General features: G+C 53.7%; 2 protein-coding genes across 8 annotated transcripts in view; both read left to right on the forward strand.

Moving 5' to 3' along the window:
- The window catches only part of UBE2D2 (ubiquitin conjugating enzyme E2 D2), a 53,601-nt gene extending 48,555 nt beyond the window's left edge, over positions 1-5,046 (forward strand). For all 4 annotated transcript variants that reach the window (XM_049649353.1, XM_049649354.1, XM_049649356.1 and 1 more), the window contains 2 exons: positions 1,649-1,742; positions 4,118-5,046. In XM_049649353.1, coding sequence (XP_049505310.1) covers positions 1,649-1,742; positions 4,118-4,163 — 140 coding nt within the window. In that variant the 3' untranslated portion in view covers positions 4,164-5,046. The remainder of the gene's footprint in view (positions 1-1,648; positions 1,743-4,117) is intronic.
- Positions 5,047-25,149: 20,103 nt separating this feature from the next.
- Positions 25,150-60,396, forward strand: CXXC5 (CXXC finger protein 5). Of its 4 annotated transcripts, none has more exons than XM_049649349.1 (3): positions 25,150-25,685; positions 56,774-57,854; positions 59,372-60,396. In XM_049649349.1, the coding sequence occupies exons 2-3, from the start codon at positions 56,937-56,939 to the stop codon at positions 59,414-59,416; spliced, it is 963 nt and encodes a 320-aa protein (XP_049505306.1). In that variant the 5' UTR covers positions 25,150-25,685; positions 56,774-56,936; the 3' UTR covers positions 59,417-60,396. The 4 variants fall into 4 exon arrangements, with proteins under 4 accessions (XP_049505306.1, XP_049505307.1, XP_049505308.1 ...); XM_049649350.1 differs by lacking the exon at positions 25,150-25,685 and adding an exon at positions 25,702-25,848; XM_049649351.1 differs by lacking the exon at positions 25,150-25,685 and adding an exon at positions 52,512-52,704 and having other exon boundaries at positions 56,774-57,875.
- The last annotated feature ends 9,115 nt before the right edge of the window (positions 60,397-69,511 follow it).

Below are 69,511 nucleotides of genomic sequence, written 5' to 3' on the forward strand. Positions count from 1 at the left end.
AATGAGTATATACTGATGAAAAATATTGATGTAGATAAAAATTTAGTCATTTCAGTGAAGTGTCTCTGCAGGTTATACAAATAGGAGTATCTCTTTATGGAGAAGGAATGTATAGTAAGTTATAAGCCAAAAGCAGTGTTGTATGACTTAAAAGGACCCTCAGTAGTACAGTAAGAATCTTTTTACCAGGTCCAGGTAACCACCACCCCACCTTCCTTTCCTTCCTGGAAAGAGTTAAAAAATTTATTTATTTAAAAAAATTTTCTTAAGGTTGCCTTATTGGAATAATTGGAAGAGAAATTTGGTAAGGGAATTTGTGCAAATACTAATCTGGTAGCTTATCTAATTTCAGGTGAAGATTTATTTGAATTCTTGCCAATTTGATGGGCTGGACAAGTTTCTTCTTTCAGTAATAGTCAATAATTTCATGAACATTCAAAAATCTGTAACTTCCTGTTGTCATTTCCAGGAAATACATGAAATCTTTCCTTATTGCTGTTAGAATGTTCTGTGCTTGAAGAGGGCATCAGGTGATACACCTGACAATGGGAAGAGAAGATGTTTTGGGAATGCCATCTGCCAGAATTGTGGGCAACAGGAATGAAGAGTCAGAAAACATCTTTCCTGATGTTTTTTATTTTCCATATACTCTTAAGGAAATAGCTTTTTTGTTAACAAAGTGAATGATAAAGGGCACGTGAACCTTTTCCTCACCTCTCAGAAGCCCTTGATCTCTCTAGGTAGGAAAATGAATTATTTTCCTGGTGAATTTGATGTTTTGGGAGTAAAATGAGCTTAGAATCATTGTCTCCTGCTACAGAATATTAGAAATAAGATAGCTGAGTTCTCTTGCATCAGAATAGAAGAATTAGAATTTATTTTAGTATGTCAGAGACCCCTGGATTTAATACAATTAGTGGCCTTGGCCTCCTCCTTTGCATTCAGTAAGGAATACATAAGTTTACAACAAATTTGAACAGAGGCAATTGTATTATTTGTCTCCTGTGTTCCACGTTGTCACTGAGAAAATGGCTTAGATGAGATTCTAAATTGTCACTGAAAAGAATTTGAGAACTTAAAATGTTGTATCCTGTATACTAAGTATGGCCAGCTCCATTTGGGGGCAAATACGGGCCGTTATGTTTTTAGACTAAATTGTTTTCAACTAAAAATGAAATCCATCGCATCTGAATGTAATACCTGTCGTAGAGAAAGCAGTGATTGTTCGATTTCATGGTTGTCACTTCTGAGAGCATTCAGTAGTGTGGTTGTCTTTGGAATTTTGAGAGCCATTTATTTCTGAAGATGGGTTTCTAAATATTGAGTTTTATGGCCTATGAAAAGTGTTGGTCTAGGACTTGGAAGACCTGAATTCTAATTCTACATTAATTACTCACTAACCAGGGACAGTGGACAAGTCACTTCATCAGCCTGGGCCAGTATCCTTAGGGGTTCAAGCATAGAGAAATCCTACATGAATTTTTGTTGATTCTTGTTACTATAAAGTTAGGTAGAACTCACAAAGCTCCTAGACACCACAATATGAATAGGTTCTTAGAATTTTCTTGTGTGTTGGCATCTCATGTTTCTTTCAACCCTTTGTTTTTATCCTCTACTAATTTATACCTTTTTTCCCCCACCATTATAGTACTCTTGTCCATCTGTTCTCTGTTGTGTGATCCCAATCCAGATGATCCTTTAGTGCCTGAGATTGCTCGGATCTACAAAACAGATAGAGAAAAGTAAGTATGGCCAGAAAAGTACCTGTGGTGGGGTGGAGATGTTTGTGTCTCAGATCTTAACTCAGGGCTGAGTCAGATATTTAAAATGAAGTTCTAATATACTGACCTGGGAACAGAAAGAAGAGTGTTTACATCAAGTGTCTATAACTAGAAGATGCTGATCTTATCTCTCATTGTTTCAAATGACTCCCACTGTCTAGAAAAACTTCTCTGTAGTTTATTTTCTAACAGCCTCATGTCTCCTGTTTGGCTTTTGACTTACGAAAGCCTGTCTTTGGTAGGTATTTGTAACTGAGTGGGAAAAGGGAATTGATTTTCTACCATTTGGCATAATCTAAAAAGAAAGTTACTACAACAAGACATGAAAGCCCCAAATTTCCTTTAAAAACAAATCTTAATGTAGAATTTACATGTTTTTAAAAAAGAATTTATGTATTTTACAATTGTACTATGAATTATTGAAGAGTGGTCAGAATATTGAAAAAGATAGTAACTGAAAGTTCTAATTTTTTAATTTTGTGCATTCATGTAAGACTGTAGGAGGCAGTAGGTGGGAAATTATGGATCATTTTCTAAAGTCAAAAGGATTAAGAATTGGGGCACCTGGGTGGCTCAGTCGGTAGGGCGTCCAACTTAAGCTCAGGTCATGATCTCAAGGTTCATGAGTTCAAATGCAGAGCACACTTCAGATCCTCTGTCCCCCTCTCTCTCCCCTCCCCGACTTGTGTTCTCTCAAAAATAAATAAAACATTTTTTTAAATTAAAAAGGATTAAGAATTATTTGAATTCTGTTGGATTAGAGAGTCTTACAGATAGTGTATTTTTAAATGGAGCTACACCAGCAATGAGGGAATTTAACTGCAACTGGTTCTTAGTTTAGTTTTGTCTGTGTTTAGGTCTGAATGGTATCTATAGTCATGTATTTCTGGCTGCATTCAGAATAAAATTAGATCCTGCTTTTTTCTATTTGTGAATACATCCACAATTTTTTTTTTAAGACTTAACAAACATTTTTTTAAGTAATCTGTACACCCATCATGGAGCTTGAACTCACAACCTTGAGATATGTCGAGTTGCATGCTCTACTGACTGAGTCAGACAGGTGCCCCACACAAGTTAACTTTTTATATAGTATTTTTTTTTAAATACTTACTTTTGAAAGAGAGAGAGCATGAGTGGAAGAGGGGCAGAGAGAGAGGGAGACACAGAATCTGAAGCAGGCTCCAGGCTCTGAGCTCTTAGCACAGAGCCTGACGTGGGGCTCGAACTCACGAACCCCAGGTTCATGACCTGAACTGAAGTCAGGTGCTTAACTGAGCCCCCCAGGCACCTGAGTATGTTTGTTTATTTTTGAGGGAGAGAGTGTGGGAGGTGCAGAGAGACGGGGGGGGGTGGTGGTGTGGATAGAGGATCTGAAGTGAGCTCTGCACCGACAGCAGCGAGCCCAATGCAGGGCTCAGACTTACCATCCATGAGATCATGACCTGAGCTGAAGTGGACTGTCAACCACCTGAGCCACCCAGGAGTCCCCACACAAATAAACTTTTAATGAGAGACCTATTTTGTCCAGTATCTAGGTGGGCATGAATGCCTACCAAGAGGCATTTTCCAAGTGATTGTAGTGGTATTGTTCACTGAACTTTTCCTGCATCTCTTTTTAAACAAAGAATCTTCTGCCCTGCTTATTTTACTACCAGAATGTTCTGGAGTAATAAACCCATTCAGTTTTAGCAACCACATTGTTAGGAAAGTATTACATGAATTTAATCACTATTGGTATATGATTTTAAGAACCATATATAATGTAGAATTATGTAGTTTTAAAAATTCCAAATAAATGAATCAGTGACTGAAGATCTTTCTTAGAAATAGGTCAGTCATTGGGGCTCCTGGGTGGCTCAGTCAGTATCTGACTCTTGGTTTTGGTTCAGGTTATGCTCTCATGGTTCATGGGTTTGAGCCTTGCGTCAGGCTCTGTGCTGTCTCTGTGCTTGGGAGTTTTTCTCCCCCACTGCTCTCTCCCCTCGCTCGCTCTCTCTCTCTGTCTGTCTCTCTCTCTCTCTTTCTCTCTCACAAAATAAATAATAAAACTGAAAAAAAAAAGAGGAAATGGGTCAGTCAAATATAGAATAAAGGTGTACCAGCAAATGCTAACATGTAATCAGAATCCTATTAGTAGCATTTAAAGGACATTGTTTTGGGTTTTACAGCCTTTTCCCACCATCACTGACTAAATGCTTAATAGAAATTTAGAAGTCTTTGCTAGACTACTACTAGTTAGTCCCTTCAAATTATTAGATAGGATAATGAATGAAATCTGTTGCTTTCTGACTGACTCCACCTGTGTTAAGCCACGCTTCTCTTTGTGTGTACAGGTACAACAGAATAGCTCGGGAATGGACTCAGAAGTATGCGATGTAATTAAAGAAATTATTGGATAACCTCTACAAATAAAGATAGGGGAACTCTGAAAGAGAAAGTCCTTTTGATTTCCATTTGACTGCTTTCTATGAGCCCACGCCTCATCTTCCCCTGTGCACATGTTTACCTGATACAGCAGTGCTGCGTGTTGTACATACTTGGAACAACAAACTAGAAATACTGTACTTCTGTACCAACATTGCCTCCTAGCAGAGAAGTGTGTGTGTGACAAGCCAGTTCTCCAAGCGTAACCTAGGTGTGAGACTAAAAGTTTTCCTTACTGACTTAAATTTGGATAACGGCAAGGTGAGGGGTGGTGGGTATGGTGTGTGCTTGGATGGGGAAGAAAAGCTCCACTGACCTGTAGGAGATTGTTTTTAAGTGGAATCCTTTTAAACTCAAAACAGTTATGAAAAGCAAGGCGAAGAACACGAAGCTGTTTCTGTATTCATTTTATTCCGAAGGACCTCCGTCTTAGGTGAAAGTTATGACCAACCAGATTAAACTCTACCCACATCCTGTATTTTAAGGTCTAAGTTTAACTGGTCAACATTTAAATGGATTGGAGCTATTAGTACATAAAGTGTGATGGGCTTTGTTCCCACATCTTTTGCATCTCCCCACCCTTCAACCTTTGTCCTTTCAGCCCCTTTCTCTCTTCCACATTCTTTGGTTTGTATGTGGTTTCTCAGTTAATACATAGCTAATAGCTCTTATTTTTCTTATGTTTTTAACTGCTTAGGTCTATCTGGATGTAAGGGTGAAAATTCATTTGATGGAAATACTTGTGTATATTTAAAGACCCAATTGCTCCCCTGGAGCTTGTACGTTCAAGAATGATTAATCTGTGTAATAAACTGATTACTACAGTCATTACATATAATTTTGTGTGAATAGGCCTTTTGATTTTAAGAACTTTGTCTAGCAGAGATTAGTGGTGGGTTTTCCCCCACCCCTAAAATGTTTTCGTTTATACTGGTTGCATTTCAAAATCATGAAACAATTCCAGTTTACATAGTCAAAAGGATATCTTGAAAGTAATTTTACCGAACAAGGGCATAAGCTTAAAAGCATTTCCATGAAACTTACATGTGCAGTATTCCAGGAACATGACTGTTAAACTAAATAAGAAATTTGCTTTATTAATGAAACTAAGCTGCATTTCACCAAAACCTTGTGACATTCCCTTGGTACATAGGACATAAAACAAAGGCATTGCTATTTGGTAAGTTAAGCTTCTGTGATTGTGATTGTAAAAGAGCAACATTGACCAAACCTGGGAAACATGAGCACAATCTTGTATTGGAGAGTCTACATAATTACTTTGCACTGACATTGCAGGATGTTCATCCAATTTTAAATTGTACTGTATGTGGCTTTTTGAAGTCTTCCCTTGACTCTAGTAAATTGTAGTTTGAAACTTGTAAACAACTGTGTTTGCCAGAAACATCATTCGTGTGAACTAGGCAAGTTACTTTTTTTTCATCTCCTTCTCCTAATCTAATTGTAAACCAGGCCATCCTGAAGGCCATGGCTGATGCTCTCCAGCCATCAGGTTCTTTCAAATGCATCTTCACACTCTTGCACAAAAATTGAGGAATAAATGTCCACTGCTTTTGGTTTTAAACTTGTTTAACTTGTCTTATCTCTCAGTGTCACTATCCCCATCTCAGAACTGAAGTGTGCTATAACCTGAAACCTCTTGAACTGCTGCTTAGCTGCTGGCTACTTACTAGCATTTCTAGCATTCTTGACCTTGCAAAGAAGGTTTGGCTGTTAACCAGGTGTGGGGAAAGGAGTTAGAATTGAGCTCTAACCTAAAATTGCCCTGTAGTCTCAGTATTATTGGCAGGTGGGAATTCATCAGTTTTGGATATGCTGTTAACTAGCCCGGTGACTGTGTGGGTCATTTGCACAGATCCTGAAAGCCCCATTCTTTGTCATCTTCAAGAGCAGCCAGCTCATTACCATTGATTATGTCATAACGTAGATACTTTCACAGGAGTGCTCTTAAGCATTTCTAAGTGCTAAATAAAAGCCATCATCTGGCATATAGATACCAAATGAAAGGGTTTGAATGGTCACAAACAATTAGGCCCTTGAATGCAGTTTGGTCTTGCTTATTTGAATATAGGGCATATTTGGTCCAGTCTGTATCCATGTGCCTTGGCCAGAAGAAAGTCTCATTGAGGGAGGCCACCTTCCCCAGTCATAAAAAATGTGTGTTAACTTCGGGTGGTTCTTGTCTGGGATCAGATTGCTTTTTACAGGAATGTCTCCAGCTTTATCACATGTGAAAGCTTATTTGTAGTAACCCTGAGTGTCTTGGTGAGGCAGTGGTTCCCCAGTGTATCAAAATTGATAAGTGTATGAGTTCCCTTTGCTTCTTAGTTCCTTTTTTTTTTTTTTTAAGATTGATTGATTGATTCATTTATGAGAGGGGGAGAGAGCAAATCCCAGGTAGGCTTCACACTATAAGCACAGAGCCTGACATGGGGCTTGAACCTAGGAACCGCAAGATCATAACCTGAGCTGAAACCAAAAGTTGGACTCTTAACCTACTGAGCCACCCAGGCTCCCTGCTTCTTAATTCTTAACATGGAGTGCCGTGGACAAGTTAGAGTTGGAGCAGTCCCTCTTGATAAAACCACATGATTTCAGATATTTGCATGCTCTGTTATTGGCCAGTGGTCAAAGGTAGCATTGTCCTGCTAGTTTCTACACTTTGGATAATACACCAACTTGGAAGGAGAGCTCTTGGGTTAGGGAATGGCAGGGAGGTCTGTAGAGAGAAGGATATGGTAGTGGTCAGAGGGAGGGACCGTGTTCTCTGTAGTGACCTAGTGATAGAAGTATTCCTTTCCCATTTCCAATGGCTACAGTATTCCCCTTTTTTCCCCCATTTCTCTTTGCCTTACCAGGTTATTTTGAGCCCTAGGTATATTATCAGGAGAAATGAATGATTTCTAAATTACTGCTGGAATGCCTATAAACTGTCCCTTGTCTGCAATTAAGGTGAAACTGGCTTTTGTCTCATTCTGCTATACCATACTCCCTAATAGCCGGTGGCTTTAATAGAAGAACTTTAGTTCCTGGGTCTCCTGAATTGTGAACATATCTTTCCTTCCTTCCTTTATTCCTTCCTTCCTACTCAGGAATAAGCATCTTTATTACCCCATAGAAAATTGTCACTAGTATTAGGGACCCATCTCCTTTTGATTCCCTTTGTGAAACACTTCATTTCAAGTGATGGGTTATTTTGGTGGATGTGAGGTTATACAAGGGAACGCAGATTTTTTTCCCCCAAACATACATACATACAGGTAGAGAGTGAGTGGGGGAGGGGCAGAGAATTTCGATGCGGGGCTCAAACCCATGAGGGTGCAAGATCATGACCTGAGCCAAAATCAAGAGTTGGGCACTTAACTGGCTGGGCCACCCAAGCACCCCAGAGAACACGGATTTTTAATATGAAAATAACTGAAGGTAGCACACTTTCCAAATATACATACATTCATATACATCCAAAAGGGAAAATAAATTTCCTTTGGGATGCTCCTGGAGCCTCTTTTCTACTCAATTTTTCCTTATGTTTTACATGCACTTAGATGAAAAGTGGTTGTGAGTTCTCTGTACTCCACAAAACTGCCTTAAAAGCCTTCAAAGCTCCAGCTGCTAAGTAGTTGGTCTTCAGGCTCCTTTGAATATTTCCAAGTCAATTCCTGGGTCTGGCCATGGGATCACTTTGTCATGTTTAATATTCATGAAACAACTACATTGCTCCATTGTTGCCTCCATATTTTACCTTAGTTGATAAGAGTGGGAAAACTCAAGGGTTGGGACTGTCTAAAGCCTTTAAGTCCTTGGGCCTTAGTGGCTGAATGTATAACATGATCACCAACCAGCTTTGGCCTTTCTCATTGACTGTTCCTGGACTGGTTGAATCAGAGTTAGACATTTTTGTGACAAGTGGTCACTTTCCATCTCTGGATTACTTGTGGAGCTGCACCTGATCAGAGGCTGAGTATAATATGCCTCTTAACAGATAGGGAACTGTATGAATATCTTAGCACCAAGGTGGCCTCTTAATAGTTTTTTATTGAGTGGGGGTTTTTGTTTTTAACCTCCTCTGTAAGTTGTTATTGGTAGAATGGCCTTTTCTGGGGCTGGGGCTCCTGAGTGCCCAGGCTAAGCTGTCTGACTGCTGTCCAGGGAAGAGCAGCTCCGGCCTTGGTGAATATGCTGTGCTTCTTTCAGACTTTTCCTGAGGATATTAGGAGAAACAGCTACCGTTTTCTCAGGCACCTCTCTCCTTTGCTTTGAGCTACTTGTCCTATTTGAATGTCTTCCTCAGTACTTAAAAAAATGGACTCTTAAAGGGTATTCCTCTGACTTAAACTGTAGTGCCGCTAGAAAATGAGTAGAGACGGTTTAGTTTCCTGTCCTCAGGATCAACTACTCCCCCAAATTGTCAGCTTTCTCAGCTTTTAAGTTTTCCATAGGAAGTGAGGGTAGCTTTAGACGCTCCAAAGCTCCTTCTTGGACCCCCTGACTTCGAAGTTTCTAGAAACAGCTCAAATACAGTCTGACATTTGGGCTTTAGAATCAGCACCGTCTCATGGGTGCGAGAGTTGGGTCATGCTTGAGATAGTTGGCAAAAGCTAGGCTACCTACTTGACTGCAAGGGTGTCTGTGGCTTCTCTCAGCTAATTAAGGAGCCGTACTGGTTAGGTCTTTCTGGGCAGTTTCCCCGCCTTCAGATGGCATTGCTGCCATCTTTGAAAAGTGTGGCTCCTCGCAGGGTGCTGCACTAAAAATTGAGGGCGGCTGGCCTTGTTTAAGAGGGTATCCAGGATTTCCCCTCACCTGCTGCACTGTGACAGAGGGATCCAAGGCTTTCTCAGGCCTGCCAGAGAAATTGAGCTTTTCTGTAAGTATGGCCCAGGCCATCTCCTGGTCTTCCTTTAGAGGAGACAAGGAGAGGGCATAAGAATGGGTATGAGGAGGTTCTGGTGCATTGTAACAGGTTATGGGGCAGATACTGTTTCCATGAGGGTGGGTTCAACCTCTAAGCTGTATAGAAAGGGCATTTCCTTTTGAAGTTTAAGATGTAAACTTTGGGGGAGGGGGCAGGATTCCTTTGTAATTTCTCCTCTGACACTGTCTCTGTTTGTCCTTGCTTATCCTGCCCCCTGCTGCCCTCTAACTTTAGGTGACAGTTGGATGGGTTTCAGTTACTGTGCCCACAGATGGAGGAGGTGACTAAAGTGCATTTTGCTTGAGTAGGGGTGTGAGCTGCTATCTGAGTGGATGCTAGTGCCTGAGTGGCCAGCAGAGGGCAGTGGTGACCCATGGCTGTTAAAACCGTGAGGTGGGTGGTCAGTAAATCTGCTTGGACAGAACCTGAGAGGGGCTTTTGTTGGGGTAGGGAGGCCTATTTGTGCTTAGCTTTGTCACATTTTATCCAGAACTGGATGGACCAATATCTAGCTCAGTCAGGCCCTGTCATAGCCTTAGTCACAGCAAGGGAACAGGCCCCAAAGGCTGCCAAAAGTGTCAAACTACCAGTTCCCCTCTCTCCTCTCCATTGGTAGAGTAGCCATATCCCTAGGTTGTGGACAGGTTAGTAGGGTCCAGGGCATGGCCCTTTGTCCACCTGCCTACAGGTTGCATGGGAGTAAAGGTCCTGTCCATCACTTCATATGAATAATGAGATCTCATATTTTGGCAGCTCTCTGCCTGGTGCCCACTCTTGCCTTTCCCCAGAGGCAAGCAGTCCCTGTCACTCCAGCCAACCAGCCCAGTCTCATCTGCCTGCCCACCTACTCTGGGCAACAAAGACATGTTTTCATAGCCTGAGGGATGGAGGCCTAAGGACAGGAGGAACAGAGCTGGGGACTGGTTGATAGGGCTCTGGCCTTCCCTTGTTTGTTTTAATCTATCTTGTGTTTGAGGGCTCCAGGCTCCCCAGTCTTCCAGCCCAACAGCTGTGAGCCTCCAGGGCCACTACCCAGAAGCCAGCTGCCTCTTCTTGGGGAATTCTTTGAAATTCCAGTCTTGGCCATCTGGATATGCAAATGTCTCCAGATTTGCTGAACCCTCCAAGTGGCTACACCCTAGGCAGAATTGTGAGAATTCACCACCACTATCCCCAGATGGGGAAACCTGCCTAGGGGCTGTTGGTGCCTGGAACCCAGGTTTTCAACTACTGAAAGACAGACTGTAACAGTGGGGGAGAGAGGAGTCTTGAGGGCTCCCCAGATCCTACTCTAGTTTCTAACTATATAAGGGGATTTTGCGTTCAAAGGATGAGTTGAGAGGCCCTGGAGGTCCTTTCTAGAGAGCTGAGGCTCTGGGCCCAAGAAAGTCCCCATAATGAAGCCTTGGGTCTAGCCTGGCCAGTGGAGCTATCTGCAGGGAAGGTTCCTGATTTCCTACCCTGCCAGAGCCAGGCAGTAGAGCTGGACTCAAGCAGCCCAGAGTAGGGCCAGCAGCCTGGCCCCCAGAATGCCTTGCTCTCCCCCAGGCCTCCCCCTGGGGCTGGTTATCTGGCTGCAGCAGGAGGAATGTGTGCTCTGAGTGGGGAAGGGGGGTGGTCAGGGTCAGGGCGGAAACCTGGGAATGTGGACTCCCTGCCTGCCCCTGTCCCTGTTAGAGGGAGGGAACCTTGGAGAATGTGGCTGACAGGCTCCAGGCGTGGGAGAGTGTAGGTCTGCTTGTGTGTGTGAATATGTGCTGGAGGGGTCTGCGCGTGCGCGCGCGCGCGTGTGTGTGTGTGTGTGTGTGTGTGTGTGAACTTGTGAGAATTGTGAGCATGGACATTCCTTAGTGTTTATGTACATGGGTATGAGCATAAGCTGTGTAGCTTATGGGTTCAAATCTGGGTTTGAATCACAGGCCATGACTTTTCAATTGTATATTCTTGGGCACCTACTTTTTCTCTCCTTTACTTGGTTTTCTAATCTAGAAAAGGGCACCTGGCCCTTAGGCAATGCTTGGTGGAAAATGGCCTTATCAAGTTGAAGGCTGTGGCTTTTGGGTGCTTATGAGTTCTCAAGGAGGTATGCATGGACAATAAGACATCATTCCTGGATTCCTGTAGAAGCCAGAGATTTTCCCCTCTTCACGGCAGGATCAGCTCCTGACATACCCAGGGACTTGGGGCAGGCTGTCTGGGCCTCTTTGGGGCCCACAGCTCACACACCCACTTGGTAAGACCTGCGAGAGTGTGCCAATAAACACAATGGGCAGACATTTGGATGGACATACCTGGCCAGCCTGTGTGTCCCTGAACAGGGTTTGTCTTCCCTCTGCTTCTCTTGGGGGACAAAAGGGGAGTCCATCTACCCCTTATGGTGAATAAAAGTCTAGAGAGGGGGTGGGAGGAGTTACCTCCAGCCACCTGGGATTGAGGGGTCCTGTGGAAGGAGGCCAGACTTCTGCAAGCTGTTTCCCAGCCCTACCTGAAGGATGAGGATAAGGGATGAGCCATGGGTGATTGACTGTCGAATTGCGCACAGCCCAGGGTCCCTGCTTGCCCCCCATCCTAGGTCAGAGGCTAATAGCTCTGTCTTACAACTCTCTCCCTAAAGAGTGTGTGTGTGCATTGTGTGCATATATGCATGTACATGTACCCATGTACACATGAGATTTGGGAGTCAGGAGTTCTTGGAGTCTGCTGACAGAACTTGGGATCCCAGCACAGAGAGGTTGGGGAATTATCCAAGGTCACACAGCTGGGCAAAACTAGGGAATGTTCATAGTCTTTCTGGGTAGAACCTTTAGGGGGAGCTCCCTGGCTGCAAGGGTTTGAAGCCCCTGGGATGGCCCAGGCTTTTACTGGAGGAAGTGAGGGCTACAGCCCAGCTGGCCCTATACTGGAACCACAGGAGTGGCCTATAAGGGTGTGTTGAAGGAATGACAGATCTTGGCCCTGCTCCCACACACATGCACTGCTGGGAATGGGGGGGTTGAAATTGCTGAGATCAGTGGCCAACCCTGTTTCCTGCTTTGGATTTGGAATAGAAAGGGCTTTTCCGAGGGCTTTGGAACTGATGTCTCAGTTTCTGTATGGGGAAATGGAGAAAGGGATTAATTAGAGAGGGTCCTTAAGGAGACTATGTTAGAGGTCTGGGGCCATATGTAACAGAGTAGATTGCTACTGGGCGAGAGGTGCTTTGTGTTCTACAACTTGGTGAGAGTGACAGGAAATTGGGCCAGTAGCTATGCACTAGTTGAGTTGCACCTGGTGAGAGATTGGGGGTGGTTTCCCCACCAGAGCCCCAGAGTGTGTGCTAGGCATGGCTCCGTAGTAGGGAAAGTGGTAAGGTGTGACCACTGTTGTGGCTAAGTGTAGCAGCATTAGTTGTGTTTGTGGCACTTGAGTAGTGTTTCCCAGGTGTGTGTGATGGCAGAACTAGTTTTGTTGCTGGGATGAATCAGGTTCCTGGAGGGGAATGAACCTACCGGAGAGAGTGAGGCTATTTTAGTAGTTACAGTCATTATATTGATAGGACTCACTAATAACTATTAATAATGATCCTGAGACCCTCTGTGGTTTGAGTGCTCACCATGTGCCTGGCCCTGTGCTAAGTGCTCACCTGGGAGAAGCTCATTTAGTTATGTCAGAACCCTGTGAGTTAATGCCGTGTTGCCTGCGCCCCAGTATTTGTTTATTGTGCCATATTATATCCTCCTCTGGGGATGCCATACAGCTGCATCTGTGTCTTATTTGCTAGGTGCCACTTGTGGTGCTGTGTGGCCTTGTTGTGTACTTAGGCTCTTGATCCTGTTATGTTGCCAATATGGGGCACAACTGCATTGTTGCATAGCGTGACACCCAATTTGACAATGTTCCTTGAGGTGGTGGTGAAGATCTGTAATTTGGCTGTGTGACTTTCTTGCTTTGTTGTGTGACTTTGTTGTGCAGCCAGAGTATGCAGCTCCCTACTGTTGCCTGGTTTGAGACCAGCAAGTGGAATGTATTACTCATTTTGTGTCCTGGGGATGTTGTAGGTGTCTGGCATAGGGTCACAGGTTGTGGTGGTACAAGGGCCTGTTGTGAGTGGCAGGGTGAACTGGTTGCATGATAATGTGTCTATGGTTGTGTCTGGACACTATTGTGTGTGTCCACGTGAACCATTTGTATAACCCTTGTGTCAAGACTTGTGGCACAAACTGTTGTGTGGTATAACTCCCATGTAGTTACTGTTCCTCCTTTGTGGTGGCAGTGCCCCTTAGTGATGTTTCTCTAACTACGTATTGTGTGTCCGTGTGACCCCCTCTGTGCTGCTGTCTCCCTTTGCAAGTCTGTGTGTTGTTTGACCTCGGTGCGGATGCCCCCACCTCCGCCGGCCCGCCGCCCCTCCCCCACGCCGTCCGCCAGCGCCGCTTGGCGATCGATCGCCATTGATTGTCCCTGACGAGCTGCTCCACTTTCCAGCCAATGTCAGGAGGGGGGATCTCCGCCGCCCTGGCGGTGTCATTTCCACACACTCCCTGGGCTGCCGCCAGCGCGGGCGTCGCCAAGAGCCGGCCTGGATCGCCTAGAGCGCGGACCGGACCGCCCACACCTTGCCAGGACACCCCCGACGGGGCGGCCTGACCCCCGCTTGTAACCCTGCACCCAGGCCCCCCTTTTCCGGGTGCGTGGATGTTGTTCCCACAAGAGTTTGGGCTGAGCCCGAGGAGGAGAAGGAGAAAGAGGGGGCCAGTTAGTGCTCCCGGGTGGGGGCATACACGGGCTCCTTCCTGAGGGGAGGCGCCGGCAGGCCAACTTTGCGGGGGCCCAAACAGATGCTAATGATTTTCCGGGAGGCGCTGGTTATCTCTGGCCCCAGCCAGCCACCGCTGCTGGAGCACGGACACCTCCCCACCCTTCCTCTCACCCCCAAGAGACCCGCCAAATAACCAAACAACCCCAAGTGGACGCTGGAGGTTGAAGGCTCCCCGAGGAGCCCCCAGAACTCTGGCTGTGGGTAATGTTTGTTCTGTCCACCCAAGATGTTACTGCATCCTCTTCTGAAGATTTTCCCAAAGCCCCTTTTCGAAGCAGAGGAAACTGAGGCTCAGAGAAACCTTGCACAAGGTCACACGGACCTAGCCACTGCTCGGCTGAGTGAGTTGCCCCTCTTAGAGCCACCCTGTTGGGGACTCAACAGTCCCACATGGCCCAGGGGCTGAGCCAGTTTCCAGGCTCCCCGGTGGAAGTGCTGACGTGGCTCTGGGCAGCTGTCTGGGGCCGGGAAGCGGGGCAGATGTCACAGAGCCCAAGGGAGGAGGCGGCTCCACGGGGAGGGTTGGGAGGGGGAGGGTAGGCAGGGCCTCTAGCTTGGCCAGACACGCCTCCTCCCCCTAGGTCTGGCTGTCTGTCTGGGGCTGGGGCACAGCCACAGGCCAGGCTGACCCGCCTCCAAGTCTAGCTCCAGGTCCTCTGTGTGGCTGCTGACAAGTGCTGCAACCTCTCTGGGCCTCTTCCTCTCTTGTCAGAGCATAACAGCACCTGCTTTAGAGGGGTGTGAGCCTCCTATGAAAGCAAAGGTGTACAAAGCCTCTAATCCAGTCCTGGACACACTGTTCCTGCTCAGTAAAATTCGACTATTGTTATGATTGTTGCCTTTGCAAGTGGGAATTCAGCGTGTCCAAAGGCAAAACTGAGTCCTGAGGGTACCACCTGGCTTCAGAGGTCATTCCAGCCAGCCTCCTGCCTTGCTGCCCCTGGCCCTCTGCATTTCTCATGCTTGTCTAGCTTTGTTCCTTGTTACTGAAGTGTCAGCCCCCCTCAGCTCTGCCTGCTGCCAGGCTGCCCCCACTCCCTCTTGTTGGTGTGGTTCCCTCCTATCTGGCCGCCACATTGGGTCCCTCGAGCAGCACAGCCCCCTGGGAACAGCAATCGATGGGGCGGAACAGCCTCCCTGACAGATGGACCCACGGAGGCTGGGCTGCTTCAGCAGAGCTCCCTAGGAAACCAGAGATAGGAGCTGAGCCACCATGGCTGCCTCCTAAACAGAAATGGGAGGGAGTGAGGAGATGAGGAGGAGGAGACCAGAGCTTCCAACCAGGTCCAGACTGGGCCAGCCCTCTGGGAGTGGGCCCTGAAGGGCAGGGCAGCCCCTATGCTTTGTCCTAGACCCAGAATCCTCGTGGGGAGAGAGCTCTGTAGAGCTTACCTGGTAGGTGGGATACATCTAGTCCCCCTTCATGGGCAGGTGAAGAGTTTTTCCAGCCGCCTATCATAGGCACTTTTTCTAACAACCCCAGAGGCTGCTTGGTAGATAGGTGGATGGGCAGGAGGCTTGCCACAATTCCTCAGGCCACAAATGGCATTTAAAGCCGGAACAGCAGAAGTACCTTCTCTCACTGTGAGGGTGGGAGATGAGTAGCAGTGGTTGTGACAACCAAAAATGTCTCCAGACATTGTCCAGTGTCCTCTGGGAGGCAGAATCAGCCCTAGTTGAGAACCACTGGTCTAACCTCAAGATCAGCCCCCTGGCTTGGAAGCGGTGGCCAAGACCCACAGGGATGCCAGAGGTCTTCTGCAATAGTGGAGGGGGAGGTTTCCAAAACAGCTTTGTCCCCAGCTGTCTCAGACCCAGGAGGGTGGGAGACACTTCCCCCCCCGCCCCCCCCCCCCCCCCCGCCACCACCATGGCCCTAACTGCCAGGTTGGAGGGAACCATGCTTGCCTGAGATGGCAGGGCTGTTGGCGTCACTGCTCAGCTGCGCCAGGCTTCATGCCAACACCTCACTGCTGAGACTACACAGCATGGGGGCGGGGGAGCGGGTGCGGTCATAGGGGGTACTCAGGCTGCCTGGGCAGCCTTCTGTCCAGCCAGTTTGAGATGGGAGGAGCCAGTATGGATGATCAGCCTCCTCCCTTCCCTTCCTTTGGTGCCCCAGCAATGTCTCTCGGCTGGTGTTGGACTGTGTACGGAGCTGGCAGGCCTCAGAGCCAGTGGGGGCTACTGCCTAGAGTAGGAGAAGGATTGTGGACACAAGTCCAGCGGGCCCAGCCAGCTGACAGCTGGTCCACCTGAGTGCCGAACTGGCCCCTCCAGGAAGGGGAGGGAGGAAGGTTCTGTGGGCTGGCTAAATGGTGCCTAAGTCTCCGGACCCACAAGCCCTTGAGCCAGACACCTGGGGAAGGGGTTCCCTCTGGAGTCATCTTCTGCCTACCCACGCAGGCACGCAGGCACTGAGGTGAAGGAAGGTTCTCTGGTGCACAGTCTCACTGCTGGGAAGTCCTACTTATGTCTAACCTACTTCCTTTCTTCCTGTAACATCTGCCCTATCCTGGACTGCATACTCTGGCCCCAGCAGAGTAAGAACCCAACATTTCATGTTCTCTGGCCAGGGTATGCCTTTATTCCTGGAGAAGAGAACCCTTATCTGTAGGGGAAATTTCAGTCGGAATGCAGGTCACTGGGTCCTTGTGTGGGTAGACTAGACTATGGTGCCTAGTGGGCAGGGCACAGGGGATGGAGAGGGGCATTGGTGCCAGTTGACAAACCAAGGACCACAGAGAGCAGGGTTTCCCCAAGGCACATTGAACCCAACACCAGCCTAGGGGGTCCCAGAGTAGGGAGGAGGAAGTGGCTGGGAGGTGGGCAGTGCCTTTGTAACCAGAGATGAGCCAAGCTGGCTGAGGTGGCAGCTTGGGGTTGGGGTTTAAAATAGCGCCTCGGCCTGGCCAGGATCGGGTTCGGGTCACCCACAAGGCAGCGTGGCCACCACCATCCAGCTCAGGTTTCTTGCCTTTCTTGATGACTTGATGGAGAACAGGACTACACAGGTATATGGGCCTGACACTACAGTCCCCTGACCAATCTGGCCTGTCTCCTTTCTCCTCCACACCCAACCCCATGGGACAGATCATCCTAGCCATCTTCTGATGACCTCCCTCCTCTTCAATAAACATTTATTTAACATCAACTGGGGACCAGGCCCTTGACAGAGCATGGAGATACAAGTAAAGCCTGACCCTGTCCCAGGCCCCAGGAGTCCTGGCTCTCAGAAATGTGTAGAAGGGGGAGGGTGATCAGTATTCAGCAGAGACCCTCTGCATTTCACTGATGTCCTGGCCTCACCTTGGAAGTCCTAGGACAAGGAAAGCAAGGGGTAGAAAGACCCCCACAGGCTGTAAGAGAGGAGGGTTAGACTTCAGATAAGCCTTCTACAGGAAAAATGGAGGTGGTTACAATGGGGAGGGGAAAATGTCTTCTAACCATTATCCTTGAAAACTCCCAGAGTGGGGCGCCTGGGTGGCTCAGTCGGTTAAGCGGCCGACTTCGGCTCAGGTCATGATCTCTCGGTTCGTGGGTTCGAGCCCTGCGTCGGGCCCTGTGCTGACAGCTCAGAGCCTGGAGCCTGTTTCGGATTCTGTGTCTCCCTCTCTCTGACCCTCCCCTGTTCATGCTCTGTCTCTCACTGTCTCAACAATAAATAAAACGTTAAAAAAAAAAAAAAAGAAAAAGAAAACTCCCAGAGTGGTTCACTCCCTCAGTGTTCCCTGGAGAAGGGACCAAACAGAATGACTTGTGCCCTCCCTCAAGGCAAATCCCTCATACCCAAGTCTGAGAGGGCATTCCGGTCCTTCTGTGTCCAAGGTGAGTGCCTACTTCCTTAGGCCCACTCAAGGAATCTCAAAGGGGCCAGGAGATAGGAAGCGGAGTCCCTTTTTTCAATGTTTCAAAAGAAGTGAATAGTTCCAGCCCTGCCACACTACATAATGCTATTGGAATGGGCAAAAGGCTACCTCAAAAGATGAAAAGTTCTATCTAACCTCTGCTAGAGTCTCTGGATCACTGGGAGCAGTGGCCCCTGGGGCCTGGCAGGTAGCGTTTCTGCCTACTTTCCCTTCCTTCCCCACCCATGGGTCTGAGTGGGAGGAAGTGACACAGGAGGAGGCCAAGTTAGCTCAGGGCCGACCCCTCCTAACTGGAGCAATGACCTGCCCTCTTGATGGAGCTCACATATGTCTAAAAAAGTCTTGTATATCTTAATGATTTCTCAACATCCCCTGATTGAAGTATGCCCAATTTAGCCGTGCCGTAAGTAACTTTTTATATTTCCTGGGGGAATCATTTCACTTATGAATCTTTTCTGAATCTGCAATCTCGATTAAAAGTTGATTTTTTTTTTTTTTTTGTCTCCATCTCCTAGGCTTCTGAGATGCCTCCCTAGTGAAAAGGGTGGTAGCACCATCAATCCTCCCTCATTAGCCGGTCTTAAGCAGGGTAATTCTTAGGCGGTGGAGGGGGGGGGTGGCGGGTAGTCTCCCCTGTGGTAGCACCTGGGGTATGTGGCCTGAGAGGCAGCTGGAGGAGGGGCTTACAGAGAGGTAATGGGAGACACTGCCAGTCTCTTGCCCACATACACTCCTGTACCTGCCCGAATCCGCACGCATGCGCACATACACACAGCCATTGTTTCACTAGGGAGGATTGTCCAGCCCATTCTGCCTTAAGGTTGTCTCTTCACCTATAGCTTAGGAATCTGAGGAGACAGAGAAACCCTCAAGGGTTCAGCTTGAAAGCAAAGAGTTAGTTCAATCAAATCCTGGTTTGGTTTCCTATACAGCTGCCACAGCTTGGGTAAATCACCTCTCAGAGCCTCAGTTTCCTTATTTACAAAATGGGAATGTGGTTACTAAACAGATAACCAAGCACACTGCCTCCAGAAAGGCAGCCTTTATTATTTCCCTTGGGGGACTGCAGCACCAGGAAGCAGGGTTGGAACAATGCTGAGGGTCCTATCCGTTCTGAACAATATCTAGCTCTTTTCCTCAGCCCATTCATTATCTAGTCCTGGTGACACTCCTTGAGGTAGAGTGGGTGGGACTAGCATAATTACCTCCCTGAGGAGGATAAGGGTCTGGTGGGGTTGGGACTTGCCCAGGGGCTGCCCCAGGAGGCCCACCCTGAGCTCCTGACTCTCTTTTCCCTAAGAGGCAAAGGTCAGGGCTGCAGCAGGAAGGCTGGAGGGCAAACAATGGTGAGAAACTCTGAACTTTGAGAGAGGGTCCTCCCCATAGACACCCTCCTTGACAGCCCCCACACCTCCCTCCTGATCTTTGGGGGAGGGACTTCTCCAGGTGCTGGGGCCTCTGGCTGGGACCTCTGACCTCTGACTTCTGGTCTGGGGTAGACACTCTGAGAGCCAGAGTCACGACTGGGTGTGGGGCTGAGGGGACCCAGCAGCAGTGACTGTGGCTCTGGGAGTTAACGATTTACAAGGGGCCCCTTCCTGAGGCCTCCCTCCTCCCAGGCAGCAGGCAACCCGTGACTGCCCAGGAGGCTAGACACAGAACCAGTCCCACCAGTTCAAAGAGGAGTTCATCCCAGGCCCACCCCCAGGCACTGCCTGAGCACCCCATTCTCTGGAGTCTGAAGGCAAGTAGAAGTTGGTGAGTGGGGTCCTCTGGTCTGAGGCTAGGTCCTGTTCAAAAGTCCCAGTGTCAAAACAAAACAAAACAAAACACCCAAAAGTCTCGGTGTAAGGGGCATTTATTAATAACCCTCTGCTGTTTTTAGGGCCAGGCCTGTGAGCCCCACCCCTCAACCTCCAGCAGGGCTTTCCCATTCCACCCGACCAGACCCTGTAGATCTTGGGTAGAACATTTTCAGGCCGGGCTGGCTTCTTGATACCCAGGGCACCCCTTCCTTTGGGCTGTGTCAGGGGCCTCCGGGTTTGGGACTTTGTGTCCTCCCCCTCCTCCATGACCCCAATTCAGTTACCTTCTGGCCCCTCCCTCTTCCCCACAGCGGGGGAGGAGGAGAGGGTGCGTGGAGCCACAGCTTTGGGCTGTGAGAGGTCACAGTTGCACTCCCCTAGTAGAGACAATTGAACCATGAAGGTGCCGAGAAAAGTTAAGAGCTACAGCCAGGGGCATGATGTTCCCCGAACTGCCCCTACTCCCTTTCTTCGCTCCACACACAGGCTGAGTTCCCTGCGTCTGGCAGAGAATGGGCTTGTCCGGCATGTGCGTAGCATGTCTGCATGTCTGTGGCAAAAGGGGAAATACAGAGTGTGAGCGTGTGTGTTGGCCTGGTCTCTGCTCCCTCCCAGCCTCACCCCATAGTCATTTTGTTCTGTGACTGGAGTCCCCCCCAACCCTGCCCTCCTCCTTTCTCAAGTTTACACAGCTTAGGTCTCTGCTGGGGCCACTAAACTGATTTCTCAGGGATGAGTGGGCCTTGGCATCCTAAGAGACAGACCGGGCTTTTCTGAAATTCTTTTCTAGTTTCACACCTCTCTTTTTCCTTCAAAGGTCATGGTGGCAGGGTTGGTGAGACCTAAGGGCCAGTGGTCAGTATATGAGGGTTGAGAACCCAGAGGCCCGGGGCCTATGTCTGAGCAGTTAAGTTTCTCTCTTCCCCTGCCCATGTTTGCACCCCTAGTCCTGCCCTGGGATTTTGGTTGAGGTCACAGTCCAGTGTGACCCCACTGAAGATTATCCTGTACCCTGCCCTGAGATAGGGCTCCAAATATCCTGTTTCCATCTTCTTTGATACAAGCGAGGGAAGCAGGGCCCAAAGAGGGGCCCTAGACATTAGACCAGGCTCCGGACTGGCCATCTTTATTGAAGACCCTAACTCCTACGGCCCTCCCTATGCAGCCACTTCCCAGTCATTGGATGTTTAATCAATGACCAACATTAGTTGATAAATGACAGTTGTGGAAAAGGCAGATCCCTCAGACAAGGCATGGATTTAAATCTGAGTTGTGTTACTTTGTAACCTTAAGCAGGTATCTGAGCCTGAGGATTAAATAAGCATATGCCCAGAAAGCAATTAGTGTGGTGCCAGACACATAGGAAGTGTGCAGAAAGACGTGGGCTACAATTGTTATTACTGGTACCTATTTAGTGCCAGGCTTCAGGCACAGGGCAGATAGGAGAGTCGCCCTTTCACTTCATGGGTGGTAGTAGTGAGGGGACAATGAGACAAATGAGCAAATAAAAACTATTTCTGTGCAGTGTGGTCACTGTGACCATAGGAGGGGACAGATGAGGGGGCCCCAAAGCCAGGCAACAGAGTACAGTTTTTCTACCTGTGCACTGCAAAGAGGCACCTGGTAAACAGAGCTAGGGACACTGAAAGACAGTCCATGATCTATCAAGAGCATGGGGCGCCTGGGTGGCTTAGTCTGTTAAGCATTCACATTTGGCTCAGGTTATGATCTCACAGTTCATGAGTTCAAGCCCAGCATTGGGCTCTCTGCTTTCAGCACAGAGCCTGCTTGGGATTCTCCTCTGTTACCCCCTCTTTCTGTCTCTCCCCACGCTCTCTCTCTATCAAAAATAAACATCGGGGCACCTGGGTGGCTCGGTCAGTTGAGCATCCGACTTCAGCTCAGGTCATGATCTCACACAGTTTGTGGGTTCAAGCCCCACGTCAGGTTCTGTGCTGACAGCTCAGAGCCTGGAGCCTGCTTCACATTCTGTGTCTCCCTCTCTCTCTGCCCTTCTCCTGCTCGTGCTCTGTGCTCTGTCTCTCCTCTCTCAAAAATAAATAAACATTTAAAAAAATTTTTTTAACTTATTTAAAAATAAATAAATAAACAAACATTAAAAAAAAGAGTGTATTTATATGGGGTGTATGGCTGGCTCAGACGGAGGAGCATAGGACTCTTGATTGCCAGGTTGTGAGTTTGAGCCCCATGTTGGGTGTAGAGATTACGAAAATAAGTAAACTTATACAACAAAAAAAGGGTGGACCTACATCTGCCAAAAGAGAGTACCTTTTCTACTTTGTACAGAGGCTAGCAGTAGCCCTGTAGATTCGGGCCAAACTGATGCTGGGAATGGAAGTCAAAGAAGTGGGAGGTGACACATGCCATGGTCTTCAGCGAGGAGTTCATGAGATAAGCTTGATGAAGGCCCTCCTGGCCAGAGAGAACAGTACCCTCAGCCATGGAAACGTGAAGGGATTTTTGGGGTGTCTGAGGGAACCACAAGCGTTGGATAGTGTTGGTCTGCAGGGCCCAGGGATTGCAGGCAGTCCTAGGGCTGATTAGGGAAGTCAGGTTGAGCTGGGGAAGGGGCTTGGCTGGAGCTTATGGGTTCTGAGGAATCACTACCGGAAGTGATGGAGGTGAACCCCAGGGCACATCCATCTGTGAGAAGACTCACTAGGACAGCAAATCACCTCAGGGGTTAGGAGAACAACTTTGGTGCCAGTCTCACTTAAGTTTCCTCATCTGACAAATGGGGATGATACTACTGCTGAGGCTGAATAAAGGATTAAATGAGTTTATGTACCTAGCTGTTTAGCCTGATGCCCTACTCATAAAAGCTTCATAAATGCCAGGTGTGGATATCATAACCAGGACAGGATCCTGGACTGTCACACTCCTACCCAGAATATAGTGAAGGTGGGTGCAGGGCTCTTCTTTCTCTGCAAGGTGCTGGAGACTTCAGAAATTTGATAGCTGAATCTAAGCTGATTGGTTGCATAACAATGTGAAACCTAAATATTCTTTTTTGGAGGCAAGGAATGAGGTGAGAACAGTGAACCAGGATGGCTTCACTTCTTGTGGAAGGGGTCTGGGTGGGGATGCTCTCCAGAGACCTCCCAGGAGTCCTTTCTGGGTGCCCCCACTTGTTTGTTATAGGGAAAGTTCTCTGTGGATGGCCTGCACATGACATTTCCTTTCAGGTTGTGTTCTCCCTATGGATACTTCTGCCTCTCTCTTCTTTGGTTCCTACCTGGGTTGAATAGGTGAGAGTCTGAGTCTCCCTCCAGGAGAAGACCAAGGTTCCAAGATCCAACCTCTAAACTGGGCCAGGCATATACCAATACTCCTTGCCTGAGAAAGTCATCATTGGGATCATTTGGCTCATCTTCATTGCAGCCTGCCACCCCTTGGCCTTTGCCCTCCTGACTTCGTTGGGAGGGGGGGCGGGGAGTGGGGGCCAGAGGTGGGCAGAGGTCTTACACACACACACACACACACACACACACACACAAAGTGGGTAATAATAATTCCCTTAGGTGGAGCTACTACCCACTCTCCATGAATATCACCAGCATGAAGCTTTTTTTGGGTGTGCAGAACCTGATTCTGCACTGACCCTAGACTGTAGGAGCCCTTCAGGACTGAGTTTCATTTCTTTGCTCCTAGTCCTCTGAGGCCTGCTGCTAACTCCTGGGGAATAAGTTCCCCCTCACAGTCAGTGCTCAGCTTCCCCAGAAAGGTAAGTAGAGGTGGGCTAAGTACTTAGAGATTCTGGAGGATCTAGACCTGGGACTCTGCCTCCTTTTTCTTATATGGTTAGTGCCCAGTACAGTACCTGACACTCAGGGTGGGGCCCAGAATGTCTCTCTTTAAGCAGTTTAGGGTGGTAATCTAGAGGTGTTCAATTTTCTTAAAACTGTGTTCCCATAGCAAGTACCTTGCTTTTACTCACATGGTTTGTTTGTTTGAGGTGGCTTTGAGGAAGGGTGCTGGAGAGAAGAGAGGAGAGAAGAGAAGAGGGCTAAACACCTCCCTTAGGAGCCATTCTTAGCCCTTAGTTAAGGAAGGACACTTCTCAGCATTTGTGGAAAGGAGGGAGTGTCCACGATGTCTCTGGAGGGGTCACTGCCTGTGGCTTGGAAGGTCAAGATGGGTAAAGAAGCAACACATTTCAGATGAACTCTGCCCTTTGACATCTCCCTAACTCCCCTATGCCTGGTTGGGTCAAGGTCCCAAGGCCAAATTTAGAAGGCTTGGGGAATGGGCTGCTCCCAGAAGACCCAGGCCCCAAGGCCCTCTCCTGCCTTGGAGACAGGCAGGCCACATAGAGAGGAAGCAGTGAGGTGGGAGCTGGTTTCAGTTCTCCCACCAAGGCTGTGCCAGTGGCTGGAGGCACGGGGTTAGAGGCTGTTAACTCTCTCTTATCTGAGCTGCAATAGATTTGGGGGTGTACATATAACCCTAGGCAGACTTCCTGGGCACGCTACCCCTCTCTTATTAGGGTCTCCAGTCGGGTTTTTTTGTTTTGTTTTTGTTTTTTGCCTGGAGGAAACATAAACCCACCTACAAATTCCACAGAATCAGAGAAACTTCCCACTTTGGGATTATCTGCAGTTTGGGATTATATGAGCCTGGGGCTTGCTCTGTGGGCCCCTGAAGTGAAGAGAAGACATCTGCAGCTTTAGGATTAGCCCAAGCTGGGCAGATGGAGGGGGCACTGAGTGAGGGGAAGGATATTCGGGCGCAAATCTGTACCCTGGGCTTTTGTTCTCTTTCAACCAGTTTCTACTGAGTACTGCTCTGTGCCAGGCACTGTTGCAGGCTCCGTTTGTAGGCCACAGTCTCAGGGATCCACAATGTAGTTGCCTTAGCCCCAGGAGTCAGGGCTTGGACTAGCGCTGGAGTAGGAGAGAAAATGTCCTTTCTTAGATCGCTTTCCTCATCTGTAAAATGGGGACAAGAATCTTCTCTCCTAGTCTTCCCGGGAACTAGAGCCTACTGAGTCCCGGAAAGTGCTTGGGGAAGGGTGGGGTCTTTGAACCGGCGTCTAGCTCCAAGTGCCCTAGGCTAGAAGTTCCAGGCCACACGCGTACCAGAGCTGAGGGGAGAGGCCAAGCCCTCCCTACTGGTCCAGGTAGCTTCCGGCGTGCTTAGGCAAGGGGGCAGAGGGACCGCGGATTTCCCCGCGAGGTAGGTCGTCGAGACCAGGTCGTCACAAAATAGTGAAGGTCCTCTTATTTTTTGTAAAGTTGCGGAAAAAAGAGATGAAGACGGGGCGCGCTGGGGAGCTGAGCCTGGGCCGACCTCGTCAGAGCGTGGGGAGCTCGAGGCGCAGTGGCTGCGGCTCCGGCCTCAGAGCCTGCGGCGTCCAAGTGGCCAGAGCTGCGCTGGGAGGGAGGCGGAGGGAGGAGGGAGGGGAGCTGAGGTGGAGGCGGGCGGGCGGGCGGGCGGGGGGGGGGGGGGGGGAGAGGAGGGAGCGTCGAGTCCGGTCCGGGTTTTGCCGGCAGCCCCCGGGCAGCGTTCAGAGCTCCTGCCCGGGCGGGCGCGCGGCGGCGGCGGCGGCAGAGGCGGCGGAGCCTGAGCGGGGATGTAGAGGCGGCGGCACTGGCGGCAGCAGAGGCGGCGGCGGCGGCAAGAGCAGGCACCCGAGCCGAGCGAGAAGAGCGGCCGAACCTTGCCCCCCGAAGCCGGGCCCCGCGTCCCAGCCCTGCCCAGCCTGCGCCCAGCCATGCTTGCCGCCTGCTGAGTCCGGACGCCTCACGCTGCGCCCTCCGCCCGCCGCGCCGCGCTTCGCTCGGGGGTGATTAGTTGCTTTTTGTTGTTTTTTAATTTGGGCCGCGGGGAGGGGGAGGAGGGGCAGGTGCTGCAGGCTCCCCCCCCTCCCCGCCTCGGGCCAGCCGCGGCGGCGTGACTCCGGCTCCGGACCCGGGCACGGCGGGCTGCGCGGCTGGAGCGGAGCGCACCGCGGCGGTGGTGCCCAGAGCGGAGCGCAGCTCCCCGCCCCACCCCTCCCCCTCGGCCTCGCGGCGGCGGCGGCCGTGGCGGCTTGGACGACTCTGAGAGCCGGTAGGTGTCGGGCCACGGCCCTCCCCCGACCCCCCCGGAGGCCGGCCCCCTCCCCTTCCCCGCCTACCTCCCTCTCCTCCCTCGGGGCCCGGTGCGCGGCCGGGGCCGGAGTTCGCTGCAAGTCGGCGGAAAGTTTGGCGGCGCGAGCTCCCCCGAAGTTCAGGTGCGGAGAGCCAGGGACGGGAAAGGAGGGGTCCGTGTTTGGGAGGGGCGGGGGGCGCCCGCAGGCTGAGCCGCGGAGCCCTGTAGCCTGGGAGCCCTAGCGCCGGTGATCGCTCGGTGGCCGCTGCTATACTCAAGCCTCCCCAAGCCGCAGTCGGCTCGGTCGCAGATCACTGAGTACAGACAAAAAGAGGGGTTTTAGGGTCGGGGACTGCGGTTTGGGCGCCGTGGGTTGGGACCGAGGCTCTCCCTGCGGGGTACCGTCCCCTCCCCAAGTACTCGAGCTTGAGGGCGCTGGGGCGGCGGGAGCCCGGGTCCTCACCTCTTGGTGTTGGGCGGGCGCTCCGCCTGCGGGGGCGGCTGATTGGAGATATGCGGCGCGCACTCCCCCCGTCAGACCCCTCGCAGCCCTGTGTTTTGGGGGCTACAGTAACTGCTGCCCTGGACCACGCGTGGCTGAGTCTCACCCCTCCACTTGGAGGGGGCGGCCACTTCTATATTTCCCCTATGGTTCCTCGCCCCCGCTGCCCGCCGGGTGCCTGGCGGGCTGATCAAGTTTGACCTTTTTTTTTCCCCCTTCTTTTTTACCGTCTAAGTATCAACCCCCACCACAACCTCCGCTCTCCGAGGCCTCTCTTTCCCGTCCTCTCCAGCCTTGGGGAGTCTTTCAGCCTGTCTCCCGAGCTCCGCGTGGCCAAGCAGCGTGCAAAGCCAGGGAGGGAGACTGGGGGTGTTCCTGTAGCTGCGGAGTGTGGGAGGCGGGTGTCCCAGGCGCCTGCCTCGCTGCTTTGGCCCCAAATTTACCCATGAAGTTCGGCCCCAAGCCCCCCTCCCCTTTGCTTCCCTAGAGCGAGGGGCTGAACCGCCGCGAGAAGAATGTGTTAATTTTCTTGCTGGGGGAAGTTGTCCTCTCCCGGAATGGGCTGCTTTCCGGCGGGGAGCGCGGGGTGCGCCTGGCTTTGTTTATTTGTAGAATCGACAGAAAGTGAGTGACCCCAGTTTTTAAATTGGGGGGCTGCCTCCGGGTCCTGTCAGAAGAGCTGAAGCGCCCAATAAGGGAGCAAGATAGCTTTTTTTTTTTTTTTTTTTTTTTCTTCCCCGCTCGGAAGGGGTGCGCGGAGTTGGGCTGGTGCCATGGGCTGCAAGGAGGCAGCAGCAGATTTGAGGGGTTCTGTAGGGACTCATCCGTCAAGACCCACACCTTCCTTTTTCTCCCGAGACAAGGGTCTGAAGGCAGCCGCGCCCTACTTTGCCCCCAGGATCCTGGGTGGTCTGCGAGTCGCATCTTCGTGTTGGGGGAGAGCTGAACCGGGATCCGGCGAGCCAGCTTCTTGACCTCCGCCTTTCCCTGAGCGGCGGGCGTTGTTCGGAGCCCTCGGTTTTGTGGTGGGCCCAGCCCCCCCGCGTTTGCTCAGGAAGCGCTGGGGAGGGGGGCTTGTGTGTTCGTTCGGCCCTCGCCCCCGCCGGAGCCGCCCCGGGCGGCTGGCAAACAGAGTCCCTTTCAAGTTTTCCGCTGGGGCCGCCTGGCGGGGGCTGCGTGCGCGGTCGCTGCGGACTTGTTTGGAGCGCTATTTGAACGCCCGGCGCCACCTCAGCTGCCCCGGCCCGCGGGGGCGGGGGTGTCCTTCCGTGCAACTGAGAGCATTTCAATTAGATGTTTTTACCGGTCGCACTGGCCTAAGCTTCGCGTGAGCCCCCTCCCGAAAGACCCCGTATCCTGGGTCCCAACTGCCGCAGGAACCCCAGGAACTGGTACCCGAGGTCTCCTCCCAACTCTTTTTTTGAGAGCGATGAGGGGAGACTGAGGTCGGTGCTACCTACTACTGTCTAGTGTTGATTTAGCAGTTTCCCTGGATGAGACTCAAGCAGGAGCTGAGGGGGGGGGGGGTAGTGGCCCGCTCTGCAGCTGTCACCCCCCTCCCAGAACGGAAATCGTTCTCTCCTGGGGAGGAGGGAGAGGGGGTGATTTTTGTCCTGGGAAGGGGTGGGAACAGCTGAGGAAGGTTGGCGTCTGAGTTCTCAGTCAGCCCTGGGGAGCTTGGTAGAAGCACCCCCACCTCATCTTGGCATGAGCTGGGGCTCTCCCAGGGAAGCCCCTAAGCCAGCCTTGTGGCTCCCTCTCCAAAGCCACCTCCCTTTCCAAGGTGGGGGCAGAGGTTCCTCTGCAGAAGACAGACCCTTGGCTGGCTGGCTGTCGGTTGGCGCCTTATTTATGTGTGTATTTGGGCCCGGCTGTTTTCCCGGCTCAGCAGGTGACCCTGGCCTGGGCCTCCTATCTCTCCCCCGACAGAGCCTGTTGACTTACCCGTGGGCCAGCGGCCTCGTCTTTATCACGTGAGGCCTGGAATGTCCACCCGCCTGGGCTGGGCCGGGTGGGGGAAGGGAGAAGGAGGGGAGGATTCTGCATCCAGGGCCCAGGCCAGCACAGGCCTCTGTTCCATGGGTTCCCACTATAAGCCAACTCTTGATTCCTCTTTCTAGCTTTTTGCCTGCCTTCTACCCATTTGACAAGTATGAAACTGAGGCTTATAGGAGTGTGGCAAGCAGGGTTGTATCTGCATAAAGAACCAAGCCTCTGAGAATTAAATACCCCACCTTCTTTAGAGCCCCACCTAGCTATTTATGGGAGAGTGGAATGGAAATGGGGGTCTCTCTGGGGGGAGGGGTGTGGGCTGAGCTGAGGTCAGCTGACTTTTTAAGGATTCTAGATAGGTCGGAGGAATGAGGGGGTATACTGATGAGCCAGACCCAGGCCTGCTTTCCTAGAGCCCCCTGTCTGGTGGGGTGACGATTAAGGCAGAACTAACTCCCCAGTCCTGGTGCTCTGGAGCATGGCCTTATTGGCCAGGGATGGGGCAGGGCTCATTTACTGTTATTACTGTTATTATTGTCTATTCTCTATATGTAAATAATTTATTCATTCATTGCCCCAACATACATTTTTTGAGCACCTACTATGTGTCAAGTCCCACCTTTCTAACTCTGCCCCTGCTTGGGAGGCAGGCCCAGGGTAGAAGCCCCTCCCTCTTTCCCCACCCGCTGGGGCCTGGATTGGGGCTTCCCACCCTTTTTTCTGGTGCTCTCCCTCCCTTATCCCTACCACCTGGTGCTGTCCTAGCCTCTCTCTCTCTCTCTCTCTCTCTCTCTCTCTCTGTGTGTGTGTGTGTGTGTGTGCGCGTGTGAAGTGTCCTTGATTAAGTGTATTAATAGTTAAACTCTCACTCATAGCTGGAACTCACCAGACCACAAAAAGCCTCCCCAGTTACTCACGCGCTACTGCCCAACAAGAATATCCCACTCAAGTTTTTTTTTTCTTTCTCTTACTTCCCCCTTCATTCCCCCCAACTCTGAGCCCACCTCCCAGGCTACAGGCAATGAAAAAGGACTGACCCCCTCAAAGACCCAGGAATCTCCCAGCCATTCCACCTGCCCCCTAAAGCCCAAGGCAATGTCAGCTGCTAGATGAGGCTGTGTGGGTCTAGTCTGTTGGTCTGGGATGTGGGAAGCTGGGTGGTGTGTGTGCTTATGACTCAGGGCATGTGGTATCTGTAAATCTGTGTGTTGAACGTGTGTCCGTCTGCCTGCCTTGGGGGGTGGGAGTCTGAGCATGTGTATATTTGTGCATCAGGGCATGTGTATCTGTGGATCTAGGAGTTGTGTATGTCTGCATTGCATCTGTACATGTGTGTTTGTGAATCTGAGTACATATCTGAAAGTTGGATTTGTCCTTGTGAATCTGGGAATGTGCATATTCTGAGTTGTGTGTGCTTAGAATTTTGGAGTGTGTACTTGTGATTTGTGTATATCTGTGTTTTGCGTATTGTAAATCTGGGGGTGTCTGACTCCCTGAGTAGTGAATCTGAATTGGGAAAGTGGTATGTGAATCTGGGAGTGGGCATATCTGAGCTGTGCGGGCAGTGGTCTGTGTCTGTCTTTGGTGGCTGGTGTCTGTGTTCCTTTCTTTTTCTGTATCTGTCTGCCAGTCTGTCTTTCTGAGTCTCTCCCTCCCTCTTCCTCTCTGGTTGAGGCCGTGTGTGTGTGTGTGTGTGTGTGTGTGTGTGTGTGTGTGTGTGTCTGTGTAGCATTGAACCTCTCCCACCCCGTCCTTCCCCTCCTCTGCCCTCCCTGGCAGTAACTGGGCAGCCTCCCCGTCTGCCTGCCTGCTGGGAGTTTTGGAAGCTGTGGAGGGAGACAGGCTGGGGCCGGGGTGACAGCGCGTATCCACGGCGATGGCAGCCTGTGATTATGGGAATAAAAGGATTTTAAGGTCATGGGTGTATTTTTTTTTTTTTTTTTTTTGTTCTGTTTTGTTTTTCCCCCCTTTGGTGGAGCCGGTGGCAGCAAAGGGCCAGAGCTGTGTGTCTGCAGGTTGGGAGTCTGTCCCCATGCAAGTGAACATGGATATGTGGTGCTTTCCTGGAAGCATGAATACATGTGTGCACATGCATGAGCAGAGCCTGTGAAAGTATGTGTTCTACGTGTGTTCTAGCTGCCTGCTCCCCATGTGAGAGGCCACAGGGCTATTCCCTGGGGGAGAATTCCCAGGAAAACTTTTTGCTTCTGGGAGAGACATGGAGCTGGAACCCTGCAGTCCTCTATATCCTTAAGAACTGTCTGGCCTGATCCTTGCCTACCCGACCTTCCCTCCACAGTAGGGTGTCTTTTGCCAGAGACTGGCTGGGCCCAGTCACCTGGGCCAGGCCACATCTTGGGGTGTCAGTGCCCCTGGCCCTGCTCCAGTCCCTGTAATTGCATTCTGCCGCCTAATCCCCCGCCAGCTCAATTAGATCGCAAATTCTTCTTCATTTCCTGCCTCTGATGCTGGCCTCCCTCTGGGCTCGCAGGGCCTGGGAGAGAGGGAGGGGATCCTGCCCCCCTCCTGCCCGCACCAGGGGCTCTTAGAGGGTGTGATTAGTTGCTGGCACACTGGCCCTGGGGTGTAGGTTGGAACCTTGGGGGCCGACAGGACAGCTCTGTTGGCCTTCTTTGGACTAGCCTCAGTATTCCCATGCTGGGGGAGGGGCTTGTGTTACTGGTACATGGGCTCTAGGTAGACCAGACATCACTCTGGGCCAGGCCCCTACACACTGCCCTCACCCCGTGTCCCCACAGGCTCTGCTCGTGTTCTGTTTCCAGAGCAGTTGCTGGTCACCCTCTGGCACAGTAGTCGTGACCTTGTTTTTGACCTTTCATTGGTGTCTGTTCTGGAGGTCAGTAGGACCACTGAGCTCTTCTCTACTGGGTCCTCTTAACTTCCTCCCTTGTCTCAAGGGAGACTCTGACCTCACCCAGACAAGTGTGTTTGAGCCCTGGCTCTGGAGTCACACCTCATTCCAAATCTTGGCCACGCCACTGTCTAGCTGGGTATATGACCTTTGGGTGAGTTGTGTTCTCTGTGATCCTCAGTTTCCTTATCCCTGAAATGGGATAATAAGAGTGCCTGCCTCACAAGGCCATTTTCAGATGGACACAAGGATAGTTGGTCAGTGCCCAGCACCAGTAGCTAACCCACAGCATGCAATAAAAGTTGGCTTTCCTGGTGACAAGGACTTCATACCCCTAGTGAAAAGGAAGAAAAGAGTTGGTGGCTCACACATAGCATTTCCGTTTCCATTCTGCTCATTACCAGGTGTGTGACGTTGAGCACATCACTTTGCCTCTCTGGGTTTCTCTTCCCCATCGTAAAATGGGACTGGTTATAGGCCTGACCTCCTAGAACACACGGGAGGGCTATCTGCATGCAGATGCTTGGCCCCAGCTGCCCGCCCCAGCAGGTTTTCACCATATTGGTTACCTTCCTTTTTCTTTCATCACACCAAGCCTAGGGTGGTGTGGGACTGGTGAAGGCTCAGGCGCAGGGACAGGGGGACTGGCCAAGGTCATGAGGCCCGGGTGGGGTGGGAGGGCTAGGGGATGACCTGCTGGCTTGCTCACTCGTTTACTCGCTGGCTCAGCTGAGCTGTGAGGCATGGACTTCCCTCCCCGCTGGTCTCTGTGGAAAGTGGTGGCTTGGCTGATTTTTTTCTGTAAAGGGGAAGCTGGATGTCTACCCTCTCCTTCCCCAGGAGGCACCCGTGGCAGCGGCTGTGCTGACAGGCCTCCTGGCCTTCTTGCTCGGGTAGCTGGCAGCTCTGGAAGGCCGACTGCACACAGATCAGCCACAGGAAAGAGGGAACCGCGAAGGTCCCCTGCCATCACTCATCCCCACGGCCCCTCCCACCCTCAGCCTGGTCCCTTTGGATGGAAAGACAGAAAGGAGCCACAGCAGGAGAGTTGGGGAGACTGGCTCTGCCAGAGGTGGTGGAGAGGGATGGGGTGTGGATAGGGGGTCAGGAGCCCTCTGCTGCAGGGTCCCAGGATCTCCCTGGCTAGTCTTATTTCTATGACCTCTGTCACTCACTGGCCTAGGTTCTTTAATATTTCATGGCCTGTGGAGCCAGCCCCCTGCCCTAGCCCCCTTTGTCTGTCTGCTTCCCCCCTTGGGGCATCCCTGTCGCTGAGTTGCTGAATTACTGACCCCAAGAGGCTGCCTTCCCGTTCCCCCAACTGGCCCCAACACCTTCTGTACCCCTCCTGACTTGTCTCCCCACACCTCTACTTGTCACACCTTCCACCTCATACACATCGTCTCCCCTTCTCTGACATCTCTGACCATCTCCCTGCCCTTTTCCTCCATTTTCCTCTTTTGTTGGCCTCCTCCTCAGCGGAACAGAAACCGTGGCAACTGGTCCGTCTGCCTGCTCCCCTGTCCACCCCTTCCTGCCCCCTCCCCCTAGCTGTGCTGGGCGTGAGAGCTGGTTTTATTTATTTTTCTGTTTGTTTGGGAAGAGGGCAGTGGCAGTTCTGGGCCCTGGCTGCTGCGCTCTGCCTAGAGCGGCGGGCAGGCGGGCCGTGCTGGCCTCCCAGGAATGTGGCTGGGACGCCCCGCGCTATATTTACTCCCCTCCAGCTGCCGGCCCCAGCAGGGCAGAGCCAGGCCTGCCCGGTGGCCCTGGGGGAGCCCTGTACCCACCCTCCCCTGTCCAGCAGACCCCACGTAGCCCTTGAGCCCACTGCTCCCTCCCTTCCCTGTGACCTCTTCTGACCTCCTTGGACTCGCCTGGCCTGCCAGCAGGAACACTCATGTGCCATGGCAGTACAGACGCAAAGTGCGGGTGCTAGGGCCTGATTCCTGTGGGGCAGCACCTGGTAGCCCCACACCCCCACCCAGGGGCCTAGCTTAGGCCTGTAATCTGGTGGCCAGAACTATGCAAAGCATCTTTCTGGGGCTCTCCCCACCAGGCCTGGTCCCTGATCTTGCCTCAGTGCCCTCAGCTCTGCTGCTCAGCAATGCTGGCAGGGGTAGGGTGGGTTGGGGCCTGGGGCAGCTTTGAGCAGCTGTGTTCTGTGCACTGCTCTCCCCCTCCCACGTAATGTGCCCTCTGCTAGACCTCCCGGGTTTCTCACATAGACATCTGTGTGCATACCTGAGTGCTTGGACATACATGTGCAACACATATGAACACATCCTGGATTATACCTTCCTTGGAGGCAGGGCCATGCCTCCTGTCATTGATTCCCTCATTCATCAGATGCTCATGGGGTTTTGTGAGCCCGCGCCTTGCCAGCCATGCAATGGGATATGGCAGTGATTCCTTCTTGTACCCCCAGTGTCTGGCACCAGCTAAGCAATGGAAGAGCTTTAGCTTCTGCTGTAATCAGTTGCTATCCCCCCATTATTACTATAATAATAATAATAATAATAATAATAATAAAGTTTCCACAATGGTAATGGCAATGGCTAACATCCTAAACCCTTACTGGGGCAGGCACTGTGTTAATGGCTTTCTTTAGTCCTCACTGTAGCCCAGTGGTTGGATGCTGTTAGCATCCCAGTATACAGTTGAGGAAACTGAGGCTGGACAGTTTGTTACTTGCCCCAGGACTTGCCACTTGGGGTTGGGTCCTGGCACAGCTCTTGACTGGCTGTGAACACCATGAGAATAGACACGGTTGGTCTGCATGTTTACTGCACCGTCCACACTGCCTGGCATACAGTAGGCACTCCCTGTGTTTGTTGACTAGAAGCCTTGCTCTCCTTCGTGGGGCCCTCATACCCCTGGCAGGGGGCCTGACGTGGTGTGTGTGTGGCGGGGGGCGATTGGCCAGTTGGACAAATGAATTAATGAATGATCAGATGATTCAGTGGGAATGAGTGCTCTCAGGGAACACTGGGTGGGAGATGTGCTTGTGCTGGCGATTGGACTGCTATGTGGAGATCAACTGTCCCAGTAGAGGATTCTGAGAAGTGAAATGGGGGGAGGGGCTGAGAAATGTGGTCAGAGACCAGTAGACTGCTGGGGCCTAGCCCTTGGTGCAGGTCATGTCTTCTGCCAAGATCTCGGTTTTTCCATCTGTCAAATGGGCTTGGGAGGCTTTGTCCTCGCTGGCTTTCAGTTGGCCTGGTCTGGGACTGGCCTAGGGAGCCTGAGAGGTGAGGGGACTGTGGTGGAAGGGAGGAAGCAGTGGGTGGTGAAGACAGGAAGATTAAGCGTGGAGCTTGGCTTGGAACCTGAGAAGCAGGGAGACCAGCCCTGACCTGACGCCTTGTCCTCCCTCTGAGCTGCAGGGTGGAGGTGCAGGTTCACAAACCTCTAGCTACCCACTCTTGTCAGAGCTGGGCTTCCTGACATCTGCAGTGTCAGTGGCTGTGTGTGCCATGAGGGGGTGGCCTGTCTTCCAGGACTAGATTGGCTCTATCTCCTGGCCCATAGCCGCCCCCCCCCCCCCCATCCCCACCGCCTTTCCAGTTCCTGTTGATCCTGATGGGAGAGACCCACCCCTTCTGCATGACCCACCTTCTCCAAAGCTTAGATGGGGTCTTGGTTAGCTGGGTCCATAACTCCAGTTGAGAGTGGGCTTGGCCCCCTTTCTTCCTGGGAGTGTAAGATCTTGGTGGCCTAGAATTTTTGTCACAGGAATTTAGAATCAGAATGCTTGGAGCGGAGGGATTCTTTTCAGGATTCTTGTCGTGTTGGGATTCTAGAATCACAGAACCATGAGTTTTACTGCAAAGGAAGCGTGAATGGTCATGTTTCAATCTTGTTTGACGCTAGGGGACAGTGAGGATCTGAGAGGAGGGGCTTCCCTGTGGTGCCCTCAAGTGACATGAGTATGTACCTGAGACAGAAACCCAGGTCTGTCTCTGATCTACCCCTCTTTGGAGATCTGGGCTGGCATGGGGAGTGGGCTGTGTGGGCCCAGTCAGGCAGCAAGGGGGTGCGGCTGGCCTGTAGGCACAGGAGGGGTCCTTGTGGCGGTGCCCACCCACCCGCTGCCCACCCGCCTGCTGCCCACGCTTCCCGAGGCACCAGTGTGAGGAGGAAATGCCGGCTGTTGCTTCCAGCGACAGCCGGCAGGGCCGGGCGGCTTCCCAGCTCCCCCTCTGATTCATGGCCGCCTGCAGCTCCCCCCTCCCCTGGGGGCCTCAGCAGCCCCATCTGTGCAATGGGGAGAGGAGGCTCTACCCCAGAGTCTAGCGTCACAAAGGCAATGAATTTGGGGCTCTTTTCAAGATCACCATGATGCTTCGAGAGTGTTGGGAGACCAGCGTGGAATAGCCAGCTGGGCATTTGGACCCGGAGCATTGAGAAGTTCTGCTTGGAGTCAGTCACCCTAATGCCTCCTATAGTCTGAATTGGTGCTGAATTGGTTCCTGGGGCAGAAAGTGTGGTGGGTGGTAAAAGGAAGAGCACTGGATGGGAGGCTTAGGTCACTGGGCTCTCTCTTGACCTCAGTATACCCATCCGCAAAATGGAGGATGTTATTCAATGAGGTCTTATTCACTGTCAACTCTACCTGGGTATGTGCTGGATGAGGTGCATACTGGGAATGCTGAGGCAAGTAGCAGAGTGGTGGGGCAGGGCGGGGGGTCTCTTTGGCTGCAGACATGGGGCGGGAGTATGATTTGGCTGAAGGGGTGGCTCTAGGAGAAGGAATGAGGTAGGGGGGAGATAAGGAGCCTGCCAGCAAGGCAACGTCCAGCGGAAAATCCCAGCCATTCTCAGGAAGCGTTTCCTCCACCGGTCTCCTGGGAGGGAGGCGAGGCAAGCAGGAAGGCGAGTAGATGGGGGCAAACAAAGCCCCCCAGCCAGTCTGAGTGGAGATGTCCCTGGCCTGGCAGCTGGGCGGGTGTGCCCCTCGCACTGCGGGAGGGCTGGAACGCACCCCCCACCATGCTCTGAAACTGGGCCTGTGGTGGGAGGGCCAGGGCTGCCAGGAGGGGCCGGGCCATAGTCCAGATTTCAAAGCCTTCCCCAGGGGCCTCGTGGTGCCCTCCGCCCTGTCCTGAGCTGCCGCCGCGGGGGTGGCAGATGCTGTTTCATCGGCTGAGGCAAGTGGGAGGCCTCCGGAAGGTCCTCCTGGGAGGTTCCGGGGGGCAGTGGGGGCGTCAGCAGCTGCCGCCCAGCCAGAGCTGGCTCACAGTGGCCTCCCAGGTCCCTGTGTACCCCAGGCTTGGGGCCTGGGGGAAGTGCTTTGGAATTGAGACTGGTCCCCCCTGCCTTTGCCTCACCCGCCCCCCCCCAACACACACACACACACACACACACACACACACACACACACACACTGCCCACCAAGCTTCTTGGCTCTGGCCACCTCCCATCCCTGGCTGTGTCTGCAGAGCCCCCCGGGGAAGGCAGGGGAGGAGGCGCAGTGGGCTCAGAACAGCGGGTGCCCGTGCAGCCAAGTATTTGTGCGAGCTGTCAGAGACAGACAGGCATGTGGGGAATTTGGTGCGTGTGGGGCTGGGGGAAGCAGCCGGGTGGGCAGGCAGGCAGGGAGGGAAGGTGGGGGTGCCTCCCCCGCCTGTTGAACCCTGCAGAGACCACTGTTTTCCCCAGCCCCAAACCAGAAGGTGTGTCAGGCACTGTCTTCCTGCCTGTACCAGTGCAGTGAGACTATGACCCTTGCTAGGGTCTGATAGGGTGCTGACACTGGGGAAGGGGGTGCCATGTTGAGTGTTGGAGCCTGGGAGAAGCTGTCTGGTGAAGTGTGGAGCCAGGCAGGAATCCGGGTTGTGCCCGACTCTGGCCTCCAGGAAATAGCAGCTGTTATGCTCCTGTGTACCCCTGCCACCAACCCCCCTGCTCCCAAGCCTGGCACAACTTGTTTCCTGGCCAGGGTCCGGCTGGGGCAGATTGGAGGAGCCTGGTATTGCCCAGTCTGGGCAAGGAACAGGCTGGGTGGAAGGGGCCATGTTTATAAGCCTACAGGTACTTGGGGTGCTGGGGAGGGGCTTCCCTCAGACATTCTTTTGCGAAAGCAGGTTGGAGTCACTTGGATGAGGGGAACTTGGCCCTTCTTTCCCTGGACAGAGACCCCAATTTAGTCCCCTTTGGGGTCTGCTCTCCAGTAGTGCCATTATTAGGCATGTTAGGGCCTAGAGTTGAGTAATACTTGATGTTTCATATCTGAGAACCCAGAGAGGGGGATACACTGGCCCAAGATCACATGGTGGGCTCCCCAGCCTTCTCTGTACCCTCATGTGGGTGGGGCCAATGGGGGAGAGGTGAACATTGGGGGTTTGCTGGGGTGGGGGGACTATATTTAGTCCTGCAGAGCCAGGGGGCCCCTGGGAGCAGCTGTCAGTGGGGGGACAGACAGAGGCCTGGAGCTGCATTTAGTCTGGACAGAAATATCCTCCCCCCACCCACCCACCCACTGGCTGGGCGGCCAGGCTGCGGGCTTGTCCCCTGAGGGGCAGCTTGCCTGGGCCTGGCGGCCGGCGGGACAGGCAAGATGACCCGATAGGCTTTTCCCAGCTCAGGTTTCGATGAAACAGGAACCGGAGCCGCAGCTTGGGCTGTGGGGGCCAGGGCAGCCGGAGCCTAGGGGGCCAGGGCGGCCTCCCCCTACTCCCCCCTTCTCCCTGTGGTGCAGCCTCCCATTCTCTGAGGCCTGGGGAAGAGGCAGGTTATTTATCAAGCCAGCCTCCCTGCCGTGTCTGCCTGCGCCTCCCCCCACCTTGCCTCCCCCCACCTTGCCTCCCACCCCCCCCCCCACTCTTGTGCTGGCGGCCATGAGCCTAGCAGAGCAGGGTGAGCTGGGCGGGCGGGCAGGCGGCAGGATGAGCTCAGGAGACGTGAGTCACCCCATCCCTAGCAGCCCCACGAGGCCCTGCGGCCTTGCAGGCAGAGCACACTCACGCACTCCTCACACGGCACACCCAGGGGCACACGCTTGGGACAGACACATTCACTCAGCACACGTAGTTCCACAGGACCCAGCACATACAACCAATGCACACAGTGCGGTCCTGGTCACCTAATCTGTGGACGCTTACAGTCACAGCCCTGGCTTCTGGCATGTACACATGCTGGCACATACGTAGTCACACGTGGGCGTGCTGTAGCCCTGGGAGGACCCCAGACACTGCTGCAGTAAAGTTGTATGTCTGCTCCATCTTCAGGACACAGCCCACAACCACATGGTCCCATAGAATCGGGCCAGGAGCAGTGACACAACAGAACCTGGCATGTGTGCCCACACATGTGTACACACACACATGCAAACACACATGATACAGTTGGGGCACCACTTACCCAAATGACCATTGGCCAATGTAGAGTCACCTGAGTTGTGTAGGGTAGGTGTGAGAAGGGAAGTGTTTTCTCCCATCCCCCAGGCTGGCTTGGCTTTCTCTAGGGGAAGAGGCCCAAGTGTCAGGCTTGGAAATGTTAAACCCACCCTGACCTCCAGGATGAAGTCTGACCCCGGTAGAGCAGGTTGGGTACAAATGGGGGAGAGATACAGAGGTAGCCAGGAAGAGGAAAGACCTGGAACAGAAAAGCTGTGGAAGATATTTTTTCCTGGGAGTGCCGAGTGGCCAGCTGCTGCCCCACTCAGGGGGCAGGTCCTTGGGAGTTTGGGGGTACCAGAAATTGGGGGAAGAGACCCCCTTGTTCTAGTGAGCTGTGCCCCAGGAGCCTGCCTGCTCACTCTGGCACCCGCTTTCCTCAGTTCTTTTGGCTCCCAAATCTCATCTCCCCCACCTTGCAACTGGTACCCTGAGATTTAGAATTCAGACAAATTTCCTGGTTCTTAGTCTACTGGCCTACAAAATGGGTACAGAGTTGACCTGAATACAAGGAGCGGCTGGGCTGCTGGATTGGAGGGATGCCCTCAAGGAGCCTGTAAGTTTCTGCTGTGCATTGGGTCTAGGGCTTGCCTTCCCTGGACTGGGCAGAACTGGGGGCATGTCTGTTTTTCATATACTGAAAAACACCAGTTTTCAGATTAGAGAATTGAGTCTGATGGGTCTGACTTCATGGTCATGAAGGGCTTTAGACACAATCACCCAGCACCCAGACTACAGATCATTCTGGCTCTACAAGGTTGAGAGAGCCCAGAAGGGGTCAAGAGGAAGGTGGCTGTAAGGTCTTGGGCCCAGGCTAGCTCCCATCTCCTGACCACACAGATCTCCCTCATAAAGGCCTAGACAGTGGTCAGGGAGGGAAGGAGGGGCCCAGGCATTCTGAAGTAAACAAACAGCAATGGTCAGTCAGGAGGATTGGATGTCCCCTGAGCCATGGACTCGAGTTGGACAGGCCTGGGCTCCAAACTTGGCTTGGTCACTGCCTGCTTTGCAATCGTGGGCCACTCTGACCTCACTTTTGCCACCTATAAAATGAGTATGAGCCTTATCTCTGTGTCTCAAAGCTATGAGACCTGAAATAGATAGTGGGGTGTGGTTCTCACTATGTCTCACCTGGATCTCCAGGTGAATCCAGACCTCCTCCCGAACTGACTGCTCCACCAAAGCTGGCATTTTCCTGGGAGTGGTACCCCACCACAAGGACTCCTTAATTAGACTATCTTGAATTCGGCCTTCTTTAGGGCTGTTCTCAGGGAACGCTGAGGTGTGGGAGTGAAGAGGCTGACCTTGGGGCTACAGGGAGGGGGAGGCATGGGAATGGGTTGGACCCAGGGAGAGGAATGTGGGGTCCTTGGGTGTCTGGACATCCCTGGGGGCTTTACAACATGGGAGGAAGCAGAGTCAACCATAGATCCACTTCTATGGATTGAATAGATATGAGTCTATGCATTCTCAGTTCCCCAACCCACCAGTACACAACAAGGCCACAAGTTAGACTCAGTAGGGACTTACAGGTGGCAAATAGGTTCTTTGCAGTGTGGTGAGGGGCTTGGCAGATACCTATGTGAATGCACTGTTGGGACCACTGGAGTCAGAAGTGCTGACAATAGAGCAGGCCGGGCTGGGGGCCCAGGGAGGGAGGAGGAAAGGTTGGCAGGAAGTATAGATGCGTTCTTCCTGTGGCCACAAAAGGCAATGCAGGCCTGGACAGCTGAGTGCTGCCCTCCCTATAGACTTCAGACCTCTACCAACGTTCATCTCTCTTTGTTCCTACAGGTAAGAGGGCAGGGGAGAAATGATCTCCATGGGGCTGGAGAACTGAAGCACAAGGAATTGGCTCAGATTCAAAGGCAAACAGTGACAGAACTGGGGCCACAACCTAGGTTACCCAGCACTCCTGGCTTGAGCTGTTCTTGACACTCTTGTACTGGCTGATGATGGCAGTAAAAATAACACAGCTGTCATTTGTTGAGCACCTTCTGTATGCTGGCCCTGCACTGAGAACTTCTGTCCTCTCTAGGACCCTGACAAGGGTGGGACTGTCATCCTGTGCACTTTACAGACCATGGAATGGGCTGAGCAAGGTCAAGCAACTTCTCTGAGGCCACCTAGAATGTGAGCTGTAGATTGGGAGAAGAACCCCGGTCCCAAAGCCCACTTGGACACTTTCATGGTCTGAAACTGTGCTTCGGGGGGTGGGGGAGGGGGGTCCTACCCATCCCCATAATCACATGACAAGTAATGTTTCTGGTTGGGCCATCCTCTTCCCCACCTATGCCCAGCTCCATGACTGTCCTAGGGCCCTCTGCTATCTCAGGGCACTCCCCAGGTTTGGACACAAGGGCCTTGGGACTGCTGACTCCTTAGGCCTGGGAAGGGTGAGCCCTGTTGACTCTGGCTTCTGCAAGGGTTGTGATTCACTGGGACTGGGGTAGAGGACCAGGGGATACACCAGGGAGCAGATTGGTGCCCCTTACGGTTTCGGGGATATCCTTGCACACAAGTTCTGGGAAACTCAATTGCTGTGCTGGTGGGAGCCGCCTGGAGTCCTGGTCAGGGTCACATAACTCCTGCATCCCCCAACCTCCCACCTTCCTGGGGGCTCCTTTCCCTTCTAGGGAGCCCTGCATGGAGTAGTCGAGAAAGTGCCCTTGAGTTAGAGATATCTAATTCTGTACACAGGGGCAGCCAGAGCAGTGACCCCCCACCCCCCAGTCAGTGTGCCAGTTAGCCAGCGAGAGCACCAGGCACAGTGTGGCCCTAGGTCAGGACTCAGTAGAGGTCACTGAGTCAGGTTTTTGTTCTGGAAGTTGGTATTGGCTTCAGATGGAGGAGCAGATTCTCTGGGTTTAGGGTCCTGGGCTATGTGGCAAGTCACTTCCCTTTTCTGGTCTCAGTTTCTACATCTGTGAAATGACAGACAGTCTGCTGAACACGTTCTCTGGGGGAGGGGTATGTCAGTCAGACACACACCCACATGCCTTCAGCTGGTGTTCCCAGGTCCCCCAGGCCCAGTGTTCCTGTAACCCTCACACTGGCCACCGGATCCAGGAGGAATAAGGCAGCCTCTAGAATTGGGCAAGCCTGGATTTTATTTTTTTTATTTTTTATTAAAAAAAATTTTTTTTTAATGTTTATTTATTTTTTGAGACAGAGAGAGATAGAGCATGAACGGGGAGGGTCAGAGAGAGAGGGAGACACAGAATCTGAAGCAGGCTCCAGGCTCTGAGCTGTCAGCACAGAGCCCGACGCGGGGCTTGAACTCACGGACCGTGAGATCATGACCTGAGCCGAAGTCGGGCACTTAACCGACTGAGCCACCCAGGCGCCCAAGCCTGGATTTTAGTCTTACCTCTACCATCCACAGTTACTGCCCCACTCAAGACTGAGCCTCAGCGTCTTCATCTGTGAAATGGGTGAACCTTGGTTCTTACTTCTGGGTTACTACTGTGAGGATAAAACAAAGTGTGGACAGAGCACCTAGCACGGACTCTGTCGATGGTAGTGACAGTGGAACCCTGACGAATACCCTGAGCTGTCCTCCTAGTTGCTGTCCCCCGCCCAACCTTGGTCTCAGGGATTCTGGGAAGGAGACAGTGCCAGTCTGCTGGCTCAGCCGGCTTGGCCACTGACCTTCAGAGCACCCAGGCTGTCAAGGCCGCCCGCCTGCCCGCCCGCCCGCCTCCCTGCCTGCCTGCCCGCCTGCCTGCCGGGCGGGCAGGGAGGGGCGCCAGCCAGCTCTTCGCCTGATGCTACCCGCCCCTGCTCCCACTCTCCTCTTCCTCTCTGCGCCTGTGTGTGAGCTAATTAATCTCAGCCCCTTTGGGAAATTAGAACGCTGCAGCCGCGGCCTCCTCAACCTCGCAGTGCCTGTGCTGCTACTGGGCCCTGCCAAGACCCACTGTGGTTTGGGGGCACAGGGTGGGGGATGGGGGAGCAGGATGAGCTGGGCAGGTGTGAGTCTCCCTGAGCGCCCCCCCCCCCCCCGTCCTGACCAGGGAGCTCTGGCTTTCTAGCTTCCTCCCCTTCCAGACAGCATCCATAAGGACATCAGGCAATTGCTTCGCTGGGTGAAACTCAACCCCCAGCACCTCCCTGCCCTGGTCCTGGGGCTGGTACGGTCATCCCTCACCCCACGTTCGATCTCATTGCGGGGTCCTCTTGCCTGCCCAGTTCAGGCTGATGCAGATAGATGTAATTATGGAATTTTGCTTGGGAAATTAATTTGAAAAAGTTAATTAATTGGTGGTTCCGGAGGTGGCAGGCTCCACGCCCAGCCAGTCCTACTGACGTCAGTGCTGACCCGCCTGAGACGTGCAGCTTCCTGGGCAGGCTGGGGAGAGGGACCCCAGTGACCTGATTGGGCAGTCCTGGTGCAGGCAGAAGCACAGTGAGGAGGAAGAGGCAGACTAGTATCCTCACCCAGTGTTGGCACCTGGAAAGTGTGTGTTGACTGGACGTGCTAGATGAACTTGGGCATCCTGAGAACTCCACCACTTGTTAGCATGTTCAACAAGCCATTGTCAAGCTTCTGTATACCAATCCCAGTGTCTCAAGTGTCCATAGCCAGCATAGACAGCTGAATGTTTTGTCCACTTCTTATAAATCTCTTTTCTCAAGGGGCGCCTGGGTGGCTCAGTCGGTTAAGCGTCCGACTTCAGCTCAGGTCATGATCTCGCGGTCCGTGAGTTTGAGCCCCGCGTCGGGCTCTGGGCTGATGGCTCAGAGCCTGGAGCCTGCTTCCGATTCTGTGTCTCCCTCTCTATCTGCCCCTCCCGCATTCATGCTCTGTCTCTCTCTGTCTCAAAAAGAAATAAAACGTTAAAAAAAAATTAAATCTCTTTTCTTAAAACCTCTAAACCTATACCCAAAGGCTTTTCTAAAGGGTTCAAGGGACATTATAGATCCATTGTGCAGATGGAGTAACTGAGGCCCAGAGAGGATGTGACTTGCCCATCTTTTAAGCTCTGTCCTCCAGCAGGATGGCTTAGGGGGTATATAAAGCTTAGGCTTCTTCCCAGGGGAGGAATACTTCCACGGGCAGCCCCCTTCCAAGTTCCAAGTGACAGGGGCCTTAAAGTTGACTCTGTTCCCTAAGGAGAGGGCCAGAGAACGTGGCCAGCCCCCAACCCTGGCTCCCCTGGTCCTGTTGTGTCTCCTGCCCTGACCCCACTATCAGACATGTATGTTGCCCTGTGTATGCATGTAGGGGCTTCCTCCACCACCCTACCTAATCCTCAAGATGACCTAGCTGGCTGAGGCAGGAGCCTCATGCCCCAGGGCTCCCTTTGGTACATAGAGACCCCATTTCTAGTACCTCTTGGCAAGGGCCCCTGACCAAGTTCTAGTGTCTAGAGGAGTGTGGGCTCAGTAAAGTCTTTGTCCAGACTATGGAAGGGTGAGGGCTGGGGCAAGAGGTAGCCATCTATAAAATAGGAGAATGAGAGCCAAATGGACCGTTAGGACAGGTCAGGGATACTGACTTGCAGGAGGTCAGCAAGGTGAGGAACTTGGGCTTTCAAGAGGTTTGGACCTGCATTCTTCCAAGCTGTGTGGCTTGGGCAGGTTCCTCAGCTTTTCTGAGATACTTTCCTCACCTGTTAAATGGGATGATCACGTAGGCCACTCAGAGTGCTGTGGTGAGGCACAAGGTGGTAGAATCACTTGAGGTGTCTGGCCTTGGCACCAGGCCGGGTGGGAGAACAGGGAGCCAGTGGGACTGTGCTGGTGCCAGGGCCTGAGAAAGCCCACAGGGTTTTGGAAGGGAATCTGGTGCATGTGGTTGGACCGAAGAACTGGAGGACACAAGAGGAGGTGATACTTGTGGGGCACCCAGGGGCCAACAGCTTGCAGCCCAGAGCCCTGGGGCCCTCTAGGGGGAGTCATTCCGTACAGCATCACTCCCAGATTTGTTTAGCACGTTCCCTCAGGACGTTCCCACGACCCAAATGGGACCTGCAGTTAATTGTGTAGGCCTCACCTGATAGTTGTTCAGAATAAAAGTGACCATCATGGACAGGCTGAGCTGGGCACTTTGCATCCCACAGCACTCTGATGTGGTCTGTACTGAATTTCTTCAAGGTCTGACTTGGAGGCTTGGGTTTAAGCAGGCCATACCTATTCCCTGAGCATCCTGTGTAAGCTGGGTATAGGGTCAGAAGGGAGAAGCTTCTTCATCCCACCTTCTCTCCACAAAGCTCTATGGTACTGCCTTCCAGCTCGTTAGACCATTGGCTGAGTGTTCAGGGCTCTCTGCACAGACTGTTAAACACTCCTGTGAGTGTATCTGTCCATAGGTGCCATATATAGCACCCTAGACTGGGAGCTCCTTGAGGGTGGGGTCCATGGCATCTCTCTGTATCCCATGCCTAGCACAGAGTTACCTCTAAATAGGATAGGGCTGTTTTCCTATTTTGTAGGCAGACAAATTAAGGCTCTGTGAGGACGTTGCTCAGCCAAGGTGAACACAGCCTTTTGAGGGGCAGAGCTAACCTGGCCCAGGTGGGTGTGGGGCTGCTGGTGCCCTCCTGGGGACCTTGTGTGGGCCTCAGTACCTTCCCTGACTTCCCTGGGGCCTGCAGCTCCTGATCCACTTGTCGGGCAGTGTTCCCAGTATCCAGGCTTAAGCCCTGTGCTCCCGAGAGTGGGGAGTGAGGAGTTCTGGCATCAGAGTGTCAGAGGGCAGATCTTAATCTCTCCAAGCCTCAGTTTCTTCATCTGTGAAATGGGGATCTTGGTACTTCTGCCTGGTAGAGCTTGGGGATGGGGGAGTGGTTACAAGAAATAATGCATGTGTTCTTAGCTCCATGCCTCTTTAAGTGTTCCGCCATGGTTATTATTATTGTTGACACTGTTGTGTTATCATTACATTATTATTCACGCTCTCGGGGCCCCAGCGGCTGCAGTGGCTTTGGGCCTGGACACAGAGCTCTCGTCTGCAGAGAAGGAGTTACAGTTTCTAATTAGTGCCCTAAGGAGAGGGCCTAGGTTTTTATTTTTTCTGGAGGATCCCACCTGCCCAAGGCTTCCCCAGCCCCTGTCATACCCTCCCCAGCCTCAGGTAGGGGGCCTGGCTCCAGGCAAAAGCCTCCCCAAATTTCCCCTGCCACTCCCCCCGCCTCGCAGACCTCTGGGGCCATGAATCATTTATGAGGCAAAAATGAAACCAATTAAGGACAAACTTTGAAAGCCTCTAATTGCTGCGCCTGGTGGCACCGAGGAATGAGGGGAGGCAAGCCTGCTCGGTGCGGAATCTCCTTGGCCCGGTCCTTCCCAGGCCGCCTGTCCCACAGCGTCTCAGGGCGCCGCGTCCTCCCGGCTCCCCGCCGCCTCCCGGCCGGCCGCGGACGTGCCTGCGCGGCTCTGGCTGCTGCGTCTGCCGCCCCGGCGCCCGGCCGGGTCCCAGGCCGACTAATTAGGCCCGGCTCCCCTCCCCGCGCCGCCCGCTCCAGGCCCGAGGTGATGGCGGCTGTTCCTGCCGTTCTGGGGCCTGTGCCCCAGAGCTGGCCGCGTTTCTCGGGGCGGGAGCCAGCTCGGCTTGCCTGGCTTAACCCAGACGAGCCCAGGACGCCCTGTCCCTGAACTGGGAGGCTGGGGCTCCCCACGCCCCCACAGTGGGGTACAGGCGAGGGAAGGCTTCCGACGGTGCTGGGGCACATGGTTGGACAGTGCCATTCAGTTTCAGGCAGAGCCGCTCTGCTCAGCACAGCAAGAGTGGAAGGAGCCGGAGCCGGAGTTGGAGGTGGGGTGTGTGGAGGGTGGGGGGGGGCGGGTGGCTGATGAGAGGGAAGCTGGGAGATGCAGGGCAAGGGGTAGGGCGGGGTATTGAGCTCCTGAAGTGTTGCAGCGGAACCCACCTCTTCCCCTCAGCTTTGTCAGGAACACAGTGACCTAATGCAGATTCCTTAGCCTTAGTTTCCCTGTTTGTAAATTATCAGGACTGACCAATCTTCTCCTGATTCGAGATTTGAGGAACTGGGCTTTATATCCCCTACTTCCCTCTCTTGTGAGCTCTGGGAGGGTGGAGGTCAGGGTCTGGAGTATGGACCCAGCAGGGCCTGCCTCACTGCCATGAGCTCTGGGCACGGGTGACCAGCCTGCTCGCTGTGCTGAGGGCCAGGCAGGCCCTGGGCACTCAGGCACGTTGTTTGCTGAAACCAAATTTCTGTGCTTGTGTTTTTCCATAATTATATTAGCAGGTGGGATTTTTCCTCGGGGAGGCAGTGGGAGGGGGAGCGCCATGGCAGTGTCCCCGCCTGCTCTGAGCGTGAGCTCACACTCAGCTCTGCCCGCCCGCCTGTAATGATTTTTTAATTATGCAGCCAGTGCTCGGAATTGTTAATCCGCCTCCAGCCCAGCATCCCCTCTTGCAGCTCACACCCCAGCCCCTCACTGGTGTCCCCAGAGTGGTGGTGCCCAGCCGGGTGTCCATCACCGATGCTTAAAGTCCCCACCACAGTGGGAAAGAGGTTAGGCAGAGAGGGCCGCAGGGGTAACTCTGCTCCATGTGCATGTGACAGAACTTGGTGGTGGTGGGGCCTGTGGCTCTCTTTGTCCTCCTTCCCTCCTTTAGCCCCAGCATGGCTTGTACCATGGCTCCAGGATAGCTGTGGCTCTGGACAGGGACAGAGGAGGGATCAGTGCCCACCCCTGAGTGATTTGGCCACACCCATTTCAGAGACATTAGCCCCACTCTCCAGCCTTGTGTGACCCCAAGGACACACACAAGTATGATCTTTGTCTCTGTCACACACACAGTCACACTCTGCTTCCCCTCCACTCAGACTCACAGCTACACAAGCACAATAGCATGCTCTGTGTTTCTCACACACATAGCCACACCTGAGGGCCAGGGTGCCCTCAGGAGACCACATAGCTGCCTCCCGTGGCCTACAGTGCCCTGCCCCCACTCCCTTGCCTTCATACCTTCCACCCCCACCCCCTAACTGGGATGCACTCTGAGGCCTTCCTTCTCCCACCGGGTGCAGTGGCTGCCTGTTGTGGCTGGGCCTGCCTGGACATCCATCGACCTGGCCTGGGGGAGGTGGCGGGGGTGGGGGCTGTTCTGCAGCACCGTGGCGGCGGCTCCTCTCCAGGCGCCCAGCTGTGGCATCTGTCAAGGTCAGATAGCGACTCCGGAACCAGCCGGCTCGGCCCCATGGCCCCTCTCGCCTCATTATTTTTGTGTTCCGGGGCTGCGGCGACACCTCCCTCCTTCCTCCTCAGCCTCCTGCCTCATGCCTGCCTCCCCCACGCCTCTGCAGGGAGGGCCTGCGGTCTGGGGGCTTTTGTTTTCCAGTTTTTTCCACGCTCGGGCCAGGCAGGCTGGGTAAGACGCTGGTCAGAGCTGTTAAGTCTTGAACAACAGGCAAGGAAGGTGCCTCCCTCGTGACTGGGACAGGCTTTCGGCTAGTGGAACCCTGGGTTGGTTTCTCAGGGGGACAAACTGAACGTGGGTGGAACCCAACCCCCACCAAAGCTCAAGCACACCTGTGCGTAGCTTCCTGTTTCCATAGGGGCCCCAGCACCTGGCACCAGTTCCTGTCTGCACCATCCCCATTCCAGTCAGGCCCCACATTCACATCTCAGAACCCCTAGAGGCCCTGATACAATTCCGTGTGTGCACATGCACACAAACACACTGGTATACACACGGCGGCAGTGTGTTGACACTCGTGGGCCAGAAGAACCCACAAACATCTACCCGCCACGTAAACCACTATACTGTACACACATGCACACTGAAGCGTATGCTCACATCCACAGATGTAGATAACACACACTCTACTTGTACACACAAGGAGGTAACACGGTCACAGACATTCACCTGCACTGGTTTATAAGCCTCATGTACACATCAGTGTTCACACCCACAGAGTGACATCTTGAGTCTGTGCACTCACACCTGGGCACACCCGGAGTCCCCAGACACACACACTCATGCGCACAGCACACGCAGCATCTGACACACCTCCCAGGTGGATACATGCAGATATCCTGGTCCATAGTGCTGCTCTTCACGATACGCACTCCAGCCAGAGCTCACTCCCTGGGGCCCAGTGTTCCTTGAGCACATTTATACCCCCCAGGAGGCATTTGTCCCTGAAATGCTGAAGTGAGCTTGAGGCCTCCCCCTTGATGTGCTCTGTGTGTCGAGGGAGCCCCTGGAGAGTGGGAAATGGTAGTTGACAGATGGACTGTCCTACCAGCCTGGTCAGCCTCTTTATGTAGACCAACCTGGGCCCAAGAACACCAAGATGGAGTGTGACGGGGGCGGGTCCCAGGTTCACATGGTGAACTTGGTGGCTTCTGGCAGAGAGGGCGGTCTCGGGTGGGATGGCCTCTCAGGTTCTGTTTCTGGGTCCCTGGCCACCACCAGCCCCCAGTTAGGGTGTGTAAGTGTTGGGGGAATGAGATGTGGGCAGACTCCAGGCCCCCCAGAGTCTCTGGGGTAGTCCTGGCGATCCACTCACTTCCTCCGCCAGCTGTGGACTGCTGTGACCACCCTTGAGAGGGGGAGGTAGCTGGAGGTTTAGCAGTGACAGGGCCCCCACCCCCCAGGAAACTCAAAACCCTGGGCCAGCCGCGGGTGGCGGGTTGGGGCAGGCACAAAGAGGGCCTCTGTGCGGCCCGGCTGGGCTGCCCACAGGATTCTGGGGGAGGAGGCAGGAGCCGGTTTCCGTCCCATTCTGCTTCCTGCGGAGGCCGCCGGAATGCCCGGAGCTCTGGCCTAGCCTGGCCCGTCCGGCCCACCCGCAGCCCCTTCCCCTGTCTTTTCCTGGGCCTTGGGGTACAGCTGCAGAGTTCTCTGCAACAGTGCCTTCACATGTTTGCCCAGAGCCTGAGAGCCATCCCCCAGAACCCATGGGAAACCTAGGGGGTTCCCCTAGGCTGGGCTGAACTGGACCTCATCCTCCAGCCATAATCCCTCCTTCCATGTCCCTCAGAGCCCTTGGCCAGTGTTGGAGAGCCAGGCCTTGGGGTCACACAGACCTGGTTTCCAAATCCTGGCTTTGCCACTTATTGACCTTGTGACCTTAGGCAGGTGACTTTACTTCCCTGAGTCTCACCCTGTAAATGGGTGACAATACTAGTTAAAGAGTTACAGAAAGAATTCAGTGAGAAAATGTGTGTAAAATGCTTAGCACAGTACCTGGTAGAGTGAGTGTGCGTTATTAGGGTCTGCTATTACGTCTTCTGGGGAGATAGGACTGGGAAGGAGCTAGATGCTCCTCTCCCAAATAGGTCTTATATGTGGGGCTTTTTCTCAACCCTATGACCTATTCAAAACCCTTCTCTCCAGTCTTTAGTTTCCCTATCTGCAAATCACATCACAGGCAGATTCAAGTTCTCTGGGATTTAGAGGATGGGAGGGGGTCACTATCTAGAGTCTTTTGTCTGTGTCTCTCTACCTTTTTCCTCGTGGGCCCCTCAGGGATAGTGACTTTTTACAGTTTGGGGTGAGGAGTAAGATCCATTCTCCATTTTACAGATGGGAAACTGAGGCTCAGTGTAGGCGAGAGGTTTGGTCAAGTCAACAGGAAGAGACAGGATGGAGCCAGAAACCTAGACTTTAGGACTCTCGTCCCCTACATGGTCCTGTTAACACCCTTGCTCCCCACACACAAGCCCTGGAAAGATAGATCCCCCTCCTCTAATTCCTTGGCCCACTTATGTTGAGCTAGCCTTCCTCGGCTTACCCAGCGGGAGGGAGATCCTGAGTGAGTGAGTAGGTGGGCTCTGATCCCAGGTCGGTGTCAGCTTGGTCATTACTTTGGGAAACGTTAGTCTAGATCCAGAGGGTCCCAAATGGAGAGGGCATTGCTTTCTCTACATCACAACTCTTTACTGAACTGCCCGCTCTAAATGGGGCAATAATCATCTTCCTTCAGAAGGTGTGTAGGAAGATTCAGTGAGACAAGGAATACAGTGTCTGGCACACAGGAAGTCCTCCTTCCTTAACATATTAGCTATTACCCTCCTGGTTCCATGTGATAGAGAAACAGACTCAGAGGCCTTATGCCAAGGTCACACAGAGAGGAAGGACTCTTCTGATCCTTTTGCTCTTCTAGGGAGGGAACCTGGCCTGGCAGAGGTACCTGGTAAAGGAGGCTTTGTCTTTATCTGAAGTGTCCCAGATCACTCCCTAGAGCTGCAGGTCAGGGCACACTGCCTGCCTGGGGCCTCAGTGTTCCTGTCCATGAAATGGGCTGACCCCCCTCCTCCCGCTGTTTTTTGAGAGCTCTGTAAAGGAGAGTAGAGTACCGTGTACTCCTGGGGTCTTCTTTAGCATGTTTCATTCTTCAGGTAATGGGGTTTGTGCCTGCCCTAGGTGAAGGGGTCTAAGAGGGTCAGGGGTGCGGAGTCAGGGAAACAGAACTGTAGCCCCCTGCTGTCTTTGGTAGTTGGTCTTGGGGGGTTATTAGTCCTGAGGAAATTCTAGTAGTACTGAGGGCATGTTCTACCCCAGGCCATCTGCTGGGTGTTAGCAGTGGTTAGTGTGTGCTCGAATGTGTGTTCACCTATAGCTGGATGGGTGCCCTGTGCTCTCTAGCGAGGGCTGCATTTCTCCCAGCCTCCAAGACCACTGTCTCCATGTGCATCTTCTTGGGCCCGAGTGGGGCTTTTTTTCCCCTCTGGAAACTCCCTAGGCTGAATCATGGAAATCAGAGACGCCACCCCCAACCCCCCCCCCCCCAACCTGGCTTGCTCAGCTCATCTAAGTTCAACCACCATAGCCTGTGGTCTGTTCTCTTCACCACCACTGCTTTGCCCACCATCAGTCTGTCTGTCCATCTCACCTCCCCTGGAGGCCAAGAAGACCAGCTCCAAAGTTGGTGGAGGGGACATGAAGAGGGTGTAGCAGGGATGTCAGGAGTGCACATGGAAGTGTGGGGAAGAATGTGAAGAGCCAGAGTGTGCAGGTCTGCAAAGCTGGCCTGTCCAGACGATGGCGGAATGGTGGGCCCTACTGGGCCGGTGCCTCCGGGTCCTGAAGGCCCCTCTGGAATGCAGCCTCCTCCAAGAAGCCTTCTGTCAGCAGGTAGGACGGCTGGGAGTCTATTCTAGCCAGCAAAGGAGCAAGAGAGGATTGGCGCCTTGCCCTCAGACTTTGCCCTTGGCAGTGGTGGTGGTGGCGTAACTCTGTAAATTTATTAAAAATCATTGAATTGTACACTAATAAATGGGTGAATTTTATTGTTTATAAACTATGCGGGGCACCTGGGTGGCTCAGTCGGTTGAGCATCCAGATCTTGATTTCAGCTCAGGTCATGATCTCACAGTTCAGTGGTTCGAGTCCCAAGTCAGGTTCCATGCTAACAGATCGGAGCCTTCTTGGGATTCTCTCCCTCTCTTTCTCTCTGTCTTTCGGTCTCTCTCTCTCAAAATAAATACACTTAAAAAAAAAAAAAAAAGAAAAAGGAAAGAAAGAAAGAAACTATACCTCAGTAAAGTGTTAAAAAAAAATCCTACCCTTGGCCTCAGCGCCCTGCCCAGTTGGGACTCGGCCAACCCCCCGACCATACCTCGCACCCTCTTCCTTATTTCTTTTTTTTTTTTTTGAAGCAAACTCTACCCCCCAACAGGGGGATCAAACTCACGACCCTGAGATCAAGAGTCACATGCTGTACCGCATGCTCTACCGACGAGCCAGGGACCCTTCTTCCCCTTTTCTTAAGAACTGTTTTCCGGCTCATGTCTCCTTTGGTAACCTCCCCTTGTCTTTAGCTCACAGGCTAGCAGTCCCTTCCTCCAGAAAGGCCTCCAGTGCTCCACTTGGTTGCCTTCCTGCTCTCATTTCATATTGGTTCATGTGACCACTGGCCAAGCTCCTGTGTACTCCTCCAGGGCCGTGCTGGGTCTGTATCCTGCACTGTTTCCCCAGTACCACAGGGCATGGGGCCGCTTTTGGGTAAATGGTAGTGGGATGTGTGCATGTCTCTGTGTAGACAGCGTCATGCCTCCCCCCCAGTGCCCCTTCCCCCATTGCGGTCTGGCCCAAAGGCCTCAGGACAGAACCCTGCTGGGGATGAATCCTGGCTCACCTGGGGCTCAGGGTGGAGGGAGGGCATTACCATCACCTCTGGTGACTTCATTGCCAGCTGGCATTATGAGGTCAGTAGCCCAGGATTCCAGGTTCCTGCCTGGGCATCTGCAAGCCCCCCAGGTGAAGACACGACACTGGGGTCTGTGACAACTCATCCCCACAACCACGTAGAGGTGACAGGCATGGTAACAGCCCTGGAGGGTGGGGGCGGCCTTGGGATTGCTGGGTCACCTTGCCCTGGGCTACTTTGTCAGTTGCACAGGTAGAGAGCAAAGGTAATCCCAGAGCAGGGTGACTAACACTTAGGTTCTGGGTTCAAATTCTAACGGTCCTGGGTACCAGCTGCTTGACCTTGGCCTGACAGCTTGAACCTCTTTGAGCCTCAATTTCTTCATCTCTCAAATTAATTATTTCTGTTTTGCTGGCCGCTGACTTCTGGGAGGAGTCAAGGAAGGAGAGCAGACATGTAAAGCATAAGAGTGCAGGGACTGGTACACAGTAGGTGCTCAATAAATGCTACCTGATAGAGTTAGTTAAGAGACCCTGGGTGTCACTTGTTGCTGGGAGCTAGTTGAAGTGGGGTGGGTCTCTGTCTTCTGGTGCTGGCTAGGGCCTGAGAGTAGAGGCAGGGGGCGGTCCCAGTGGCAGGAGAGTGGTCCCAGCTTTGACTTCCTCTCTTCCCAGTTTTGCCAGTAAGCCAGAGCCCATAGGAGGTTGGGCCACAAGGCCAGGCCCTGAGGCCAAGAACCCATTGACCCTCAGCCCTCCTTCCTATCTATCTCTGCTTCCCTGGGCCCTGGGCCAGAGTGGGCTGGGGACCACCCACCCCCTGCCTCCCTTTCAGAGCTGTGGGCATATCCAACTGCTTTCTCTTGGTCCTCAGGTCCTCGAGTGTAGGATTCTCTCCCTCAGGGCTGTTTCTGTGTCTGTCAGACCCTCAAGTCTTTTCAAAGCTGGGCTAAGAGCCTTGGATCTCTCTGAGCCCAGGTCCATCCATTTTCTGCTTCCCATGAAGCTCTGTTTTCTAACCTTGACCCTTTGCCCTGTCCTCTCCAAGTCCCCCTTTCTCTGACCCGCCCCTCAAGTTGTCTGTCTCATGATCCTCCCATAGCACCTGTCTCTGTTCTTCTGCCCCCATGTCCCCCTCTGCCCCCCAGCTCTCCATGACGGGTTACCCCCCCACACCCCCTCATCCCCCTCCCTCTGGGCTCTGTCCCCACCCGTCAGCCCCTGGTCCCAGCTCCCGGCCGGCCCGGCTCCTGCATGGACAAAGGGGTCCTTTGTGGGCTGACCGCGGCTGGCGGGGCGGCGGGGCGCTGGCTCCGCATTGCTGATGAAACGGAGCCCTTTGTTGTCCCTCCTCAGGCGCAGTATTTCTTTTTGGGGGCTGGATGCGTTCCTGGCAGGGCCGATGATGGATGCGCCCGCCGCCGCCCGCCTGCCCGCCAGCTTTCCCTCCCGCTCATTCCCGCTCCGCTTCAACGCAGCCCCAGCTCCTCCCCTGCTGCCTGGGCACTGCCAGGCCCTTCGTAGCCTGGGAGGGGGTTGCCGTGTGCCTTGCAGTAAAGGACTAGGGCCTGGGAGAAGGTCTTAAGTCCTCCCCTTCCGTGAGTAGGGCAAACAAGCCCTGTGGTCATTGGTCCACTGGGACCAGGGCATCAGCTTTTCCCAGGGTCTAAAGGAGAAGATGAGCCAGGTATAGGGGCAGATTTGGAACAAGCTTAGGGACCAGGCCTTGGGGACTAACTAGATGTTGGTATCTACCCACTCCAGGGTTTGGGGACAGAATTACCTGTGTGCCATTCCCCCTTCTGTACTCCCCACCTTCAGTTTCTGTGGCCGACACATCAGTGTTCTGCCTGCAGCACCTGTTTGATGACATATCACGTCGTCTGCTCCATAGCTCAGCATGTCCCAGGACGTGGGGGGCTGGGAGAGGGTAATCCCTGAGGAAGGACAGAAAAATGAAAGATCAGAGAAATTCAGAGAAAGGGCCAGAGATGAACAGAACATGAGGTTTTGTCCCTACCACGAGACTCAGGATGGAGACAAAAGCAGAGAGACTCAGCCAGAGCACCAGCCCTGAACGCAGGCCCGTGTTGGAGGGAGCTGACTTCTAATTGACCTGCCCGCCCTGTACACAGAGCCAGATCCTGAAGCTGGGAGGAGGGAGGGAGGGAGTAGAGCAAGAGCAGCGTTAATGCAGCTATCGATTTCTGCCACCAGCCAGCAGGCCGCAGAGGCGGGGACACACAGGGGGGCTAGGGCGCAGACTGCTCCCCTCCCCACCTCTCCAACCCAAGGGCTCCTACCTTCTTCTGTCTTCTCCCCTCACCATGTCTGAGGCTGCTGGAGCTTGCTCCGGAGCAGGGTAGTTGAGCTCAGATGGGCAGGGGCAGTTAATTTGGGGTGACAGTCTCTAGCCCTGATCTCACTGGCCCTGGTCTCCAGCACCTAGCCAGGTGTCACTGATGCCCAGAGGGGTACTGATTTCTGAGGGGGGGCCTGAGGAGCCAGCCTGGGTTTAGCCCTCAGGAGGTGGGACAGAGCACAGCTATCCTTGGGCATACATCATCCCCTTCCTCTTACTACAACTCTGATCTCTGTGGTACCCCCAGCCCAGCCTGGACACCTTGCCAGGCCCTCCTGGGTTTGTCTTGGTAGAATGTGCCAGCTTGCCCAGCTCTTCCTTACCACCCATCTACCTTCACTAGGAAGGAGCGTTCGTGGGCCAGTGCTCTCTGGGGAGAGGCAGGGAGCGTCTGGCTGTCTGCTGACGCCTGCCATTTTCGACTCACTCAGGAGCCAGAGCTTTTTTCCCTTTCCTATACGCACTCCTCCTTGTGGCCACTCCTTAGCAGCCCTGTCTGCTCAGGGCCTCAATTTCCCCCTGTGTAAGTGCAGAGGGTTGGACTAGATGACCTCCCGGGACCAGGACCGGCTGAGTCCTGTGACTGGGGGATGGTGGGGTTGCCTGGGGACAAAGATGTATGTGTGCCGGCCCCAATCCTAGGGCGGGACAGGCCCAGCCAGATGTGCGCCTCCCCCTTGAGCCGCCAGCTGCTCAGGCTGGGCCCTCTCCTCCCGCCCTTCTCCCAGGGGTTGCTGGGCCACGGCAGACAGGCAGGCAGGCAGGGAAGGGATGCGAGAGAGCCAGGGCTGATGAGGAAACGGCCGCTCCATTCCTTCTGGACAGTTCCTCCCAGACCCAAGGAGCCTAGCTGCTCGCTTGTAAGCCTTAGCCCTGGGACCTAAGCAGAGCAGGCTCTGTCCTAGAAAGGGGCACCTCTGAAATATGGATGTGGCCCAAGAACAGGCTCTGCTCCCTGGAGGGTCGCACCCACTCGTCCCAGCCTGCACCAGCCAGAGGCCCTTCCTGCCCACAACCTACCCCAGCTCTGAGCTCTCACTGGGACCTCATCCCAGACCCATCTGGGAGCCAGGCTGGAGCACAGCAGGGAGGCCTGAGTAGAGACAAGAGTGGGGTCTGAGGTAATGATGACTGTGGTTTGAGAGTGAGGAGGAATCGTGTGTTCGATATGTACACAGTGTGTCCCCACATTCTTACAGGAGAAGGATTGTCCTCTGGCACAGTGCTGCCTGCCCTCTAGCAAGAGGATACATGCTCCTTGAAATAAGGATCCTGTGCGCTATTTGGTAACCCCTGTTAGAGTCACTTTACTTTCCCTGCAGGACTTGTCAGAGCGTTGAGATAGATAATCAGTATGTATTAGGAGTTGCCAAATGAGGGCCTAGGAGCAGCTTCCCAGATTTCTGGTCTATACGTTCAAGCTTTGCAGAGGCTGTTCCAACCCCTCTTTGTAGATGGGTCACAGAAGGAAGATGAGGAAGCAGAAGGTGACTCTGTAACCATCTGAGGTTCATAAACATCTCTAGCTCTTCCCTACTACCCCAGCCCAGGAAGAAGTGGCTGCAGATCTAGGCTGTACGGATTCGGGCTGGGCTTCCACCATGATGCTCATTAACTGTAGATCCCTGCTCAGTTCTAAACCTTATGTAAAACGGAGTATTCCTAGCCACTACTTCAAAGGGTGCTTGTGAGTCTGAACTGAAGTAGTACAAATAAAAAATACCTAACCATGTTGGGTCTGGCACTTAAATAAATGCCCAGTGGGGCTTGTGGTTGTTACTACATGGGGGTACAGTTGTTGGTAGTGGTGGTGACGTTGGGAAAGGAAGTGTTTACTGCTGCCCTGACCCTATACTCTTTTGTCCCGATAGAGTGAAGATCCTTCCACGTGGACACCTGACCATGTGCCTGCCCTGAGCAGCAGGGCCCCCCAGCCATCTCTGTTGTGGGCAGCAGGGCCCGGTGCTCGTCTGTGGACCCCCCGCAGTTGGCAGGACCCCCCCCCAGCAGCGGGCTCTGGGCCTCGGCCCCACCATGTCGAGCCTCGGTAGTAGCCCCCAGGACAGCGGTGGCAGCAGCAGCAGCAACAGCAATGGCAGCGGGAGCAGCGGCCCCAAGGCAGGAGTGGCTGACAAGAGCGCGGCGGTGGCCACTGCCACCCCAGCCTCGGTGGCGGATGATGCACCACCCCCAGAACGTCGGAACAAGAGCGGCATCATCAGCGAACCCCTCAACAAGAGTCTGCGCCGCTCCCGCCCTCTCTCCCACTACTCTTCCTTTGGGGGCAGTGGTGGCAGCGGCGGTGGTGGCAGCATGATGGGCAGTGAGTCTGCTGAAAAGGCTGCTGCCGCTGCGGCTGCCGCCTCCCTGTTGGCCAATGGGCATGACCTGGCGGCAGCCATGGCTGTGGACAAAAGCAACCCTACCTCAAAGCACAAAAGTGGTGCTGTGGCCAGCCTGCTGAGCAAGGCAGAGCGGGCCACGGAGCTGGCAGCCGAGGGACAGCTGACGCTGCAGCAATTCGCGCAGTCCACGGAGATGCTGAAGCGCGTGGTGCAGGAGCACCTTCCGCTGATGAGCGAGGCGGGTGCTGGCCTGCCCGATATGGAGGCCGTGGCGGGCGCCGAAGCCCTCAATGGCCAGTCCGACTTCCCCTACCTGGGCGCCTTCCCCATCAACCCGGGCCTCTTCATCATGACCCCGGCGGGCGTGTTCCTGGCCGAGAGTGCGCTGCACATGGCCGGCCTTGCCGAGTACCCCATGCAGGGAGAGCTGGCCTCGGCCATCAGCTCGGGCAAGAAGAAGCGGAAACGCTGCGGCATGTGCGCGCCCTGCCGACGGCGCATCAACTGCGAGCAGTGCAGCAGTTGTAGGAACCGAAAGACTGGCCATCAGATTTGCAAATTCAGAAAATGTGAGGAACTCAAAAAGAAGCCTTCCGCTGCTCTGGAGGTAACGGCGCCTTAGAGGGAGGTGTGTGGGCTCTTGTGTCTGTCTGGCAGTCCAAACCCACCCCCCAGCCCCCCAAACCCGTTTTTCCTACCTGGGCGAGTGGGGGCTGCTCAGCCAGTCCCTGGGCTCTCGGGTTCTAGAGCAGGCTCCCAGACACCAGTTCACTGCCCAAAAAAGTCAGAGCCACATCCTGAGATCTCATTAGGTTGTAGTTTGCAAGGCCAGCATAAAGTTCCAGGAGGGGGCCTAGCACTTCCCAGCCAGGCCCGGGGATCCTGAACCCCCTCCTGGAGTTTTGGGCCAGCTACTGATGTTCCCATATAGGTCCTAAGTCGCTGACTTTCAGACATATTCTAACGTTTCCAGTCCATAACCTAGGATGCTGGGGGCTCTTCCGTGTCCCACTTGAGGGGTTCTCTCCTGTGGACCATGTGGCTTTGAGGGGTAAGCCCTTCACTTGCCCCTTCAGAGCCTGGCCTTTCCCCTAAGTCCACCCAAGGATAGAGCGGCCCCAGTGCTCACTGCCCTGCTCTAAGGCCTGGAAGAACCCTGCGTCTAGACATCCAGTTGACAGATTTGGGGTTTCTTGGGGCCCCAAGGTCAGTCTGGCTACACAGGTAATCGCCACGGGTCCTACGGGCCTGGAGTGAGGGGGTTGCTGTGATCTTGGGGTATAGGCAAGGCCTGTCCACCATGGGATGATCGGCTTAGAGCAGGCAGAAGGGTTCCCAAGCTGCTTTCTTTCTCTCCACCCTCGTGGCAGAGCTTGTCCCTGTGCCCCCAGCCGTGGCAGCCTAGCTGTGGTGCCAGGCCTGGGTACAAAAGCATCTTTTCAGCCTGCTGTCCCGGCCCCGGCCCCGCCCCTCTATGAGTGGGCTGGACGCAAATGTTCAGAATGGTTGGAAAACAATAATGGCATCCCAGCCATGGCTACTCCCCACCCCCAAGCCCCAAACCTCATATATCTGCTCTCCTGCCCAGAGAATACACCTCTATGCACACAGAGGCACTCACCTCTCATCTAGTGTAGACACACACATGCGCGCACAAGCGCACACACGGCCCTGCCCAGTACCCAGTCTTACTGTAGGTGTACAGCAAATCCCCTTCCTCCCCACCACACCTCCGGACACACTACACACCGTGGCATCGCTTGAGACACACATCCGTATGCTTACATGCTCCCTCGACAGAAACATGCACACAGCCCCAGATGCACCACAGCCACTCGGCGCTTGTAGCCTCTGGACCAGGGGAATGGGTCTTCCTGTTTGGAAGGAGGGTTCCTGGACACAGTGGCTCAGGGGGCCTCAGGGTGCTCTGGGCCCTCCAGCGGCCCAGCGGGTCAAGGCTTCTTCTCTGGCCTGGTCAGGATGGCAGGAACTCCACGGGGTGGCTGCCTTTACTCCATGCCCGTCCCTCCGCCATGAGGCCGTCCACGGGGGAGCGTCTTTGCATCAGGCCCCGCCGGACCCTGACTGAACTCTCTCCTTGTTTTTGTCTCCCGCCCCCGCCAGAAGGTGATGCTTCCGACGGGAGCCGCCTTCCGGTGGTTTCAGTGACGGCGGCGGGAACCCAAAGCTGCCCTCTCCGTGCAATGTCACTGCTCGTGTGGTCTCCGGCAAGGGATTCGGGCGAAGACAAACGGATGCACCCGTCTTTAGAACCAAAAATATTCTCTCACAGATTTCATTCCTGTTTTTATATATATATTTTTTGTTGTCGTTTTAACATCTCCACGTCCCTAGTATAAAAAGAAAAAGGAAAAAAATTTTAACTGCTTTTTCGGAAGAACAACAACAAAAAAGAGGTAGAGACGAATCTATAAAGTACCGAGACTTCCTGGGCAAAGAATGGACAATCAGTTTCCTTCCTGTGTCGATGTCGATGTTGTCTGTGCAGGAGATGCAGTTTTTGTGTAGAGAATGTAAATTTTCTGTAACCTTTTGAAATCTAGTTACTAATAAGCACTACTGTAATTTAGCACAGTTTAACTCCACCCTCATTTAAACTTCCTTTGATTCTTTCCGACCATGAAATAGTGCATAGTTTGCCTGGAGAATCCACTCACATTTATAAAGAGAATGTGGATGGCGCCGCGTCGAGAAGCCCCTCTATCCATCCACACGTGCAGAGCTGCGGCGAGGAGCTCACAGAGGGGGAGGGAGCAGCCCACCCACCCCTGGGCCCAGGCCAGCCATGCTGCACTCACGGTACCCAGAATGGGATCCCCCCTACCCCGACGATGATGATTTTGCAAAAATGAAAGTTCTGTTCCTTTATCCATTGAGATCTGGGGAGCCCGTGTCTCAATATTTCCGATCCTGGCTACTTCCCTTAGAGAAAATAAGTCCTTTTTTTCTGGCCTCGCTGATGGCAACAGAAGAAAGGGCTTCTTTGCGTGGCCCCCTGCTGGTGGGTGTGGGTGCCTGGGGGGCCCCCTTGCCCAGGGCCAGCTTCCTGCTGATGAACATGCTGTTTGTATTGTTTTAGGAAACCAGGCTGTTTTGTGAATAAAACGAATGCATGTTTGTGTCACGAAGCACCGATGGCTTCTTGCTCTCCGGTTTGGGGGGCTGGCTTGGGGGCTGTTGGTGGGCAGGGGTTGTCTGGAGCCACCTTGAAAAGAAAGAAGGATGGCTTGGGGACATTTAGAGTGGGGATCTCTTGGGTAATGAGGCCCTGTGGTACCTGAAGGGGGTCAAGCAGGAGCAGCCGGCCTGGCTGAGGTGGTGAAAGTGCTGTTAAAGTGACTGGTACTGGAACATCTCGTCTGCCCGGTTGTACCCCCCTGCCTCAGAACCCGGACCTCCGGGGACCTTCACTCACTTGGGACCACCATCTCTATTTACCTAAGGTTGTCGGGGCCTGATCAGTGCAGAGCAGCCCGCAGTACTGGAGGAAGGGCCCAAGCTGCCTGTTCGGTTTCTTTCTTGCAGGGGTCTACTGCTCCCCCAACCGCTGCGGTGACACCCCAGGGAGCAGGTTTAGCCCAGGTTTGTGGGGACCTGGCTGTGCCCAGAATGCATGCAGAAACCTCCCTACCCCCACATACCCCTCTTCAGGCCTGAGGGCTGGCTGCTGGACTGGGGCCTGGGGGGATCCTTGGCTTTGGTTCTTGTACGACTTTCTCCACCCCCAGAAAATGTGTTGGTGCAAGGTTGTCCGCGACCTCAGAGGCCAGATGTCTGGGGAAATCACCACATAGCCACATGGTCTACGCCAAGGCAGCCTGAACAGGAAGGAGTGACAGCTGCATGGCCCCCACCCCTGCATATCACAGAGGCCGGCCTGCAGGATGAGACCTATCATCCACCTGACGTGGAGGCCTTCTTCCCACCCAGCTGCTTTGAGCCTGGCTGAGATGGAGGCTAGACTTGAGGAAGGACTTCCTGACAATGTCGGGGCCTCGCTTCAGGTGGGTGAGGGCTTTCAGGACGAGGGAAGGGGCAACTTCTGAAGCTGAGTGGGCAGCGAGCTGGGCGAGATGAGCTGCCTCTGCTATTGTTCCTGGGAAGAGAAAAAGCAGCTCATATTGGGTGGGGGCTCTGACCCCCAACCCCTTCCCAGTGTCACAAGCTCCCTTAGAGCACCAGGAGCTCAGCAGCCTGGCCTGGCACAGCAGGGGCAGGCGGGGGTGGTAGGAGGCAGCTTTCAACTCCAGCTCTGCCTGGGAAAAATTCCCTTTCATGTGGCTGCCTGTGATCTCTCCAGGCGGCTCTGCCGAAGGGGGGCGTCCAGCGGGGAGTAGGGGGAGGTGTTGTAGCCAGGAGCACCCTCATCCCCTGCAGGAGGCAAACTGCAACACCTCCAGATCCTCAAGTGGGTGGGGAGGGTCCTCCTTGGGGGCATCAGGGTGGGAAGCCTGGCCAGCAGGGGGCACCCAGGCAGGACGCCCCCGCCTGCCCCCGCCCTGCTGCTGGCAGTACACAGGCCGCAGATGGCCTCGGCCAGCCCTCATTGGCATGCCTACAGGTGTGGGGTGGACGGCTCCAGTGCCAGCCCCGAGGGGGGTGCTGTGACTCAGCCAGGCTGTACCTTTTAGTGTGCCAACCCACAGCCCAGCCATGGCTCCTGGACCTACCCCTCAACACAGAGAAGCCCTAAGCTTGAAGCCCCTCACCTCTTCCACCTCTTCCAACTTGGGCCTTTGTGCTCTACTTGTGGAAATGGTGGGCCAGCCCCTCTGTCTGTTGGAGGCGTAGGCAGGGGTGGGGATGGCTGTGGGCTGAACGCAAACGCATGATGAGACCTCAGTTACCTCATCTGGGAAACGGGGACAATAATCATCTCCCCTCCATAAAGTTGCCTGAGGTTGAAATGAGATCACTCTAGGGAAGGGCCTGGCTCATCTTAAGCACTCGGTCAAATGGCAGCTGGTGTTGCTATTTTAAAGCTATTCACCTAAATCTCACCAAGATGTCCCCCACCTTCTGCCCAGGGTGTGGGTCCTCCCTAAAGCCCTAGCCACCTCACCTCCTGCCTCCCACTTCTCCCTGCCATGGGGTAGCTGCTGCCCCTTCCCGTGGGCTCCAGCCCTGGCCAAGCCCTGCTCCAGCATTGCCCATCTTTGCCCATTTCTGTCTGGCTCACTGTCTCCAAATCTCCATCTTGATGGTCTCTATTGGTTTCTGACTCTCTTCTCTGTCTCTGTCTTACCATCTTTCCACGTCTCTGAGTCTCCACGTGTCTCTCCCTGTATCTTGCACCTCTGTGTCTTCTGTTGCAGGCTCACCCCTGCTGCTCTCCCGCTGACAGGGAAGTACTTAGAGGGAGGCTCCCTGTGGAGCTGTATGTCCAATTCCCTTCCCTAGGGGTGCCCTCCGCTCCCCACTGCTACATTTGGGAGCCTGACTTCCTGGTGACCTGGGAGTCTTCAGCCCATGCTCTCCTTTCCTCTACCTGGATGGCAGGGGTGTTTGGGGGTACACCCGAGGAAAGAGAGAAACCCAGACTCCGTGTAACCGTGTGTGTGAGTGTATGTGTGTGTGTGAAAGAGAGAAACAGACAGACAGACTTCAAGGCCCTGACAACCATGTGAGGCCTTGTGCAATAATGTGGATACATGTGACACGAAAATAGATCTGTGACAGTGTGTGGTAGGCTATGTGAGATCTCATATGGCCATGGGTGAACGTATGACATCTGCAGCCACACTTTGGGGTATTTTGTGACATTGCATGTGTAATCCTGTGACACTGTACAATCCTGTAGCAGACCCAATGTGATACCAGGTTGTACGGCTCGATGTGTGACATTGGGCAATTCCGTGTGTGACATCGGATATGCAACACTGATATTGCATGGCATGCATGACCCTGTTACAGACACTGGGTGATTCTATGTGGCTTGGGACATTGTGTCTGTGTAACCATCATGGGTGTGGCCCGAGACTGACACCAGGGATTCTATGTGAGTGTATGATGCCAGGTTGTGACCGTGCTGTGACCCTGTGACACCGCTTGCATGACCCTGGGCGTGTGCTCGTGACGTTGTGTGTCAGTGTGCACCTGTGATCCCCTCAGTGATGCTGACACTATATGCCATGTGTGGCTTTGTGTACAAGATTTCCTGGGTCTCCGCCTTGACGGCGTGCAACTCTGAGGACAGAGCGGTGTCCCTGGCAGCCCCTCTTGCCCACAGCCGGGCCCTGAGGCCCAGTCTGAGTGGGGGAGCTGGTGTGGGGGCAGCAGGCGCAGTTCCCACGGCTGCCACAGCCCCTCTCCCGGCCCTACCACCAGTTTCAGCTCCACAAAATATCCTGGCAACCCCAACCTCTTTGTTCTCTGCGGCCGCCAAAGGCCTCTCCTCACCCCAGCCTGCCCAGCGCCTGCCAGGCACACCCCTCCCCTCCACGGCAGCAGGGTTTGGCCTGATCTAGTCCCTCGGTGCCCTTATAACCACCCCCCCATCCCCTCACTGAGGCCCCTGTCTCATGCCCTGTCAGCACTACAGACTGGACCTTTGACCCTCTGCTATGAGCTTGCTGCGGTCATGTTGTGCAGGAAGAAGGAAGCAGCACAGCTCTTGTAACGTACTAAGTGATTGTGGGCCAGGAGCTAGGTTCTCTGTATGGTTATTGCCCTTTGGTCCAAGGCTAGTTGGAGGCTGTCTTCAATCTAGAATGGTTTCAAGTTGTTGAGTAAGTTTTCTTCTTTGGCTTCAGAAAATCCTCAGGATAAGGATTACTACCTATTTTACTGACGAGAAACTGAAGCCCAGTGAGAGTGCATGATCTGCCCAAGTCACAGAGACAATGGTAGCAAGGGTCTTACTAGAACTCGGGCTTCTGGCCTCTAGCCCCTTGTACCAGCATGCTTTGGGAGGACCAGTTGCCTCCATGGAAGGGAAAGGGGACTTAGGAGTCTGAACACATGGGTCCTCTTCACTTCTTGGTCCCCACATATCAGTGTGTGTGCGTGTGTGTGTGTGCGTGCTTGCCCTTGCTACATGACCTTGTCCAAACACCCTTGCTTCTCTGTTTCTAGGAAAGAAGGGCAACATAGCCAGGGATTGTGGGGTGGGGTAGGGCACTTGGCAGGGTGCTTTGCCAAGCAACAAGTTCACTTCACAGTGCCAAGACCCACAGTATTTCCAACAGGGACATGGGGCTGTTGGCCCCGGGGATAGATTCTGACTTGGGCCCTTAGCCTCTATTCTCAGATTCGACTTAGCTCTGTGCAGTCACAAAGGGCGTAGTGATGGCCACTTGGCTCAGCTGCAGTCAAGGCTGCTTAGGCCTGACCTGATTGCAGCACCAGCTCCCACTCCCTCTCAGGTGCCAGAGATGGATGGATGGAGGTCATTGTGCAGCCTGCCTGGGCCCCCCACTGCCCACCCGTGGCCCTATGCTGACAGGCAATGCTGACAACAGCTAAGGTGGGGGAGGGACAGGCAGCCACCAGCATGTTAATAATACAGACCTTGGCCCGGGCACCCTGCCGGCAGGTAATGGGCACAGAGAGGCTCAGCTGCCCCCCAAGGTCACACAGCCCTGCAGGGAGTCCCATCCCCAGAGGTCCACATCTTCCCTGAGGGCCTCTTGAGGGCTCTTCTTGCCGCACAGAGCAGAGAGTGGCTGGGGAGGATGGAAGGGCTGCAAGAGGGTCCCCCCGAGGCCACCGACCGGGCTGCCAAAGCGGACACTTTCATCTCTCTTCGCCTGTCGACCTGCCATCCCTCAGCGGCATTAAATTCCCCTCCTGCCAGAGAACAAGGGCTGCTTCAGATTCCAGGCAGCAGGGCGTGAAGATGGGGCGGGCCCCGGGGGGAGGAGAGTGGGGTCCTCCAGGGCTCCAGGCCTGGGTGCAAAGTGCCTGAGCTGGGAGGGGGCGGCTGAATTTGGGGGCAAAAATGCAGGTTTGTTTCCTGTTGCATTCTCCCTTCTAATGGATGCCTTCCTCTTCAGGTGCTACGTCCTCCAGAGCCTTTTTCACCCCAGCAGGCCAAGTGTAGTGTCCCTGCACCACCCCCACCAGTGTACTGATCACTCTAGGTGACATCACCTGGCTTCCGGGCTGTGGTCTACAGTTCAGGGAGGGTGGCATTAGCACCAGAAAACCTTCTGTAGGCTGAATAAATACATTATCTCCTCTTTCTGGGCATTTTTTCCTCTTGCAAATTTCCATCCCTAATTTGAGCGCTGTCACAGGTGGGAGAGACTTACTAGAAAGAGCCCCCTTTCCCTAGCCCCCATAGAACATCCATACTCTGCAGATCTATGCTTGGTTAGAGGTACTAATGATATCCCCAGCCTCACTATGCGTAGAACTTGTGGCCAGGCATTGGACCAATCCATTGCACTTACTAGCTCATTGAATCCTCACAATAATCCAAGAGGAGGGCATTTATCAGTCAGTCCATTTTATGGATGAGAAAGTTGAGGTTCAGAGAGGTAGAAGTGGAAAAACACACAAGGTCAACACAGCTGGGTTCCTCTGGTTTCAGAAGTTGTCGTTTAAACACCTGGTTATGCTTCAGGCTTTGGCTGGAAGGAGCCCCCCCCACCCTCCACCCCACATGCTGCCTGTGATCATGCCCAGATGTGGGATTAGGGTCAAGCATTACTTCCTTAAACTTTTCTGCACTTTCTGACTCTGTTTTTTTCACTCTTTTTTGTTGCAATAGATGTATATTGCTTTTCAAATCAGAAAACCTAATAAAAGTTCTTTAACCAAATGTTCTTAAGCCCAGAAAGGTTTGGAAACAAAGAATACTGTGTGGAGTGAGGGTGGGGGATGAGAGGGTAGCCCAGGAACACTGCCCCCTCCCCTGGAATGACAGGGTTTGGGTATTTGGGGGGCCCAAAGTGGGTGCAGCCTGAATCCACTTGGGCTTCTGCCTCCATGGTGACTTCCCACCACTCTCCCAGCCCCTCACCCAGCTCTGAGGCCTGTCCAGGAGGGGGCACCGCATGTGGCTGAGTTTTAGCTCTGCTGCAGGAGGATCCATAGGCAGCTGCTGGGGTCCAGGGGGAGTGACTGCGAGGGTGAGGGCCAGAGAAGTGCCCGCCGTTGATAAGGCGACAGAGCCCTCGGGAGCCAGGATGCAGTGAAGCCATGGAAACGTGGCTGAGGTGTGAGGCTGGTTCAGCGCTTCCCTCAGGTGGCTGCCTCCCAGGCCTGGTGGGGGCCCAGCAAGACAGGCCTATTCACTCCCTGACCTCCTGAAGACTGGGCTTGGGCAGGCTGCTGGGCATGCTTGATGTCACCCCCGCCCACTTTACCCAGGGCCAGGCTGGGATCAAGCATCGGGTCTGAGTGGGGAGAGCTGAGGACAGAGGCGACGGTACTCTGAGTCCTCTGCCCCAAAGTCCCCTGACCCCATTTAGTAATCCCTCCCACTTTCTACTACCCAGTTCCTTTCCTATAAATATGTGTGCATTATTTACCTTAAGCATTTTGATAAATCATAATAGCAGAGACATCTGCTGTCAAAACTGCAAACTGCATTTGGGGCTCAGCTGGTGGCCGAGGGCTAGAGGCTGGGGGTGCAAGGGTTCTGATGGTCCAAGGGGGATAATATGGATGACCGCCCCCCACCCCCCGCAACTCCTCATCCAAGGAAGGGCCTTGAAGGAGCCCCAGACCCCATCCTTTGGGACCCCTCCTCACCAGCTGCTGACCATGAAACCTTCCCAAGGAGGCTATCCACACACCCCCATCTGTGTTCCCTCCTTCTGCCTCCCTCTGCCTCAGAATTAATGCAGCCGTGACAGCGGCTGAGGAGTCCCCGGAGCGGAGATTAACTCCTGGGGCAGCACAGGCGGGGTTGACCATGGGAGGCTGAGGAGTGGGGGCCTGATGCACAGTCCTCACGAGATTAATCGCCCTGCAGCCGGCTTCATCACGAGGGTGCCCAGTGCTCTGACCCCCCCCCCCAGCAGGGGCACCTGGCTCTATCAGGAGCTTGCCCTGCCTCCTGCGGCCCCCACAGCCCCCAGTCCAACTGGTGGAAGGATTTTGGTTGCTGAAACTGAGTTCCCTTATTTTGTCTTACCTTCCTGGTGGCCATCGGGAACCCTGAGGACCAAGCAGCAATCCTGTGGCCTCTTTCTCTCCTGTTCCCAGCTTGGCTCAGCAGCCTAGGGAGGGGGAGGCTTTAACCCTTGCCTGCCTCCTGCTGGTTCTGCTGGCCCCACAGGCCTGTGGGTTCTGAGAGCAGAGCTGGGGGATGGGGAGCTCAAAGAGGAGTGCAGTGGGACTGCCAGCTCCAGCCTAATGGGCCTGCTGTCCAGCCCCTCTACCAATCCTGGGGGAGTCTGTGGAGATGGTGGATGGAGAGCATCCTGGACAGATACCAGAGTAAGAATTGCTGGTTGATAAAGCACTGGGGCCGGGGACCTGGGTATTGGCCTTTCTCGGCTAGTCACCCACTTAAATATCTTCTAGGGGCTGCAGCTAGTGTGACTGAGGTTAGACATGGGAGTAAAGTTCCCCAGGCAGGTGGGACCTAAGGGAGGCAGGGCTGTGGTTGGAATCTGCCTTGACTCTGCAAGTCTGGCTGGAGAAGCCTCTTCTGTGCACCCACTGCCGCACGTGCCCCCATCACAGCCCTGCTGGAACCATACCGCGTGAACTCTTCTTGTTCACTTGTTGGTCTTCCCAGCTAGAAGGTGAGCTCCAGGGAGGAAGGGCTTGTCTTGCTGGCACCTATTAGGTGCTCAGTAATGCCGAATAAATGGATGAGTTGGAGGTAGAAGACATGGGTTGGCCCTCTGTGTATAACGAGCAGAGGGAAGAAACTATTGGGTCTGAGTTTGAGGTTCCCAAGTGCAGTGCCACAGGCTGGGGGCTGCCAAGAGGGGACCCCAAGAGAAAAAAGGGTCTGCAGCCAGGTACTGAGTTGATGCTCACAGGCTCTATGACTTTCTCTAAGAAGCCTCTTCTCCAGGCTTTAGTTTGCACATCAGCAAGTAACATCCCTTCCCAGAGGTGCTAGGGGCGTGGGATGAGAAGTCCTGCATACAAAGAATCTGTGAAATCTTAAGCCCTGTACCCCTTGGTGAATACAAGATCTGCATGGATGGGAAGAACCAAGAAGGCTTCTCAGAAGACTGTGAGAGGAGTTGAACCTCAAAGAACCATGCTGCTTACCTAGGAGACTTGGAGACTGGAACTTCAGCGGCAGTGAGGAGACCGTACCGGAGGAAGTTGACCCTGAGCTCCAGGATGAGTGTTTACATTTTGTCTTGGGGACAGTGGAAGCCAGTGATGGTTCCGGAACCTGGGCAGCCTTTGAAAGGACTTAAGTCTGAAGTGATCTCTTTAGTCAACCTGGATGTGTGGGGCACATTCCTAACCATCTCTCCACCCTTGCAGCTGGGGTGCGGAGACAGCAGGAGGCTGTGATCCTTGTCAGGTCCTCTTCCGAGGAAACTAAAACATATCCTGTGCTAGAGAGTCGGGGGGGGGGGGGGTTAAGCCTGACAAGAAGTGATCTGTAGGTCTGGGGGCCTTGACCACTCATTACAGGGTGGGGAATCCAAGCCAGGCTGGTTGGAAGGCTTCAGAGCCTGTTCACTTCCTGGAGATGGGGATATAGGAACATCTGGGCCCCACCTCTTACCCCCAAGATCCTAGAGGCAGCAGAGTTCTGGGCTTGGAGGCAAGGGGCTAGGATTTCCATGCAAGCTCTGCCCTCTAGCTGGCTTCATGATCACATGACCAAATGCATAGCCAACCCTTCCTGTTCCTGACTTCTCCAATCAGTGCAATAGAGTCCATTCTGGCATCAAAGTTCTAGGCCTTTCCTGGGGTGTTAGGCCTCAGGAGGGAGCTTTAATTTCAGGGTCCTTCACTCTAGCCCCCTCCCCCACCCTTGTGCTAGCCCCCCCTTCTGCTCTGCCACCCACGCCCCCTCACCCCTGACCCTGTGGCCAGCAGCCTCTGCTGCTGTCATCCGTTGTCATGGGAACCTCGCAGCTCTGACCTGGCGGGCGCTGGAGAGAGCTGCCCTGGAGCTCCTAGCAGGGGAAGCCAAGGGTAGCAGGGGGTGAGATGGGGGTGCCTATCCCTGCCAGGTTGGCTGGGTTCTGATGCATCCCATGGGAAGATGGCATTGGAAAGATGACCTGGATGGGGGTGCTGGGGTGCAGGGTCTCAGGGCCTTACTGCTCCTACTCCCTAGGGTCTCTGCCCCTTTCCAGGCTGCCCCCC

This window comes from Panthera uncia (assembly GCF_023721935.1).
Source record: "Panthera uncia isolate 11264 chromosome A1 unlocalized genomic scaffold, Puncia_PCG_1.0 HiC_scaffold_17, whole genome shotgun sequence".
NCBI lineage: Eukaryota > Metazoa > Chordata > Mammalia > Carnivora > Felidae > Panthera > Panthera uncia.

Bases quoted from the DNA above. Each gene is read 5' to 3' on its own strand.
- CXXC5 (XM_049649349.1), top strand. From the start codon at position 56,937: ATGTCGAGCCTCGGTAGTAGCCCCCAGGACAGCGGTGGCAGCAGCAGC. The intron at 57,855-59,371 runs GTAACGGCGCCT...CGCCCCCGCCAG, and splicing joins AGCCTTCCGCTGCTCTGGAG to AAGGTGATGCTTCCGACGGG.